The sequence below is a fragment of the Diadema setosum genome, chromosome 5, assembly GCF_964275005.1.
Source record: "Diadema setosum chromosome 5, eeDiaSeto1, whole genome shotgun sequence".
Classification (NCBI taxonomy): Eukaryota; Metazoa; Echinodermata; class Echinoidea; order Diadematoida; family Diadematidae; genus Diadema; species Diadema setosum.
In genome coordinates this window covers 18,750,830-18,822,918 of record NC_092689.1, presented here as the reverse complement: position 1 = coordinate 18,822,918, position 72,089 = coordinate 18,750,830, and the positions used below count along the sequence as shown (strand labels likewise).

General features: G+C 37.3%; 5 protein-coding genes across 5 annotated transcripts in view; all 5 read left to right on the top strand.

Moving 5' to 3' along the window:
• LOC140228767 (uncharacterized) overlaps positions 1-7,478 on the top strand; it is a 13,557-nt gene extending 6,079 nt beyond the window's left edge. Inside the window, exons 3-5 of the mRNA XM_072309043.1 lie at positions 1,253-1,322; positions 2,031-2,147; positions 7,287-7,478. Of these exons, the coding sequence (XP_072165144.1) occupies positions 1,253-1,322; positions 2,031-2,147; positions 7,287-7,478 (379 nt within the window). The remainder of the gene's footprint in view (positions 1-1,252; positions 1,323-2,030; positions 2,148-7,286) is intronic.
• A 1,600-nt stretch (positions 7,479-9,078) lies between these two features.
• On the top strand, positions 9,079-12,337 carry LOC140228766 (uncharacterized). Its single transcript, XM_072309042.1, has 2 exons — positions 9,079-9,201; positions 11,857-12,337. Exons 1-2 carry the CDS (start codon positions 9,079-9,081, stop codon positions 12,034-12,036), a joined length of 303 nt encoding a protein of 100 aa, XP_072165143.1. The 3' UTR covers positions 12,037-12,337.
• An 11,174-nt stretch (positions 12,338-23,511) lies between these two features.
• Positions 23,512-31,145, top strand: LOC140228765 (uncharacterized). The gene is made up of 6 exons (XM_072309041.1): positions 23,512-23,588; positions 24,209-24,278; positions 25,712-25,828; positions 26,833-27,009; positions 27,859-27,969; positions 30,966-31,145. Exons 1-6 carry the CDS (start codon positions 23,512-23,514, stop codon positions 31,143-31,145), a joined length of 732 nt encoding a protein of 243 aa, XP_072165142.1.
• A 20,469-nt stretch (positions 31,146-51,614) lies between these two features.
• LOC140228764 (uncharacterized) lies at positions 51,615-53,461 on the top strand. The gene is made up of 2 exons (XM_072309039.1): positions 51,615-51,795; positions 53,283-53,461. The coding sequence occupies exons 1-2, from the start codon at positions 51,615-51,617 to the stop codon at positions 53,459-53,461; spliced, it is 360 nt and encodes a 119-aa protein (XP_072165140.1).
• A 10,901-nt stretch (positions 53,462-64,362) lies between these two features.
• LOC140228385 (fructose-2,6-bisphosphatase TIGAR-like) overlaps positions 64,363-72,089 on the top strand; it is an 8,374-nt gene continuing 647 nt past the window's right edge. Inside the window, exons 1-5 of the mRNA XM_072308607.1 lie at positions 64,363-64,394; positions 66,585-66,622; positions 67,481-67,599; positions 69,751-69,825; positions 71,109-71,219. Of these exons, the coding sequence (XP_072164708.1) occupies positions 64,363-64,394; positions 66,585-66,622; positions 67,481-67,599; positions 69,751-69,825; positions 71,109-71,219 (375 nt within the window). The remainder of the gene's footprint in view (positions 64,395-66,584; positions 66,623-67,480; positions 67,600-69,750; positions 69,826-71,108; positions 71,220-72,089) is intronic.

Below are 72,089 nucleotides of genomic sequence, written 5' to 3'. Positions count from 1 at the left end.
GGAGTCGTCGCTTGGCCCTATACTGTCGAGCTCATTGGCTGTATGACTCGTGGACAGTATGATTCATGGACCTTTTTTTTTTCAATGTCGACCTTGTTGGCCATATGACTCGCGAGTGTCGGGCCTGTGCTGTAACCCCCACTCACCTATATACAGGCCGCATGATAAACATGTGAACTGTAACAAAGTTTTACACAGGAAACTCCGACAAGCACATTTGACGGAATACTCGGCTACAAGGTATTTTTCAGAAAAACAAGCAAACCCTTGCTCTCGTGTTCGTCTCATCGATCGTTTCTTATCGTATATCTTCCACTGATTACAGATAGGCCCTATATTGTGCTACAAGGTATTTTTCAGAAAAGCAAGCAAGCTCATCGATCGTTTCATGTCGTTTGAGTCTTCCACTGGTTATAGATAGGCCCTATATTGTGCGGCAAATAACAATTAACGCAATGACCAACACGTAAAATCCATCTATCAGAGCAATTTTTTCCGAACGCACCATGTTACGTTTAAAAAATAAAAACAAAAAAGAGAAACTAGATTGTTTGCAAATTCTCAAGATTCAAGAGAAGGAGAATGAGATATAGGCAATTAAGGTGAGAGCACAGAGCAAGGAGTAGCGGGGAATAGAGCAAGATGGAACGGCTTCAATTAAAGTTTCCCGTAAATACGAAAAGACGGCTTAGATATCATGAAAGCAAGGCACAAGCCTTGGAAATAATCTAGCAAAAATGAAGATGGCGAACAAAATGACGAACTTTTCTTGCCATATTATTCAAGCTTTGCGTGTTTGTTTTTTGCTTGTCTTTTATTTTTATTTTTTTTTGGGGGGGCATGTACTGTAAAAGATTTTGTTTATTTTCAATGAATGAAAGCATATTACATGGCATAGCGTAGTACACAGCAAACTGATGTAACATTAAGCAATAATGTAAGTGAACCAAATAAAGGCTAATTCATTGAAAGAATTATGAAAAATGCACATACACTGTTTTACTTTGTATCATAATTCATACAAATGCGTAGACCTCTGTTCATTCCATGTAAAATATAGTTCAAGATAACCTCATTGTTGTTTTCTATTAACAGTTCAATGAAAATATTTCGGCATAAAAAAAAGAAATCCCCATGTCTCTGTGTCTGTTACTCTATCCCCCCCTCTCTCTCTCTCTATCTATCTATCTATCTATCTATCTATCTATTTGTCTGTCTATCTATCTATCTATCTATCTATCTCTTGTTGCAGGTGCAACCTTGAAAGACCGCCAGATCTGAAGCAGACGTTTAATTACACTATCAAGGGAGATATTGATCGGGTAAAACGTTTATTGTTTCTTATGTCAAAACATAGTATCTTCACTTTTGATAGGCCTATACATAAGCCGATAACCAGTGAAATGATAACATACCGGTACGTTTATCTCCCACTTGATAATATTATCACGGACTGTATTGATAAAAGAAGGGGTCGCAATATCCAACAAGTGTAATCATTTTGTATGTCCAACATCCAAAATACTCATCTAAGTTTTATTTTCTCGAACTTGTGAGGGGAAAACTTTTTTTCTTTTTGACGTTGGTTTGTTTGGTGTTGTTTTATATCGGTTTGTAGATTTGTTAATTAATCATTCGCGGTCTTATTATTTTTGAGGGGCCCATATCGTACAAGCTTTGCTTTTGAGTGGGACCCTCCATTTCCATTCTCATAATTAACTTGTGCTATATGCATATAATTACATGTACTTATATATATATATATATATATATTATGTTTTCTTCATTTGTTACTCATTTTCACATGTATTTTGTTAATTTACGCTTTGCAATTATCACAAACATGTTCTGCTTATACATTGTATATAATTTCGTTGTTTATTTGATGAAAATGAAAATAGATTTGAACTTTGAACTTTCTTGGTGGAAAAAGTAAACTACTGACATGTGTTATAATATGTGTGCAAGTGTATAAGATGTGTTGTATATAACCGAAGAGCTATTTGTCTTTGATATACCTCATTATATAGTACATGCCAGACAAGGAGGTCCCAGAACTACGAACGTCTATACATGACTTTTGGGACCAATGTGCGCAGCTCCATGAACGCCTACTAATCGTCATTGCTCGTGGATTGAATCTGGAGGTACGTACTCCCAACTTCTAACTGCGTATTGATACTTAACAATACAGAAAAGGCGGGAATTCCGATGGAAACAAATATGATTCTTTTTTTTTTTCTCATTGGAGGACACTTGTGCCTTCTAACAATACTTGTAACGCGTGGTAAAAGCACATGATATTACGCTCTTAGAGGGATACGTATTTTTCCTTGATGATTATCTATCCTGTGTGAACATGACAATTGTTATGGTTAATTATGCCCCTTTTACACTTTCACGGATTGCTTCACGGATGACCACGGATCGTCATCCGTGGTGTTCCGGCATGCAAAATATCGATTTTCCAATCAATGCCGGTGTAAATACGAGCCCAACTGGGTGTCTACACGGACAAGTACGGAGTCTACACGGCCAAGTACGTTACCTACACGGGCAGACAAGGAACGAACGCGGACCACAGCGGAAACGATACGGAGCTAACAAGGATATCAAGGATTGAGCACGGATGTAACTAGGTGTCTTCGCGGTCTTTACACGGATATCCTCAAAATGTTGACAGATGACATGTGCTTTTGCTTTTGATACTTTATCATTCTTGGATGACATGCTTCCAGAGCTAAGTACAGTATAAAAGGCACACCAGAAAATCTACAGCAGCCTACATACACCTCTATTTGTCGACATCATAAAGGCAAATCTCTTTGTCACGTTTGTTGCAAACTCTCATTTTACGGGAATATCATGACATAAATGAAACAAAAAAAAAAATCAAACACACACACACACACACACACAAAGAAACAGCGAGGAGATGTGTATGGGCCACTGACGCTTCTCAGGCGACCACTATACGAATAGTACGAGGGTATGTTGGCTGTACTGATTGGGAAAGATCTGAGCAAATTTCATGAACTTTATGAGCTTGTGTGACAAAATACACGAATTTTTCATCCCGGATGGAGCCGATGCTATATACGGACGTCCCGATGTCTTCACGGATTGTCCCGGAATGAGCACGGAGGCAACACGGAATAGCCGGTGCCTACAAGGAAGGAATACGGAGGCTACACGGAGTAGACGGTGTGAACAAGGAAGAGTTCGTATTGATTTTCATCCGTGATGTCCGGGATGAAAAATTAAGCAACCTTAATTTTTTCCACGGACATGCCGGATGATCAAGGATAATGCCGGATGACTTCACGGAGTCAACACGGCCATGTGGGAAACAGTACGGATGATCCCGGATCAACGATCCGTGGTCATCCGTGATGCGATCCGTGAAAGTGTAAAAGGGGCTTTAGGAACAGTGGATAAGATTTTATTTTGAACAGAGGCCATAATCCCACCAAGCGTCGTCTGACGTCAGATATTTTTTTTTCCACGATGTCACTCTCGACGTAGGTTTTTTAATTGTAACACGACATAATATCTCTGCTGACATTATGACTGTGTATTTTGCTCCGCTGACAATTGCTCCGTAAAGAGCGACAAATGCTCCGCAACAATGCTCCGCAGCAATGCTCCGCAACAAATGCTTCGCAACAAATGCTCCGAGACATTTTGCTCTGCAGACGATTGCTGTTGAGTGAGGGTCATGGATATGTCATGGAACCGTTACAGGGATGGTACAGTATCGGTGGAGATGAGAATTGGGCTTTTAACTTTTTGCGAGATACCAAGAAAACACATGAAATAGTACAGAGCATACCATTTTAAGAGGAATTCAAAGTTTATTTGATGAAAATCGGGTTTGGAATGACTGAAACATCAAAAAAACAAAGTAAAACAAAGCGATCGCAATAAAGTGTCGGTCCCACAATAAATAGAATCGCACTGTTTTGGATATCTCAGCCATTTCAAAACAATTTTCCTCAAATAAACGTTGAATTCCTCATGGAATTACATGCTCTTTCATATTTCATAAGAGATTTCTCATTATCTCACTAAAAAAAAAATGTTAGAAACATGAAATTAGGTCTCAATCAAAACTATACGATCCCTTTAAATATGTTTATCTGACAGTGCTTTGATACTGATAATGGAAGGGCTGTCTGCTCTATCAGTTCACCTTGTTTCGCTGTATTGCAAATTGGTACACTGTATATTAGAAACCCCATTGCCCATGGTAATAATCTTTTCACACGTGTACAGTCGTATCTAACTGTTATGAGAAGTAAACAGAGCAACCTAAAGCCCCTGTTCCACTATGCCGTTCTCGCTACGATTTGACAATTTTCTCAGATCGGGAAGGATCGGGTAAAACCTGAGCCGATCTGGACACGGTACGATGTTAGAACGCTCTCAGTACGCTGCAGTTACGACTACCACGTGCTTGCTACGCTCTTACTGCGATGATCGGGAATGAGGCATTACGATCTCTGCCGCTGCAGCTACGCTTTAGAACGATGTAGCTACGCTGTCAGTGCGATGTTGCCGATGTTATCCGATCAATGCACGCTGTATCTACGCTCTGAACGATCTATACGATCTTATCACGCTGTCACCCCGTTCAGAGAGCTGAAAAGTGCCCGATGTGCCCCGATGTACCCCGATTCGACTGTCGATCTGCAGTCAGTCAACTTATTAGCATGCAGAACCGAAGAAATATACTGTGGACCTCGAAGAGGCTCCTCAAACTCACGGTTCTTTTGCAGCAATGCATTGTTATAAACAAAGACGTGCTGATTTTTCCAAGGCTTTTTCTTGATGTCCTTGCTTTTATAGTCCGTCTTCCTCCAGGTGTAGATGATTTCATATTCTTCAAAATTCTGCTATGTCCTCTTCCTCCTCTTTAAGCATCACGTGCAGTCTCTCTTTCTTCGCCTTTTGGATAGCTGCATTGCTGCTTTCTTCTCTTCTTTTTCTTCATCTCTTCGCCTTCTTCAAAAATTTGAGCCCCTTCTTCTTCATGTTCTGCCCTGACAGGTGTAGCGACAATGCCCTCCTCCTCCTCAACAGTTCTGCCTCTCGATCTCCTTGTCTTCTTCTGGCAGACATTTTTTTTTTTGTGTGTGTGTGTGTAAAGCCCCCGTTCCACTATCACGATTTGGACCCCGATCTGTTCCGATCTAGCAGATCGGGAGAGAGCGGCAAAAGCGTACGGGGATCGGAAGCATCGTAGCAGCAGCGTGTGGAGGTCGGGGTTGGAGCGGGCAGTTTTTCATTTCGGGAAGAAATTTTGAACCGGTTCAAAATTTCTTCCCGATCTCCCCGATCAAAATTGACATATTTTTAATCGTACGGCAAGCGGGGAGAGCGTACGTGACAGCGTAAACGCAGCGGGGAGAGCGTAATGACGGCGTAAACGCAGCGGGATGAGCGTAACAAGGTCTTTCTGAGCGTAGTAACATCGGCACAAGAACGGGAAGTGATTTTAGCTGTAATTTTCGAAGAAGAAGAAGAGATGAAGAAAGAGAAGAGAAGAAAGCAGCGAAGCAGCTACCAAAAAGGCGAAGAAAGAGAGACTGCACGTGATGCTGAAAGAGGAGGAAGAGGACATAGCAGAATTTTGAAGAATATGAAATCATCTACAACTGGAGGAAGACGGACTATAAAAGCAAGGACCTCAAGAAAAATCCTTTGAAAAATCAGCACGTCTTTGTTTATACAATGCATTGCTGCAAAAGAACCGTGAGTTGAGGAGGCTCTTCAAGTTCAAGTTCAAGTTGATTTATTTCACTTCCAACAAACAAATAATAAAAAATACAAAGAAACGCTCATATACACAGACGTCATGAAATCAGTACCACAACGCGATGAACAGAATAACATTGTAAAAGAGATACAGGCAAATTATCAACAGAGATACAAATAACAGTTACGTCACTGTGGTAAATGCATACAAAATATTGCTGGAAATGGAGGGGACTGCTAAAAAGCAGAGCTTGTAGTATTAGAATGCAGTCCCCTCATAGAGAAAAATATATAATTGCAAAAAACAACAACAACAAATTTCCCTAAGCGGTAGCAAAAAAAAAAAAAAAAAAAGAAAAGACAGACAGAGTAACACACACATACATGCACACATACGGACGCACATTAACAAACACATGGCGGCTCTGTTGTAAGGAAAAAATTGATGAGAGGATAGAAAGATATAGTAGTGAAGAAGGTAGTAAGTCCGAGGTGGACAAGGGGGGGGGAGGGAGGAGGGGAGAGGAGAGGGAAATGGTGGGTCATAACCAGGGCACTGGAGGCACAGAAGCACGGGCTCGCTGATGAAGAAAGAATAGTGAGAATAACGAAGCAAAAACAACTTTGAAAATCAAAAGTAAAAAAAGAAGAATGAATCTTCGAGGTCCACAGTATATTTCTTCGTTTCTGCATGCTAAGAAGTTGACTGACTGCTGACCCACAGTCGAATCGGGGTACATCGGGGCACATCGGGCACTTTTCAGCTCTCTGAACGGGGTAACAGCGTGATAAGATCGTATAGATCGTTCAGAGCGTAGATACAGCGTGCATTGATCGGGTAACATCGGCAACATCGCACTAACAGCGTAGCTACATCGTTCTAAAGCGTACCGGCAGCGGCAGAGATCGCAATGTCTAATTCCCGATCATCGTAGTAAGAGCGTAGCAAGCACTTGGTAGTCGTAACTGCAGCGTACTTAGAACGTTCTACATCGTACTGTGTCCAGATCGGCTCAGGTTTTACCCGATCCTTCCCGACCTGAGGAAATTGTCAAATCGTAGCGAGAACGGCATAGTGGAACGGGGGCTTAAGTTTTCTTCCCGTTCTTGTGCCGATGTTACTACGCTCAGAAAGACCTTGTTACGCTCATCCCGCTGCGTTTACGCTGTCACTACGCTTTCCCCGCTGCGTTTACGCTGTCACTACGCTCTCCCCGCTTGCCGTACGACTAAAAATAGGTCAATTTTGATTGGGGAGATCGGGAAGAAATTTTGAACAGGTTCAAAATTTCTTCCCGATCTGAAAAAATGCCCGCTCCAACCCCGACCTCCACACGCTGCTGCTACGCTGCTTCCGATCCCCGTACGCTTTTGCCGCTCTCTCCCGATCTGCTAGATCGGGACAGATCGGGGTCCAGATCGTGATAGTGGAACGGGGGCTTTAGATTACAAAATGTTAGCAACAGAATAAGTAAATGGCAGAAGTAATCAATCGGGCAGTATATTTATGTCTTCTTCATTTTCCGCAGGAAAATTTCTTTATCAAATTCTACAAAGGTCTCGGAACTGAGAGCAATAACAGCATCCTGCGTACCCTGTACTACCCTGCGGTGTCTGTGGTGAAGGAGCGTCAGCTGCGGTGTGGAGAGCACACGGACTATGGCGGGATCACACTGCTGTTTCAGGGTTCCCCAGGGCTGGAGGTAGTGTATATGACCTAAAGGCACTGTTTACCATTGGGAGGCAGTGATTTAAAAAAAAAATGTTCGAGTTATCACATTTGATGCATATTATGTTTAGATCAGTTGTATAACAAAACATCTTACCATATAAAAATTTCACAATAAAGCCTAAAATATCAGGAGATATTGCTGTTTTTCTCACTAAACCATAACTGTAGATGGTTTAGTCTAGAAACAGTTGTATTATAACTATTGTTTACATTTTCTATATTTAACAATACTTAATATTTATTATAATGTTTAAAATTTTTACATTGGTTGCTTCTATTCCGATCTCACAATTTGAAACTATTTTGAAGCAATGCTGGGTTCTTCTTGATGATGAAGGTAATACACCGAGCAAGGGCAATCGGTATTTAACAGTAAGGGCGTAACAAAAAAACAAAAACAAAAAAAACCAAAAAAAAAAAACCAACAACAACTAGACATCTAATAACAACACCTGACATGATCACGGATAATTTCACGTGATTCGATCTTGTTGCTTTTGAGATATAGAGTTCACAAAATGTCCTTAATGAAAAAAAAAATCCGAGCAAAAATGAAATGAAATCATAGGTAATACAAGAACTATTGCATATAAGGTTTAGTGAGAGAAAAGTTCTTCCATTAACAACCACCAACTTACTGGCGAATATTCGTTATCACTTGTTTGCCAAATCGTTTGTAAATTGCGGCAGCTATTCAGTTATTCTTATCGGTTGGGAATTTCGATTCCTGATGGGTTATACATGTATTTTTGTTTCGTTTTGTTTTGTATTCTTATATTTGTTCGCTTTGTATATGCGACCGTGCATCACAAAACGAACAAGTCGCAACCCTTGATTTCACGTCAGGGCTCAAAAAAGGGTGAAACAGGTCAATCAGGTCAATCTTGGGTTTTTCATATTTTCTGAAAGAGATATTCTTCTTCTACATTATTCCTAAGTTTGGGCTCATAAAGTGAATGGAAAGTGTGTTTTTAGCCTTTTTGTACAACCTTTTTCCTTTTTTTTTTTTTTTGGTAGATAAGCGAGATCAGGTATGTGTGTATGTCTTCGAGGCCCCTTTTCATTCTTTGAAACTCCTTTGCACACTCTTCACTTACAATTCTAATAACTTCTGATAGGGTGATGCTACTGCTTTGAAAGTTGACAGTAATCATGATCGGAATGGGTTGATAGAGCATGCTTGATTTCAGCTAAATTTGATAATCCCTTCATTGTTGTTGCTCCGGTAGTTTACATCCTGTTTTTGTCCAATTCATCGCGCAGCTAGCACAGTGCTTGAATAGACCTTGTACATCAGAGCCTCTTTACTCAGTTCACGCTTTTCCAGAGTGTGTACTTTCTTTCCAATATTTAGATAGGTTAGGAAAGTCCATTTTAATTGAGTTATATATCATTTTAAAGCTTAGAGTCTGCTCTTCCAGAGTCTGCCCTTAACTAAAAATCTTTATCTGGCGACTTTTTGTTGGTTTTGTGATGCAGGGTCACATAATGTATTTTCTCCTTCGTAAAGTGACCGTAACTCAAGAAACCTAATCTGGCGACTTAGAATGAATTTTGTAATTCAGGGCCACGTATATGTTTTCTTCTTCATGGTAAACCAGGTGCGAGATCGTGACGGTAACTGGATGAAAGCTGATCCTCTGAAGGGCTCCATTGTACTGAACATCGGAGATCTTCTACAGCGCTGGACAGCAGACATTCTCAAAGCTACGGTGAGCTCATGCCAAATACAGACCTATTCTTGAAGAGTTTTATCGCAGAACGAGCCAACTCAATTCTTGTTAAGTTACGATATTCGTGAATAGGGCTGTTAAAAAAAAAATCAGTAATAAGAAAATACAGGATATTTTTTATCATTATCTTCTAGAATATTCCTTGTTATGCCACAAGTAAGGCTGTGGAAAAGTTAATTTTGCTCCATCTGATGATGGACTTACTTTAAAATGGCGCTCAGCTCATTTTGCAATAACACTCTTCACTTTTGCTTGATGCTTGGTGATATCTGGTGCCCTGAATCACTTAATTATGAAAGCTTTAATGTGCCTCACAGATGTCCAGATAATCAACTCGTCATGTCGACATCCCGTCTAAAAGATGTCTTCGACAGGGTGTAGACATTAGCCGGCAGGATCCGAGATCTTGTCATCTAGTCATCTATTCGTACGGATATTGACGGGGCGAGATTGATTTGGTCATCTGATCATTTCTTCTAAGGGATGTAGCCATGATGAGGTCCGCGTCTAGTTACCTAATCACCTGTCACAGTGTGTTATTACTTGAACTAACTCACTCGTCTATTTGGCTGTTTGACAACCCAAATGAAGTATATCGGAGGAGACGGAGTAAGGTAAAGGTAAAGTACATTGATTTCATTGCGGTGAATTTACACGACTGAGCCATGCATCCATGTATGCAGTACCTCTCTCTGAGATCTGACCATGAGAATACATTCCAAAAGTGAATGACTTCATGTCACACATCAAATATTAACAACCTTTTAATTCCTTTGACTAAATTACTCTCGGCGTTAACCCTCGAAATACATAAAAATAATTGAATTAACATACAGCATTAACCTATGTGCATATGGAACGGCGTTAACATGCATCGCTTGCCACAACACATGTCATGAGTATAAAATATTTATCCGGAGTTCAGTTCAAGGGTGCGATTCCAATTTATCGGATGGCTGTAACAAATGGTTACTGACTTCGAATCGCGACTTCCGGATCGCAGCGCTCCCCGTGAGTGCGAAGACGACTTTGGAGTCGGTGAACGCGGGTCGCTTGGAGAAGGCGATGTCGGAGCGACAACGACGTCCTTCGTCGCGGCGATGTCAAGTCCGGTCGACCGTGTTCGATAAGATATCTTCTGCATGATCATTAATCCAAAGGATGGAAGACATGACAAGATTTTAGATCGTGTTATCTGATCGTTTCTTCTGCAGGATATAGACATGGCAAAATCCGAGATCTTAGCATCTGATCATCCTTTCATACGGGTGTCGACATGGTGAGATCAAAAGATCATCATTTCTTGAAAAGGATGTCAACATATTGATAACTATTCAAGTCAGAGATTTTGTCATCTAATCATCCGTTCCACAGGATATAGACATGCCGAGATACACAATTTTTGTCACCTACTCTCTTCGCCCTCTCTTCTGGTTCACAATTCTTTTCAGGACTCGCACATTTTCAAGAAAGAATACCTCCATTCTGGCTTACTCTCTATCTCGCCTCTCCGTTTCTCTCCTCTCCCTCTTCACTTTATCTACTATCTCCTCTTCCAACAGTCCTTTTCAGGACTTACCACATCGTAAACCGTAAACTCAATCTTCGTTATCGACACCACCATGTAAACCTCCACCTTCAAAGATCATCTGATCCACTCGCCCATTCTATGTGATACAAGATGCAGGCATGATGGGATCTAAGATCTTCTCATCTGATCGTCTGTTATACAGGATGTCGAGATGACAAGATTGGAGATCTTCTCATGTGATTATCTTTCATCATCGATGTCGACATGAAAAGCTGATTATCTGGACATCTTCAGGCTTTCATACTAAACTCATTGCTCATGCATTGACTCGATGGGGAATTCCCAAAATGACCCATAGGTGTAGATGGTACGTGTGCTATACACCTGTCAAAACGGCGGGTGCGATCGTTAAACTGTTCAAGACCTTCACACACATTATAAAGCTGATGTTCTCTCATTAACCATGTAGGATTGATGCTGGGATCAATAATGCAATCGCCTGTCAGTGCCTGTGATCAGGAAATGACTATTCGTTTTCTCTTATAAGTAGCGCGATTTTTCATGATCTCCTTCATGACGTGGACAAAAAAAACAACAACAAAAACAAAAGAACAAGGGATGATGAAGAAGCGAAGGAGATGAAGCAGTGAATTGATTTCTTCGAGGGGGAGGGGTTCATCAGCAAAATCAAAAAGTTATGTGGGGGTTTTCTGCAATTTGAAGTAGGATACATGACATACATGTAGGTCGTTTTCATATATTTTTTTTTACGAAAACATGACAATACTTGGCTCAGATGTGTTTATGTTTTCTTTCTTTCTTTATCCATCTATTTATTAATGTATTTCTTTCCTTATTTATCCATCTATTAATTTATGTATTTCTTTACTTATTCATTTATTTATTTATGTATATATTTACTTATTTATTTTTTATTTTTTATGATTTTTTATTTATTTCTTTTTTTTTACTGTGGAAGAGAATGATTCTCATCCGCAGAAGTTGGCAGTCCTGTCGAAGTTCTCCCTTTTCAGTTGTCTGGTGCAGTCTGTTGTGACAATAATCCTTGTTTCTCGTGTGTTCGTGCCTGTTCTTTCCTGCAGCCTCATCGCGTTGTTCGCTACGATTACACCAAGGCTCGGCAGTCCATTGGATTTTTCGGAAAGCCTGACGACGAAACCGTGATCGAGTGCGTGGATGGTAGTAACAAGTACCCGCCCGTGAAGTCCAGTCAATTCTTCACTGATCGTGTCCTACCCACCTACACAGGAAACGATCAGTAAATTTGACGTTGATTAATAGAATCAATAGTCAGGATTGTTGTTGTCATTTATGAATAGATTGCAATTCTTATTTACTTGCTCTCAAAGAGCACAATGAAAGTCACTCAAATACATTGATGTATTACAGAATAAAACCGGAAGCATGTGGTCCGAAATATCGCATAAAAATAATGATAAAACAAGGCAGCAGCGCAAGTTGCAAAAGTTGCCAGCTGAGCGTGATTGTTTAGAAAGAGATAAAAAATAAACAAAACCAATTTCTATGAGGAGATTTACCTCTCCCCTTACCCATATTACTCCAGATTAACCCTAGAGGGGCCGGGCTTTTTTGGCTATGCTCAGACCGGGGGGGGGGGGGGGGGGGCAGATTCCGCCCCCCCCCCCCCCCCCTGAGATCTCGGCCATCGGTGGTGCGATCGCGATGAAATTTTGCATGCGTGAGACCCACGTCATAATCTACAAGATTGTGTTATAAGATTTTTTGAAACAATCAATTTCTAATTTTAATTAATTAATTATGCAAATTAAGCTCAAGGTGATATTTTAGCTTAATTAAAAGCATTGAGAGTCTAATTTTTGATCTTTAAATCTGTTTTAGCATATTCAACAATTGTACATCACTAAAACTTCCAAAACTCATTTCAATTCTTATGTATTTTATTGTTTTCAGAATTTCTTATGTATTTCTTTGTTTTTCAACTTTTGTTTTTTCTTTGTTTTTTCATTGGAAATTGTCACTGACCACTTTTCTACCATAATTAACACAAAATTAATCAATGAAAGTGATTAATTGTAAAAACAATCCGGTTTTTATGCCTTTCATGACAGAGCACTGTTTTCCATAGGAAATGTACACAAAATCACAAAATTGTGCCCGTTTTGGAGCGACATTCCGTTACAAAAATGGGCGTGGCTTCGCAAAAGTATGCGCGGACGTTGCAAATTTGGTCTCAAAAGTTGCGCGAGACTTGAACGAAGAAAGTCAAGAAGCCTCGCGATGAGGCCTTCTCGCGTTACAGAATTATAGCGCGAAACGTCGAGGGGGGGGGGGGCGGATTCCGCCCCCCCCCCCCCCGGCCCTTTTAGGGTTAAAAGAGGGTCTTATTTGATACAGGTTTTCCCTCCCAATTTCATCAGATTTGCATTCGATTTAACGATGCGGTCATTCAAGTTCAAGTGAATTTGAATGATCGCCGGGATCGACATTCAAAAAGGTAACTACTTCATTCAATTTAATTTCATCAGCATGCGACTTCACGAGTTTCTCACACAAGGGTGTAAAAAGGGCATTCGAATTAAAAATGCAAGTGCAACGCATTCAAATTCGCATCAGCACCGCCGTGGAGAGCGTTAAGAAAAATTCACGATTAAAGGCAAACAATACTATTGCAAAGTATAGGCATTCTTTTTCGTTGTTGCTTTTATTCCTTGTAGTTACTCAACTGTTTGAATATGCAAATTTAATATACCTTGAAATTTGATTTTTTACTCGTACTCTTTGGCTAATAACTCGTATAACCCCACTTCCAAACACATACATTTACACCTTTATTCATACACGATTTTAGCCGCTGCTACATTACAGAGTATGAGTGAACATCTCGAATGCGGACAGAAATAGTGGATGAAGCATGACCTTGACAACCGGCAAAACTGGCGATATAACCCTTTGGTAAAATAGGCCTATCTACAGCTGATCCGATTGCGGCAACTTATGGCTATTTCCTAAATGTTACATCCATACTGTTAGGGATAAATTGAAAGTGACAGAAAGGTCGACAGGAAAAAAAATACATCCAATACAATCAAGATAATTAAATGAGACCTTGAAATGAAAATGAAATTGTATTATCCAATCGTATGACAGTGAGAGAAAAAAAAGGCCAATAGATGTTGTGTAGGTTGATTGAATTTGAACGTTCAAGTGCGAAGTCTTGTTCCTATAAATGAAATTGAAACAGCCATTTGGCACGAATTTGAACGTCTATCAAGCTGGCGCAAAATTGAATGTCAACTTTGAGTCGTTAAATTGAATGAATTTCTCTCTAAATTGAATGAAATAAAAACTAAAAGGAATGACATGAAATGAAATTGAATACTCAAAGAATTAAAATGAACCGTGAGAGGAGAGCAGTGATCAAAAACGCCTTTTCATTCATTCGAATGCAAATCTGACGAAATGGGGGGGGGGGAACCTGTATTACGGGTATAATAATATAATAATGATGGCACATTGGACTTGCACAACAGAAACACGATGTTGCCAATACTTCTTCCATGCTTATAGTGCTTATAGTGCTTATAAATGCTTATAGTCACGTCAACATTGACGTCATTACTTTTCGGCATTTTGCTCGTTCATTTGTGCATGAAACAAATTACACAGCTATTTCATTATGATAATGAGATTAGTTAGGGGGCGGGTACCATCCTTCTATGACTAAATGTATTACTATCGTGTAATCACGCGATGTACATGGAACAAAATGAAATATAGTTCGGTATTCTCCCGATGTGAAATGTACCAAACGATTACTCGCAAATGCTACCAGCCTTACAGGTATGCGTGATTTTATTTTGCTCGTGTTTTTTTTTTTCTGTTTGATGGTACAAATGACTATATAGTACAATGTATACCTAGAAAGTATCTTAATGTCCACTCTTCGCTCACTTGTTAGCATTCAATATGTTATCTTCTACTATTATCTCTTCCTACTCACACTAATACCAGGTTGCAATCGGTATCGTAATCAAGTGTAACCGTCTGATGTTAAATGTATAGTTGCAGCTTATGTGTAGGAATTAGTACTCACTTATGTTATCGTGCAGGTGTTCTTTGCAATTTAGAAGCAGCGGAGATACAAATTTATAGCCAGACGGCAAATTGCTATCCATTTCCGGGGTTTATTTCCTCTGTGTCTCTTTCTGCAGGTCTGTCTATTTATGCACCTCTTTCTGTCTGTCTGTGACTATGCTAGTAACCAGTCAACGGAACCAATAGGGCATCAACTATTTCATCTGTAATTGTTGACCTGCTCTTGTATGTAGTACAGATTGTTATCCCCTTTTTTTATAGGGGTTGGGGTGTCACGGTACCATAATAGAGAAATGCTTACCATGACGTGTGCATGAACGGATTTTGATGTTGATAATAATGACTGTCATGTTTACTGGCATTGAAATTAAAATTTACGATAAAATAATTTCCAGTTTAGTACGATGATCTTACTTGAGTCTCTTTCTCTTTTACTGAATACGTCCTTGAACTCGTCGGTGATGGACATGATAAAACGTATTTTAACCTTGGTACTACAAACATGTTAACACTTGAGACTAACTTTTTAATACACAGTCATACGCACACACGCACACACACCCAGTTATACACTGTACTGCTAGTCTGATTCATTTCGTCCAGAATTTGAAATTTACAAGGCTAATAGGCTAATATATGTATTAACAAACAATCACTGCATTGAAAAGAGAAAAAGAAAACGCAATACAAACTCAGTGCTCAATTTACGCTGTATGTTTGCTTGTTTATCATTTTTTCCATCGGAGAAGATGACTAGATAGCCCGTATTCAGCTGTACTCAAGCTGCATGGCCTTTCGTGGGGTCCAGTTTGGTGTGGGACAAGATTTACTGTCTCTACTGGGTTAAACACCCTGCTCTTTTCGATGAATACATGAAGCGGTATCTTTTACGTGCATGAGTTGAGACTCTCTCACACACCGGACCTCCATTCCATTAATTTCCCATCCAACAGACAGAATCTTTTGCCTCTTACTGACCGATACTATAAAAGGGGAAGGTATGATCACTTGCCCAACAAACAAACTATCTACGTGTATGTTTACTTCATCTGTAGGAGATATGTCTTTACTTGTTATACCCTCAGGGAACCAATATTTTCAGATGAAGTCCTTCTTATTCAAATGCTTGACATATTTGATTTATTCATTGCAAATTTGAGCTGAAACGAACAAGTATTATTTATAAAGGAAGCTACAGCTCTTTGAATAAATGAACAGTAGAGGGCGACAAATTAACTCCGAGTGAAACTTGTATAAACAACTCTCCATTCATTTTCTACACAAAACGTCTGTATTTTAACGTTTCCTCTTGAATTAGAGATACAAAGTGTATAAACATGGTTCAACTTCAAAATATGCGCTTACAAAATGGATTGCTTTTTTGTGCCATATTTGGAGTTCAGAGAAGAAGTTACGAAAAACGCAAAATTCTATGTATGAAAAACGGTGGGGACATGTCCACAATTACTTCACCTAGTTATGCTGTCTGCTGTCCTCTACTGACTGTTGGGCTTTACTCATGTTATTCCTTGCCCGATTTGGCTCTAACTTCACATGAAGGTATTGCTTCCTTTTGATAAAGCGTGGAAGGATAAAGGAGTGTGACTACGTTAATGATCGAAGATCGAGAGAGGGGTGGGGAGAGAGGGAGAAAGGAGATACAAGGGGAAACGAGAGACGAAAAATTTAAGAGCGCTGCGGGGATAGCTGGAAGCAAAGGCTGTGATCATAATGTCAAAGCCTGGTATCCAAGAGATTTTTCTCATTCTTTATAAGATCATTGAGTCCATCATACACGCATGTAGACCATATAAACAGACACGTGCGCAGTGTTATGGTACTTAACGGTGGGTGCACGTCATATGTCCGACACCCACGAGTCATACGGCCCATGACTTTGACACCAGGCAAATAAGGCCCATTAGTCCGACACTAGGCAAACAAGGCCCACGAATGCGGCACTCATTACATCACTGGACTTATAATGTGAGCTGTGCCGACCTCGTGAGTCTTGTTTGCCGAGTGTTGATTGGACTCATGGGACTCCGGAATTCTTTAAGACTGAATGGCAACGAACACCCTGATGGTATACATTGAAACGCAAGGTTAAAGATAAACTTTTCTTTCAGTATTCTTAATGACGACACGAAACAAGAGATGATTTGAAGTAAGTAACATTGATTTAGACTCCTCGACTTGGTTGGATGTTGAACAGGTCCACAATGGTCTCAATGGGACCCTACCCCATTGTGAGGATACATTTAGGGCTATCTTCTTTTCTTTTCTTTTCTTTTTTACGTATAAAACTTAAAGGTCCAGTTTACCTTCGGGAGCAGTGATTTTAAAAATGTTCAAGATATCACATTTGATGCATATGTATAGGTCTGTTGTATCACAAAACATCCTACCATATAAAAGTTTAGCAATAAAGCCTAAAATATAAGGAGATATCAGTATTTTTCTAAAAAAAAAAAACATAACTGTAGACGGTTTAGTGTGGAAGCATTCTTATTACAACTATTGTTTACATTTTGTGTATTTAACGATACTTAACGTCGATTATATGGATTCAAATTTTTACAGTGGTAGTTTCTATCTCTAACTCACATTTTAGAACCATTTTAAAGCACTAAGCTGGGTGTTTGCTTCATCTGCAAATGGTAAATTATGCCTTTAATCTTACACCAAAGAGACTAATTGCCATTTATGCTGCTCAATAAATGTATGATATCTCTTCTATGTTTGGCCTCCTTTATCATCTCAATCCCTAATGTATAACGATAATTGTATGTCATGTTGCCGTAGAGGTATATTGGATTTCCATGCGTAACTTCTCACTCTATACTACAGCCTCGCAGTGAGCCGCAAAACCTCGTGATCATTTCATTTGTTGTTTTACTTGTTTTCAATTCATTCACACACACACACACACAAAAAAAAAAACCCAGTGGGAGTAGGCAAAGAGAGTAAGGTTGTACCTTTGGCTTTATTGCTGTGAGTACTTGTTGCAGCGCTGCGTAGCCGTGGAGTGTTTTGTCTTTTCTTTGTGGGCTGGTACTGAAAACAGTGGGAATAAGGTAGTCTCCACGTTGACCATGCCCGGGAAAATACCCGTGATCGACTTTTCGGCTTATTCCCTTGACCGCAAAGAACCAGACAGCGACAGAATCCAGTCTCTCGTCGATGACGTACACGAGGCCCTAAAGACTGTCGGCTTTCTTTATCTAGTCAACCATGGAATTCCAGAAACAACGGTGAGACTGGAAGCTTGTCTAGAACATTTTGTCTTCAATGCTTTCTCCACTGCATTGTTTTGTATAATATAGCTTCCTTATTATAGTTTCTTCTCAGTTTGCATAGAACAGAAGTTTACTAGTAACTGCAATGGCTATCAAAGAACTTTATTTTCAGTTGTGGCAGGCCAGTAACAATCCATGGAATCATCCATGAACTTTTCGATGTTTTCAAGTATTTATTTTGACTGCCATTTTTACGATGCTTGCCAATATGAAATACGCGAATACATACTCGCACACATGTGCCCACACACCATCCATATAATATTGTGTGTATAGATAAATTGTGAAAAAAAGATTCCCGGATTTTGTTTCTCGGTCAGTAAGCGTAAAAACGTATTGGCCAGATTGTGTTGATTTTGACCCACGTCCCACGTCTTACAAGTTTTGGTCCTCAGCATTTTAATATTTACTTTTCTGTCAATCTGCCAAGTGAACTGTACTATTTTTATTTTTTTTTTAATGAAATTGTATGCATAGTTTGTTATACTTCATGATACTTTTATCATGTATTTTCTACAAAATGATAAAACAATAATTGTGTAATGTATATGCTGTGTATTTTGTTACGGTTTTTGTGGACGAATGGAAATAAACGTCAACTGAACTAAAAAAGAATGATTTTCGATACTTGGTATATTCCGCAAGAGGAATCTTTTTATATGACATTCGAATCTTGGGTTTAAAGGCATAAACTTGTGTGGAAAATTGGGATAACGTATTTTGTTCTGTAGCGTTTAATGTAGCATTTGGTATTCATTTTGGTTACGTTCATATTTACTTAACCCTTCTTTCTTGATTGTATGGAGTACACTCATTTTTATCTGACATCAATTCTCTGGGTCGAGTCATTTACCTTATAGCATGCCATTAGGTGCCAGGTAATGAACAAAATGACGATGCAAAGAAAAAAAAAAAGAAACAGAATCTTAGCAAATTGAACTTAGAATATCAACCGAAGTATTCTATTTTTTCTTTTTTTTTTTTTTTTGCTCAGCAATTTTTCTCATGCAGATGTTCTTTACTCTTTGACATATCATATGCCACAAACTAGTTCGAGTCAACTGTTTTCATCATTTACCTAATAATGTTATAACGTATAAGTTGCAATGATATAACACATTCTGACTGCTGGAAATCTGATTAATAAATGAACTGACTTAATGGCAAAATTCATATCTGAATTAAATCAATTTAGAACAGATATTTCGGTACAGGCATATGTGATAACCGAAAATGAAACTTTTCTCATATAAATTGTTATTTAATGTTGAAAGATTATATTTCCTGTTTCTCTTATCTTTTCCCTTTCCCTGCCATTAACTTTGTCTTACTGTTTTTCATCTAAGATTTTTTTTTTGTTAAGAAATGCTTACTTCTGTCATTTTTCACCTGTTTTATTGTTACACCAAAACAGAAAATACTTTTTTTTTTGCTTGATTTCTTTCAGAATAAAGGAAAGCATCCGGGTGCTTTTCCCAAATAAGGCCAAAAAAAAAAATGGTTTGTTTGCCCTTCGCGACCGACCGAAAATCACGGAAATTTCGGGTCGCGTTTTTTTTTTTTTTTTTTTTTTTTGCTCTTTCAAGTTTATTTTTTTCCACAAATTTCACCTTCTACAAATTTGTGAATGGTTTTAAACCCAAAATTATCCATTTTAAGCTAGAGAAAGAATAAAAAAAAAGTCTGAAAATGTTTTTTTTTTTCATCTCATCGACCCGTCGTAATTGTGTTCGGGCCGCGCGGGTCCACAGGCTACGTTTTACAGCATGCATTGCATGCTACAATGTAGCAACCTGTTTGGCGCACATGCGTGCACGTGCACGAAATCCAATCAATGCATGTATACATATCATGTTCTTAGTACAGGTCTGCACACTTGGCGACCAGTAGTCGCGCTAGCTTGCGCATTGGCGCTGCTCACGCACTGCCATGCCATGTACAGTGTAACTGCTTTTCGTTTGCTTGCGATCGGCGGTCATGCCAGACAAGAAGCATTGATAGAATTAGAAGCGCACGCATTTCTGGGTCATTTTACTCACGATCCGATCCCGGCTTCGCAGCAGCGTGGCAGTTGACATGTTAGAATTAATTTACTTGTGTCGATTTTTAGAAAAGTAAAAACATATTCGATATTCAGCGATAGAGTAAATGGATCTGATTGCGTTCAGTTTCATTTTACACAGTCATTTCACAAATGAATATTTTCATTCGTTCAGAATGATCTCACAATGAAGATAGACGCAAAAAGGATCACGAAATCGGCCCTTCCGTGTACTTTTTAGGAACGCATGCACAAAATGTGAAGAGATAATACTAGGGAGAAAAAAAAATCATGAAATCATCGCAGTCCCGCTTACATATTTGAGGTAGAAATCGTCCCAAATGAATTCGGCCGGCCGCGTCGTACACTTTCAAAAGCTCATGTACGAAATGCGAAGAGATTATAGAGGAGAAAAAAATAAATAAAGGACACATTTGGTATGTGCATCATAAAAGATTACAGCCGAATAAAAATTCATAAAATCAACGCAATCCCGTTGAAATTTGAGGAAACAATAGGCGCAAAAAGGATCTTGAATTCAGTCCTGCATGCCGTGTTGGTTATCAAAACGCATGCACAAATGCGGCGAGATTATCGGGAGAAAAATAAAAAACACATTTTCACCCTTCTGGTGCGTGCATTACAAAAGATTACATCCGAAGTAATCAATGAAATCGCCACAAACCCGCTGATATTTGAGGTAGAAATAGGCGCAAAAAGGAACGAGAATTCGGCCGTGTCGTATACCTTTTAAGAACGCATGTACGAAATGGGAAGAGATTAGCGGGAGAAAAATAAAGGACACATTTTCATCCCCTTTTGGCGCTTGCATCATATAGATTACAGCCGAGTAGTAATTCATAATTTCGCAATCCCGTTGAAATTTGAGTAAACAATAATAGGCGCAAAAAGAATCTCGAATTCGGCCCAGCATGCAGTGTATAGTTTTGAAAACGCATGCACAAATGCGAAGAGATTATCGGGAGAAAAATAAAGAACGCATTTTCAACCCTTCTGGTGCATGTATCACAAAAGATTACAGCCAAAATAATTAACGAAATATCGCAATCCCGCTGATATTTGATGTAGAAATAGGCGCTAAAAGGATCGTAAATTCGGCCGTGACGTATACGCATGTACGAAATGCGAAGAGATTACAGGGAGAAAAATACAGGACACATTTTCAACCCCTTTTGGCCCGTGCATCAGAAAGATTACAGCCGAATAATAATTCATAAAATCATCGCAATCCCGTTGAAGTTTGAGGAAACAATAGGCGCAAAAAGAATCATGATTTTTGGCCGTGTCGTATATCTTTTAAGAACGCATTTACGGAATGCGAAGAGATTATGGGGAGAAAAATAAAGAACGCATTTTCAACCATTCTAGCTGGTGCGTGCATCACAAAAGATTACATCCGAAGTGATTTACTAGTATGAAATCGTCACAATCCCGCTGACATTTGAGGTAGAAATAGGCGCAAAAAAGTATCATGAATTCGGCCGTGTGGTACATCTTTTAAGAACGCATTTACGAAATTCGAAGAGTTTATCGGGAAAAAATAAAAGACGCATTTTCAACCCCTTTTGGCGCGTGCTTCGTAAAATATTACAGCCGAAGTAATTTATGAAATCGTCACAATCCCGCTAATATTTGAGGTGGAAATGGGCGCAAAAAGGATTGCGAATTCGGCCCTGCATGTCGTGTACCTTTCAAGAACGCATGCACAAATGCGAAGAGATTATCGGGAGAAAAATAAAGAATCCCTTGTATCGCGTGCATCAGAAAATATCACAACTAAAATAATTCATTAAATCATGGCAATCCAACTGACCACCAAGAGCAGGTTACGCAGCAAGTTCGTGCGCCGATGTTTAGAAAAAGTCGCAAACGCATTTGATACAATCTGATTTTGTTCATTATCATTTTACACTAATTCACAAACAAACATTCTAATTTTTTCCTGTCTTTTTTTTTTTAATTTCTTGTGCAATAAATAATGCAAGTTTTAAAAAAATATTAATGTGTAAAATGTACATGGGGGGGGGGGGTACATCCATAAAAAACAAGAAAATAAGTTTGCAAGTCATTTAATGTTTTTTATGTTGTCGTTGTTGACCGGTAAATTTTCTGTTCGGACCTGTAAAAAATTGTAAAACGGGGCATTTACCGGTCCGACAGAGACAGGTCGGACCGGCAGAAAAAATGGGTTAGTGTGCAGCCCTTCACAAGATGGCTACTTTTGCAGCATCCGTTACCAGCTGTCATGGCACCAAAACTGTTTGGAGTTCAGTTGCCAGCATCTCACTGGAAGGTACTTTTTTTGGAGCTGTTTGCAAAATTTAACAAAGATGAACGTTATAAGTGTTTGTCAGTGAGTGTTTCTGCCTCGCGTACCGGGCCCTGGCAAGACGTAAATTTGAATGAATCTCTTGGAGTTTTGAGTGCATTGACATGGAAAAAAGGGTACCCTGATATTCCAAAAAAAAAAAAAAAAAAAAAAAAAAAAAAAAACGACCTACCGACCCTCTTGGGTTTTGGCAATTAAGGGCAAACAAGCAATTTTTTTTTTTTGGCCTAATTGTGTTTCATTATATATCTATTTATTTTTTATTTTCACTTTTATTTTATTACTTTGTTATTCATTTATCATTATTTATTTTTATGGTGTATTTATTTATATATTTGTATATATATGTATAATATATATATATATATATATATATATATATATATATATATATATATATTATTTATTGCTGTTGTTAAAACATACTTAACTCGAAGGATGTCTATAGTTTGGGCTCGCGTGTGTCTAGTTCTGGATCCCGAGTATGACATTTAATAGAGCTATTTGCATGAACGTCATGAATCCGAACAACTCTGAATATTCTATCAGGTGGTGGCCATCGGACATGAGTACCCTAACTGAGTGTTTGTGAGCATTTCCTCCGGAGAAATGACACGGTATGGATGTAGCAAACAGAACTATATAGGTCATATTATTGCCTTATCAACCCTCAATGCAGCGCGATTTCCTTTTAATCTTACTCTAATTTCTGTGTGAACTTGTGTATGTTGTGTGTGTGTTGTTGTTCTCTTGGGGTGGGGGTGGGGGATATGTAAGAGTATTGTTAAATCTACAAGGCTTTTGAGATTAAAAATGATTTCAGGATTATTCATTATGAGCCACCATGAATTTCAAGACATTATTACATCTTGTCTTCACACGGCCTGTCACTTTCAGGAAATTTCATTTTTTAGTTTTCTTTTCATTCAAGGTCGATAGCGTCTTTTCCGCTTCGAAGCGATTTTTCGAAATGCCCGAGGAGATCAAAGCGGAATACGGGAGCATAAACGTCTATGAGGGAGGCTACGATCACATGGGCAAGGAGAGGTCAGTAAACTTTGCATTGAGCTCGTAGTCACGTTGTGTACACTGTTAGTACACACGGTACAGGTTGTCTCTGACAGCAACGCTTATAGCTATCCTAACGAGCAGTTTCTTTGTTTAACTGTGTCCATAAATCATTATATTTTATACATGTCAATGATGATATTATTGAAGACTGTTTGCCATCTTGATTGAAGTGTGTCTATTTGTTTGTGTGCACGTGTCTCATACTCGCCATGAGAAAAGAAAATCCATTTATGACGCCAATGGCGCTCATGTAATTTGAACCTAATCTCTTACTATAAATCGAGATCATCTGATATGACAAAACAAAGAGCAATGAATTCTATTACATTTCTAACAAAATATAGACAGCCATTCACGCGAAGCTTCGTGATAAAAAGTTACGTGTACCTTTCAGGTGATCTTCGTACAATCAGTCCTTCCGTAGCACCTTTTTCTTGATCAACTCGAATTTCCTCGCAGCCATAAGACTGCAATTATGATATCACCTTTAAAAAACAATAGGAATAACACTGATATGATCGTTGTTGTTGTTGTTGTTGTCAAGAATTTGTCATTATTTTAAACTGCATTTGTGATTTTTTCCCCTGATATTGCAGATGTAACATTAAAAGACCTACAGATCTGAAGCAGAGCTTCAATTACAGTACCAAGGGAGATATCAGTCGGGTAGGTGTAAACTGTAACCTATAAGATTTCTTTTTTTTTTTTAAACCAACAATCTATAAATATGATTTCCCCATGCAGATTATACTCCACAACCATCTTAACAATTTCATTCATGTTTTATTCCGAATATGCTCCCAAAATGATTTCGCTGTCCAGAGCGACTTTATTCAGGAGACGGCATCTTCAGTACTGTTGCTTGAATGGTGGGCACGGTTACTTATATACAGTTCGTTATTCCAGATGGTGTGTTTCGGGATAACGAACCTTCAGAATGACAAAACCTTATATCATTTTCGGAATAACGAACACAACCCGGTGGGCACTATCACGTATGGTATGTGGTGTGGTATCAAGAAACATATACTATTTCTGATTGTTAGAGGGTGTGTCATCCATATCAATGCAATAAACACGAGGAATGCACTAAACAACAAATGAAATGGCAACTGTGAATATGATAACAAGTAAGATCAGCACATAATGATTATATATTATAGAGTGGGAGATGTTCATGTTTTTTGGGTTGTTTTTTTTTTTGTTTGTTTTTTTTTTTGTTTTTTTTTTTGTTTTTGTTTTTTTGGTATAATTCTGGTACCGGTACATCTCCTTTGATTTTAGTGAGGCGTCGTTATCCATGGCATTATACCATAAAAATACCGTATACTGGTGTGTGACAGATGTATAATAGCGTGCGTGTGTATGACACATCATTTATTTTGATTTTGTTGTTTCATCTATAATCTAAAAATGTTTCATTTTGGGGGTGGATTGTCAGTCCAGTATAGTGTATATTTTACCTCATTGTCTGATTGCGAAGGATTACAGCAGGTCAATGGGTGTAACAGTCTTTGTATAGACAAGCAAAAAAAAAAAAGGAAAGAAACTAGCAAACAACATAATAGAGCATACAAAAGAAATCTTATATCACGCCCTCTTCCAATAATTATTAACGGCCATGTTGACAATGTTTTCTACTGAGACACCATGCAAATGACGAAGCATCCGGGCACTTGAGCTCCCAGTGAGGAAAATTTGCTGTCAGCTGGCTGTTTATGACAGAGGGACAACTCGTCCCACCGTCAAAGCGAGGCCGAGTTGTCCCCGAGTCCGAGTTTAGCCTGACCCCGATCGGGTAAGTTCTGAAACTGCGACTCCGGCGAACCTTTTTGGTTATTATTTCGCATTTTCGTCGTTAACCATCGAATATCTTGTTATTACAGCGTTATTCCACACATTTCTTAGGCATACGTGCACATTTGGGAGTGAAATTTGACAACTTTTGCAGGCGTACCAGAACAATGTTTTGGCTTTAAGATAAGCCATTATTGTCGCAGATATGGAGCCTAAAACTCGCTACTGATCCCAACTGAATTTTTAGAACGAATTGTATTTTATATTAATCTGTTGATTCTTGTTACCACCTCATATAACAGTACCTACCCGACAAACATATCCCAGAGTTTCGAGCGTCTACAGAGAGCCTGTGGAAGTACTGCGTGAAGATCCATGAAAGGTTGCTGATTGTCATTGCACGTGGACTAAATCTGAAGGTAAATACTTTTACGTGTGTAATACTATTATGTTTGTTTGTTTTTTCACGAAAAAAAAAGTGAGTTAGAGACGGACTGTGCCACATTTCGTCAAACAAATGTCATGGCATGATGTGAACGGGCGACACAGAACGGAAGCCAGTGCATGTGAAAAAAAGGACAAAGATTTGCCCTGGCTGGGTTTGATTATAATAACAATTACAATTTGTATCATTATAGAAATATCAACTGGGCTGACTATACTGCCCAATATTAGTCATGTGATTATGACCAGCAGGAGATCCTGTCCAAAAAAAAAATAAATAAATGCAGAATATACTCTCTTTGCTATTGTGATAAAAACAACAATAAATTACTCATGTATTACACTTATTTAATAAGCCAGTTTGGGGTTAGTTCATGGGCACATGGGTACAAATGTCCTTTCTTCTTTCTCAGTTGATTAGGCACTCCACTAGTTTCAAGCGACAGAAGGCATACGCTTGCCCAACGTAACAATTTATGGAATTCATCAGTCATGTTCAAACAAAGGATGAACTTGCGTAGACCAGGTGACCAGAATGATCCTCTGGCTTCCATTGGCATTTTGGAAAGCATCCATTTCATTATTTTGCATTGAATGTATTAACAATCTCTTTCTGTTGATATTGTCAGATACCGCTTTTGCTGTCAGGTGGACGTGCTGGCAAGCACCACTTATAGGGATCACTTGAATAATTATTACATCACAGATGCTTATCTCAGTGAATTTAAAAACCAATATGCTCTGCTGGTACAGATGACCTTTTTCTGCTCATGCTCAAAGTGGAACCCCGAACTGGCTTATTGGAAAGGGGACAGGGAAATGTGGATCGTCGATCAACGACATCTCATCACGACATCTTCTTTTCATATATATATATATTTTTTTTTTATCAAATTTGATTGCTCTGGTTTCACCAAATATCATGTACATTATGTCGACAAGGAAAATCGTTTGCAATGTGTTTCCCGCTTCTTTGCAGGACCCAGAATTCTTCGTAAAGCTTTACAAAGACATTGGTTCAGAGAACAACAATTCCATTCTCCGCTCCCTGTACTACCCCGTAGTGTCGACCGTTGAAGAGCGCCAGCTGCGGTGTGGAGAGCACACGGACTATGGCGGGATCACACTGCTGTTCCAAGACTCCCTAGGGCTGGAGGTATGACTTGAACTTGAGACTCTCCGAATTGACTGCCGTTTTGCTATACAGAGAGACGAGGCGCGATTTTTAAGTGCTACGATAGATGCTGAAGTGAGGGCCGTTTTGGATACCGAGCTGTAATAGGTCTACTCGATGTTGATATCACTGGCAGGGAAAATTACGTTGTTGTTTTCACGAACATGTCAATTCTGGCCAATTAGACCTGGAATAGTAACTTCTACTTTTGATAATTGTTATGATGATAATATTCAGGTCTTAAAAACGCAAAATACATGTACCATATCATGAAAAGATAAAAAAAAAAAGAAATGTACAAACAATTCTATCTTCACATAGCAGTAACATGATCAACAATTCCCCATAAGATTGTGTCTTAAACACATATTTGAAATCATTAAAATCTGCAATAATTATGTGTTATTTTTATGGGAGATTGTTCCGTAAAGCTGGTACGATGAATCTAACCAACAGCCTTAATTGTCACCGAATATCTTTGATTTCAGACATATTTGAAAGAGGAGAGTTTGCTTTCAAGTTTGTTTTCAAATTTTGCTTTCAGATTTGGCTTTCTCATATGGAAGTACTGTAGTAGTCAACAATGGGTGTAAGGTAATCGTGCCGAAAACAGAATTTGTATTCATTTTTTTTTTCTTGTCCAGAGATTTTTTATTTTTTTTTTACTTTGAAAAATAAAAAGGAAATCAGCAAGGAAACATACATCCCCGGCATCGTAGGTCAGATGATGTCTGGGTTATTTAGATCTTCTTTGATATTGTGTCGACATTTAATTGTTTGGGTCCCTATAATAAATAGTTCATATTTGTCATAACCGGGGGTTTTTGTCAGGTGCGAGATGCTGAAGGTAACTGGATTAGTGCTGATCCTGTGAAGGGCGCCATCGTACTGAACATCGGAGATTTACTGCAACGGTGGACTTCAGACATTCTCAGAGCTACGGTTTGTATTTTGTCAGGTGCTGACTTTCCGTCATTCTCTTAAGAAATTAAAGGGATAGTGTAGTTTTGGTTGAGATGGGGTTTCAGCGGGATTACAACTTTTTTGAGAGATAATGAGAAACCTCATGAAAAGTTAAAGGGCATACAATTCTAAAAGTAATTCAAAGTTTATTTGATGAAATTCGGTTTTGAAATGGCTGAGAAACGAAACCAAAATCAGAAACAAAAACAAAGAGGTCTTAATTAAAGGTGGGAACCACGTTTTATTATGAACGCTTTGTTTTACTCTGTTTTTGGATATCCCAGCCACTTCAAAGCCGATTTTCATCGGATAAACTTTTAATTCCTCTTAGAATGCATGGTCTTTCATATTTCCTAAGTGGTTTCTAATCATCTCGAAAAAAGTTACAATCTTAATTCCCCATCCCAACCAAAACTATATCATCCCTTTAAGCACTGTGGCTTTCATTATCATTACACTCGTGTCTTAAGTCACACGTCTAATCAGAGAGGGTTTGCGAAAGTGAAAAAAAAAAATCAACGTCGCTTAAATGTTAAAGGGACCGTGTAGTTTTGGTTGCGACTTTACTTCTCTTTTCTAACTTTTTTTTGGGGGGATGAGATAATAGAAACAAAGTTCTCATAGGATATGAAAGAGCATGTAATTCCAAGTGGAATTCAATGTTTATTCAATGGAAATTGGGTTTAAAATGGCCGAGATATACAAAACAGTGGGATGCTAATAAAAAGTGGGATCAATCTTTTATTACAATTGTTTTGTTTTACTTTGTTTTTGGATGCCTCAGCCATTCAAAAACCTATTTGCATCAAATAAACTTTGAATTCCTCTTGGAATGGTATGCTCTGTACTATTTCATAAGCGGTGTCTTGGCATCTCACAAAAAAGTTAAAAGCCCAATCCCCATCTCCACCAATAAGCCAGTTCGGAGTTCCACTCTGCGCATGAGCAGAAAAAAAGGTCATTCGGACCAACAGGCACGTTGGTTTTTAAAGTCACTGGGATAAGCGTATGTGATGTATTATTATTTATAATGATTATTCATATTATTCTTATAAATGCTGCTTGCCAGCACATCCACCTGACAGCAAAAGTGGTATTTGGCAATATCGATAGGAGGTTGTTCTTTACATTCAATGTAAGATAATGAAATGGATGCTTTCCCTAGTGTTGATTAACGGATCATTCTGGCCATCTGGTCTATGCGAGTTCATTCTTTGTTTAAGCAGGATTGATGAATACCATAAATCGTTGCGTAAAGCTTATGCATTATGTCGCTCTGAAAACGAGTGAAGAGCCCCTTAACCGCCTGAGAAAAAAGAAAGGTCATTCGGACCAATGTGCCCATGAGCTAACTCCGAACTGGCTTATACTTTGCCATCCCTTTAAAGGCATTTGCACCCTTGTGACAGTCAAACAAAAGCTTTTTTTTTTTTTGGCTATCTCTCTGGCGCAACTCTGATGACTACAATATCACAAGATGTGAGATCTTGTACTCGGCATACATTGCTAGACGATCTGCGGCGGACACACTGGTTTCATCGAATGTTTAAAAGTGTCATTCCACGGTCAAGTTGGTTGACTTTGATATGAGTCGAGGAAGAGATCAAACAGACTGACAGATGGAAGATTCATTAAGTCGTTTATCACAATAAAGATGAGAAAACTCAAAGATTTCCACGCATTAGCATTTGATTAGTGATATCGGTTGCACCAAAGTAGAGAATAATGGTGAAGAAATTATGTCACCGAGACAAATTGCATTGCACTATCATAGCATCAAAGTGATAGTCCATGATTATCTTTTTTTAAAATCACAATCCACTTTCCTATGACTTTCAGTCATTGTTATTAGAGCACTAGGATATATAGGCTGATGCAAAAGATGCAATGCATTTTAAGAAGGAAAAAAAAGTAGTTTTGTTTATTAAACTTTTTTCTTTTTTTTTGACCGTTTGTAAGTATAGCTTTCACCGCCCATTTCCATGAATTCAGTCATTATTAACGTCAGTATGTATACATGTAAAGAGAGAAAAAAAAAATCTTGGAGGAAACTAAAGATGTCTCGGTGCTGAAAATATTTTCGACGATATGATATCCCCGTCATATCATGTAGATGCAGACTTTTTGTCGGTTATAGTGGTATGCTCTTTGAGAAATAGGAATCTTCTGACATTTCATGCTTGCAGTAGACAGGACTTTTAAATTCAAGCGATATCTTAGTCATGTGACATGAAATGTCGTTTGAACTACATGCTTTAGTTAGTTAGGGACAGTCTCAGCATTAGAAAATATGTATTTTTAAGAATCTCTTTATATAGAGTGAGCATGCAGAGCCCACGTGACACTGGCATGTTTACATTCAAAATTTACAAGTCTTAATGTATTGACGCATCGTTAGCTCGTTAGCCCAAGATGGCTATTCTTTGTCGATGCGACGGGTGTCCAAAGAGAACAATGAGGTATCGTTTTTGTGAAGTTCGCGAGTTAGGGTTAGTGTGCTCATAGGGTAAAAAGGACTCGCTTGTTTTTGTGCACTTCCTTTGAAAGAAAGTAGGTTTCCTCTTTTGAATGTGCGTGTTTATTGTAGCGTGTGGAACGATTAACGCCCTTATGGAAGAAGCGAATGCAGAGAGTAGTGGTTTCCTTTGAATAAAAGGGAAAATGTTGAAAAAAAAAAAGGTGCCCGTGTGTCATCCTTCACCTAAACTGTTTACGTGAAATTCTCTCTTTCATATTCATTTCGTTTTTCCTTGTTATTCTTACACCATCCTATAGGGGAATACGGGAAAATAGAAGTTGACTCCTCACGCGCGTTAAGAAAGTTTCACAAAATATTTTTTTTTATCATTATTGTGTGTATCAACATTTAGATGAGTATTGCTAACCACATTATTCTGCAAATTGAAGAACACTGTTCTGTCGTACAGGTTCTCCCCACAGTTTTCCATGATCTTGTTGCTGGTTTTCTTTTCTAGCCTCATCGCGTAGTACACCCTGAGTCATCCAAGCCTAGACAGTCAATTGCCTTCTTCGGAAGACCGGACGACGAGAGCGTGATCGAATGCGTAGACGGCAGTGATAAGTATCCCCCGATCAAGGCCGGCCAATTCTACAGCGATCGTGTTCTGCCCACGTACAGCGGGAACGATCAGTAGGAGATGTGTACATCGTGGAGGCAAAATATGCGAATTTTCGGGTGCGGAAGATGAGTGAGGGAGTGAGCATATCCAAAGGCCCTCACGTCTTAATAATGGGTGATGCGAGCTTATTGATCAAGTTTCCAATCTACCTAAGTACTCCAAAGCAGTTTGAATATCAGCTGCTAATTGACGTATATGTTTCCAGACATTTTCCACTCTCCTTGTAGTGCTGTGATAAACTGACTCTGAAAGCTATTCATCAGCTCCGGTGACTGTCATAGATATTTTGTGTCCCTATAGCTGACAATCACAACATAGCAGGCAATGTAGAGGCTCAAAGTTGATGTTCTATTCTAGAGTTACCTTGCAGCTGTAGGGAGAATGTGCATCTTTCTTCCATGATGGAAAAAACACCCCTCTATCAGTCTAAATACATCACATAGTTATGTTTTCGTACCTGGAATTTCTCATTAATCTTCTCTAGTGCACGAAATATCGACAAATAATGACTCATACCCTATCTACGTTTTATTTAAGGTCTTAATCCTAGAAATCTGATTTTAATGAACCCTTCAATAATTGCATTGCATGCTTGAAACAAACTCTACAATCTTTCAAGAGTACTTTCAAATCCATTTTGGTGCAGTTTCTTTAAGATAGGATTATTTAAAATCATTGGTCATTGGAGTTTCAGGTAGCATGCTACCGTATCATCAAGACGATGTGTGTTACAAGAATGTCACGTCGTCGTTCCTCTACTTTACCCAGAATGTTCAGTCATTTATCCGGAATACCAAGCATGGTAGACACCACATTCATGCCGTGGGTAGATTAACTCCAGATACACACCAACACATTTCCTGCACTAAACAAATAACAAGTGGGGAAACATGATATCGGGGTCATCCCACGAGCTAGACACCCACGAGTCATACAGCCCACGAGCTAGACAATGAAAAGAGGAAGTCATCCCACGAGCTAGACACCCACGAGTCATACAGCCCACGAGCTAGACAATGAAAAAAGGAAGTCCTCCCAAGAGCTAGACACCCACGAGTCATACAGCCCACGAGCTCGACATTGATAAAGAGATCCATGAGTCATACAGCTCGACTCTAAAGGCGAATAAAGTCCGCCAGCTCGACACTAGGCAAATAAGACACATGAGCACGACACTAGGCAAAGAAGGCCCACGAGACAGATACTGCGTGATATATCAGTCTCGTGGGCCTTCTTTGGTTACCAAGTGTCGAGCTCCTGAGCCTTATTTGCCTAGTGTTGAGCTGGTGGGGCCTATTTTACTCTATGTCGAGCTCGTGGGCTGTATGACTCGTGGGTCTCGAACTCATGACGTGCACCCCTTGATAAAACAATCTAACCGCATTTTTCATGTATACACTCGCGATATACAGAGTGTTCAAAAATGTTCTCAAGATTTTTATTTTTCAAATTCGAGAAAAAGTAGGAAAAACAAACACATCATCATTCTCCTAAAAGCAGTAATTTTACATGACCTCAACTTCTTTTTGTTTACTTTCTGCTTTGTATTTGTCTCAGAGTTATTACGGGGTAGAATGAAAAAATTTTACGCTTCATTTTTTTAACCGTTCGGTCACTTGCTTAATGTAATTGGTCTGTGTTATCAGATTAAATACAAAGCTCCAAATTATCACTCTGGTACATGTTTATTGATGATGGCTATCACATTCGGTACGCGGGATTTGACACATTTGAGTTGTTACTATTTGTCACTCAGAATTTGTCTCCAATTCATATTCTTTTGAAATAGAAATAATATCAAAATGTCCATCCTTTTGCAAGAGTATTGTGACTAAAGAACATGATATCCACATTACACGTGGAAATGATTCTGTATCACACACAAACACACAAAAACGGACACGCAAGTACAGGGATAAAGGAAAAGATGAACAATTAATACAAACAATTAATCAGGTGCATGATACTAGTATTAGAACATCTGGTTTTACTTCATAAAAGTGAAATAAACGTGGTTAGTCTGGCAAGAGAATAAGTACATATTTCGACAGACGAATGATTGAACCGGTAGGGTGAAGTTAAACAGCAGGATAGATAGCTATCTTAGAAACAGTGCTAAAGATAGAAAATGAGCAAATACATGTATAATGCTTTTTCGCCAGCTTGTCTTCAATACTTGGCAGCAATCACCTGTTGGACTGGCTTGTTTTCGTACCATGGTGACGTCAGAAAGTGGGAATGAATGAGATTTTTTTATTCTTGTTTTTTTTTACATAGGGTTTGCATTGTGCAGCGAGTGTGAATTATTGACGAACGTGTCACCTTACAAAATGTGTTAACTGACCTAATGCGGATAACATTATGAAAAGGGGTATTGCGCGCACACCAGAATAAACCATTTCAAACGACACTCAAATGAACAGAAATTAGGGGTATATACACTGCCAACAAAACAAAAACGAAAAAAAACTTTCTTGCAAATTCCAGTTTTTCGTCGGAAATCACCAGGCATCAACAGGTATGTGAGCGTAAAATTAAAAGAAAATCCTTAGGACTCTAGAAGAGTTTTGTTCTTGTTGCTGTTTTGTGTTTGTTTGGTTTTTTTTTTTAACTCGGAAGTTCATTCAGGTTTCTTGTGAATGTGAATGCTCGCTTTCCGGTTCGCCAGTTTTTATTTCGGTTTTGGTCACGTGACATCTATACCTCGGCGCGGGACTTCACTACCACCCGCAGGCTGCCTGCCAACACCGCTGATCTCTATTAAAGCACCACACTAACCAGTGGCTTCCATTGAAAGCGAGCGGCAGTAAGCGGTAACCATAATATATATCATTTCCTTCCTTTCCGTGAATGCAGACTTCCCGTAAAAAGACAAAAATAAAGAATCCGGTTTCCCTGTGCATGCGCATTAAACCTGAACGATTCTGTTTTTTCTGGCAGTTTAAATGGTTCACCACAAAACCTGGTTTTGCCCTTAGTGGGTTTTTTTTTCCTCTATATAGTGTAAATATACATCATATCTCTATGTTCTAACGAGTGCAGTAGAGTGCTTTCGAATGTGTAGGTGTGCATGTATGTATGAGTGTGAATGTTGTGGATTGTTTGTTTGTTTTTCTAATCGAATCATTTCAAAGGCTTAGTGTCTGGACATTCAACTGTGGACGCATTGTAATGTTGCACCAACAATCACAGTCTTTTATAAATAAACAGCACACACAGCAACACAGAGACTAAAATTGTTCTGATGAAATTGAAGAGAACTCCATTTTAAATGTGACTTGACGGGAAAACTCGAAAATCACGAAAACGACCGCATAAGCGTCATTACAATCAGACATTAATTAAATTTGTGTGTTCATGAAATAGTGATTTGAGTACAATCATTGTGTCGCATATAAGATAAGACGATAATGTCTTACTGAAATACGCACAGTCTGGACTCAATTGCCTTCCTTCATAATTAGAAAATAAACTCTGTGCAATGAAATTATTGTGGAATGATGATAACTCATAATAACAAAACATGTAAGCGGGTATGAAACAATGAGTTTATCGACCAAACACGTAAGTCATATGACAATGTATACATTTTCACGTTTCAACAAGCCAATGGGGAAATTATAAAGTGTTTATATCATTGTCTCTTATGATTAATTGTGTGGTATCAAGTGATCGACTTAATGTTCAAAACATTTGAGATGCTCAATCTGTTCCTCGTTATTTATGACTCTGTAATACTAGTACAGTGTAATTATTATTACATACATCTTGAACGACTTTCTATCGCCACATGATTTTGTTTGCTGTTTTTTTTTTTTTACAATTTCAAAGTGTGCCTTGCTTTCTCATCACATTATCATCCGTATATATATTTTGTACTTTTTGTCCTTTTTTAATTGTTTAATAAGAGTTGAATAGACGAATGTATCACTTTGTATTTTGTAGTTCCTTCTATTGATTATAATCAGATTGAAAAAAAAAGTAAAATGTACAGAGCTTCAATTCAATGCAAGAAATAAAGCTGGTTTAGTTTGAGTTGATGCCATGGTTGGAATTATTGCCACTTGGTCTAATATCAGATGGTCTACTTCCCAGTTCGTTTAACACCACTACCGCTAAACTCATTTGGTCTACTATCAATTTCGTTCAGTCCGTTTGGTCTAATCCTCACTTGGTCTAATGTCCAGTTTAGCTATTTATCATTTCGTCTATAATTGCAATTTTGACTCCTTGGATTTTTTTTCCAATTTTTGTCTAATATACTGGGGGTATAAGACCAAATGGGCATAGCCCATGTAGAAGTAGACCAGCTGGTAATAAGAGGCAATAAGTGGTAATAAGTGTCAATTAATTGGATTAATGGTCATTAGACGAACCGGTTGTAGATGAAATAGGATTAGACCATGTGGGTTGAGACTAAATGGCTATTAGACAAAGTGTGAGAAGACCAAGTGATAGATCACTGATTTCATTTCATTTATTAGATTTCCACACAAATCATAAAGTTTTGTCTTTACAACATCCATCCATGACAATGTAAAGTAACACATAAATTAAACCTATAAGTTATAAATTCATTATTTACAAATAGCATTTATATTGCACAAATAAATTGAAATTATTCTCAAGTACATTACATTCATGACAGATAAATAAAATTGTGTGTGGTGGGAACCTATACATAGAAGCAGATGCTTGTGGGAGTAGGTTCCCCGAAATTGATTACTTGCCACTGGTTACTTGGGAAAGTTGTGATATGGTGTCAAAGTACCATCAATGGGCCATGTGACATCACGGTTTACAGAATCCGAGATGTAGCCGTCTTGAAAACCAAAGCCTATAGGTAGAAACCGTGGATTGCGTTACAGCAGCAATATCGGCAAAATACATCAGCGGAAGTTTGATTCTAATTCTAACTGCACCGAGGGTTCAACAACCTTCACATTACAACCCCAAAACATGAACATGAGATATCACGATCCATGAATGAGATGAAAACTAGACTAACCGATTTTTTTTTTATTATTCCTGTTCCATATTCCATCTTTCATACAAGTTTTAACAAACATTGAGGAAAATATACTCGGAAGATCGCCAGTATTCAGCTTATACATAACCATTCCAACATTGAGAAGGGCAGTAGTAAAATGATAAAATAATGTTAAAAATGATAATGATTGGTGCAACATTTTAGATTTCATGTCTCCAGATTCTTTCTATGTCTTTAGATCCAATGTTGTTTTTAGTGGGGGGGGGGGGGGTTTCCAGTGGAAGGGAATCATTTTGCCATATGTGTATATTTTTACTCGTGTCTAAGTGTATAATGACTGTTTACTTTTGTAAGACTCAACGTATTCATCATTGTTCATTTCTGGTTTCATTTCTGGTCGTAAATATTGACATGACGTGATGTATGAAATATTATGATGGTGAAAATTCACTGCTAATATCACACTTCCATGATCTTTTCATCAATGTTTCAGTATACATGTATTGATTGTGCACGTCAAATCTTTTTTGATATATATATATATATATATATATATATATATATATATATATGTATATATATATATATATATATAAGCGTTTTTTTTTCCTATTAATTTGTTACAAAATGTTTGATGTCTGATTGTTGGTCTCGTGTCATTACTTACTTGTAACGACACCCTGTAGGGCAGTCATGTCCAGCTTTTTAAAATGTTTGACAATTTGTGTGTAAAGTAGATTTGCATGAAGCATCATAATATACATGATATATCTCATGATACTAGAATATCAATAGCCTTATAACTATTACAATAACTATGAAAGTATCGTTGTCACTTACACAATGATAGCACACAAATATGCATGAGCATCTGATACACTTTCAGTGCGTGTTCACAACAAATAATTACACGTCATGTCAGAAAGGGAGAAGGACTGAGTGTGTTTGCATGGTCTACACTCCACTCATAGTATGCATTCAAACCTTACTCGCATTTCATTATCTTTATTTGGCGACATCCTCGCTACGATAACTGGTAGAGAATGCGCGTTTACCCATTTTCCGACAGCGCCAAAAATGAAACCGGTCTTTTATGTTCTCCCTCTCCCTCTCTCTCTTTTTAATCACCGCCTTTTTCTGACTTGGCCTACCAGATACGAGATTCTTTGACGTCAATTAAATTAGTCAACTGCCTCATTCTGCTAGGTATTATGTCATGCACGTCAGAAAACACGCCGGAGTGTTCGAAAGACCGCTCAGCCCACATCCTGCTGGCTTTTCTTAAAACGGGTGTGATATATTATTTAAAGAGCTATCATCGCTCCATGTCAAACCTGAAAGCACGAATCAATAGGGGGAGAGATCCACCCCCTTAACCGGTGGCGTTATGAACATATTCCAGAATTATATTTTCTTACTTGAGAATAAAACCAACAACAGACGTGGAGGATCTGAATACATGTTTTTCCCTTTTATTTTATCTCTCCTGTCTCCTCCCGAGAAACTCCGCGAACATCACTCATTTTACCTCGTTCGTTGCGGGAATTTGAATTCTCTACCCATGACTTCATTCTTGTCTTATTCCACTGACATATTAAGAACACAATGAATGTATTCAAAGCTCATAGAAATAATCGTGAGGGCTTTTTATCTCTTCACTCCCTCTCTTTATTACGCTTACTTCAACAATGTCGCAGTTCGCTTGTTTGTCTAATCATTTGTGGATGCATAAACCCAATTTTAAGTCTTCTTTAGGAAGAAACAAAGATGCATAACTATCCTAAACATCCTAAAGACTTTGTAACTATATAATTATACACAATTTGTTCTGCAGTGTTATAGGAGTCAACAGCAAAAGAGTACCGTTATGAATTGTTAAGGACAGTAGCTGTTTTCGAAAAAAAAAAAGCACTGTAGTCGAAATCACCATTCGGAGGAATACAGTTCGTTATTACAAAGTTTCGTTGACCTGAAAAAGGTACGTTACTAAGAAGGTCCGTTTGATAATCCGAAAAAGATAATCCGGAAAAGGTTGAAAAAGGTCTGTTAGTGCGCACTTTTTTTAATTTTTGGATCAACGAATCTTCGAAATAACAACTCTTACTTCATTTTTTGGATTAGCGAATCTTCTCAATAACGAAACTTGTTTCATTTTCGGGCTAACTAACCTTCAGAATGACATCACATATGTTCTTTTTTGTAATAATGAACATCAATTAGGTAGGCCCTATATATTTCGGGATAACAAACTTTCAGAACAACGAGGCTTATACATTTTCAGATTATAACGAACATTCGGAATGACTGAGGACATTACCCCATTTTGGGGTTGACGACTCATAAAGTTCAGAAAAATATGACGAACCCTAAATCATTAACGTGGCCAAATCTGCTCGTAGAAGTGAATCAAATGGATAAAAAATTATTGTCGTTTGATAATGATTAGAGATTCAGTAATGGCATGTAGTGGATTTCCACCTTGATATCCGTCTAATTGTAAGCCATTAGCAATTATTATAATTATCTCTTGAATAGAAAAGCAGAAGTTGGTTGAGCCTAATATTTCCATAATTTGAATGATGAAGAATCTTAAACGAAGAATAATATAATTATTGCATACTCACTTATCTCTACCAAGTTTAAGATTCTTCGCTCTTACACACACATACATAATTGAAAGTTCCTTTTGATGTTATGTATTCATGTAAGCGTTATGTATATTACTTTGTATTACTTTATATGGAAATAAAATCATTTTGAATTGAATTTGAATTGAATAATAGACCTAATAAGTTAATGTTTGTGTGCTTTTGTGTAACCGTGTTGGCAATGGATGGGGTGAGTTAATTTGTTTGTATGAGACCTTTCAGTTATAGAGACCTTTCCTTTATTCCCGCCTTTTATTTTCACGAAATAACAACTAAATGGTGTACAGAATATCAAACAAAGCACAAGTCAGTCATGTCAATCGCCTTCATGATAATGATTATCCACGTGAAAATCTTCTTTGTAAGTCTTGTTTTCTGCTATGATGCAAATCAAAAGTTTTCTTTCCTCATAAAAAATGACACTAATAAATAACGTCTCGACATTCTTCCATCATTACCATACCACGGGACCCTCAATATCAGAATTAGCCCTTGTTTTAATTGCACATACGGTAATTTAACAAAATATTAAACAAAACTAATGTTAAAGCATGCAAGCACACCCTTTTTTCTTGTGATGCAATCTAACGTTTTGCGTCATTTTGTTTGTTGGTTGTTGATGTTGTTTTTGTTGTTTTTGTTATTGTTATTATCATTGTTGTTGTTTTACTTTCGTCTTTTTCTTTGTGTGATGATGGGGATGCATGGGTCAGGTGAACCACATATTTTCAAAAATCGAGATCGCATGTACGTCTACACATAAAAGAAACCAGGGTTTGTTTGTTTGTTTGTTTGTTTTTTGTTTTGTATGGAATTAGAGACTTTCTACGAATTCCGTTCACTTCCCGATTCGCTCTTGGCATTTCCTTTGAAAATAAGCAGAACACGCCTACTTTAAACGGCTGTGTAAATAGACGGTCATTCTAATATGTGGAATAATGTGTGGTCCAAACATAATCCTCACGTTTGTCATTGTTTTGGTTGAGCCGACTTATTCATTTTTTATATCATTTAGCCTCTGCCTCGCCCATCCTCCTTCTTTCCTGCTCTCTACCGCCTCCCCCCCCCCCTCTCTCTCTCTCTCTCTCCATCCATCTCTCTTCCTCCCTCCCTCTCCCACTCCCTTGATTGATGTCCATTCCCGCCTATCCTTCCTCCCTGATCATCGGAGCCCGGCTGGCACGAAGGCAGGTGTTACGCCTCTGCGATCATTATCCAGCGGAAAAAAAAAAGGCGAGATACTCTTCACAAGATCTGTCACAATTACATCAGAGTTCGATAAATGGAAGCTATCACAGAGGCTTAATTGATTATTAAACCATTTTCCCCCTCCCCTCTTTTTCCCCGAGTAGTTTACGCGATATAAATGCATGATCATCGTGCGCCACACAACCAGACGCCACCTTAATATCGTTATAAGGTCGTAGAGCATTCTTGCCTTATAGTGCGGCTCGTATGTTTTTGGAGTGGAAGAGGACACCTAGAATTCACTAGACAGCCATTTATCGAGTGACGCCACGAATGACATCCAGCTAGAGAAGGAAAGTTGCATCATTGTAGGTTGCTTATCGGCAGCGGACGCGCGAATCATTTCCGACACCAGTGAGCGGTAAGTTCATTACCTTTATGAGTTTCTTGCTAGGACTTGGGTGGAGTAGAACCAATACTTTTCACTAGTCGGTCTCAGAGACTGTCACCACTTAGGACTCATTCATGATTTTTGTCCCCATGCTGACTTTAAGAGACAGCTGGTAAGGGGCAGTGCGGATGTTATCGTCGATAACACAACTCGGTAGCTGCATCCTACATGTCCTAGCTGCTGCTTGTAATAATATCATTTCATCCGTTAGTTCAGTGACCTGAGACGAAACTAAAGAATATTATTCTTTTATAAACTACCCTGTATATTTACATCGAGACGACGCGCCTTCCAGCTGCTAGAGAAACTGGAGCCATGGATGCAGAAAAGAAAAGTTTCAATAATTTCTTTACTGCGTAAGCAAATTATTTCGAGCCCCCTTTTTAAACTTTCAACACAGCGTGCTTTTTAAACATTAAAACGGCAGAAGCGTATCAATTCGAGCCCTGGTTTAAAACCTTCGTCGAACGATTATGCTCTCATTATACTTTCTGTTAGGCAAATCTTACACAAGCAAAAGTGAAAAAAAAAATATACTATTGTTATGTCAGAAAAAGTAGGACATAATCACATCTTTTGAGAATATTGAGCGTTGCCGATATTATAATAATTGGACAGTAAGCAATATTACCTCATGTCTCTCGATGTATTTTCTTATACACTGAAAGACGGCTAATCTTTAGCTGTTTGATCTGTCTCTGTGCAGTCACTAGACTTCTCGACGTCCGTCTGTCTATTTGTTCTAGATCCATTCAATGTCAACAAATTTAAAACCATATTTTCATATCGAAATCTGGTGAAGTTTAAAAAAGATGGAATCAAAACATTGTCATTCTTACTATTATCATATGATCTCTGGCAAATGAGTTTTCTCAAAGTTAAAAACAACAAAAAATAAAAAGAATGATATGATTATTACCTCATTGCGACAATCATAACTTGAAACCTTTTTTATTTTACAATCTCACTGCCAATGATATCATAGAGATTCAAAGTTGTAGGAATGTCCATTATTTTTAGGCTGTCTATGAATGATATTAATTCCTCACTTTCAATATAATAGTTCATATGTTCCTCTGATGACAAAAGAGTGAAATATACACAAACAAATCAATTAAATTAAATGAATTCATTTCAAATAACTAGATGAATTCAAATAAGTTTATGGAATCAATTTAATGAATGCTCGTATCTATTACAATTATAAGGCTGTAGCTCTATGTCCAAGTTTTGGGCGGCTGACTGGTTTATTGTTAAGTCAACCGTACTTTCAGTCATATCGCTCATTTTTACGTTATCTGTTTTTATAGATTATTGTTAAACAAAAAATATTGTCTATTAAGATGCTTAAATAATTAAGATGCTTCAATAATTAAGATGCTTCAATGATAATGCTTCAATAATTAAGATATGAGAAACTAACGCTGTTTTCTAAATTCAGGAACCAAGAACTTCATCAACATATTATTCCTTTCCTCCTCCCCTTCCCCCTCAAATTCTTGTTCGGAATATCTATTCATTTTGAATATCAAGAAAACACAGAGTAGAGTAACTGGACAAACATGATAAGGGTTTGAATTTAGAAACTGATAAGTTAAAATCAAGTCAGAAACGCTCATTTCTGTGTAGTTGGTCAAGTAGATATTTGTTGTCCAGAACTTTTGACTTGGGCCAAAACAAGTACAGTGTGTACTTACGGTAACACAATTTCATTGTCACCAGTTCGGGAAAATCATTTTCATTACAATCATTTCGCTCAGTCGTTAGGAAAGCTTACATCGCAAATTAAAAGAGAAAAGCAGACAACTCTGAAAAGGTGTGTGTTACAATCAAAGTGGTCAATTGTTGAAAAAACGAAAAAGTAACGCACAAAGGTTTTGTGATTTTTGAACTACGCTAAGCTGAAATGATTTTGTTTCTGTGTACGATGTCCTTGTTTTTCTCCCAAGGCGGACCATCATTAGTGGCCTAATGAAGTATAGTTGTCCATGCACTTTTAAGAACATCCTAGTAGAGCACATTGTAATGTGATGGGCTAAACGATGAAATCTCCTTAAACGAGAATGATCTATATGCATGAGACTTAAGTTTGTTTGTTTTGTCATTTGTTTGATGTTTGCTTCTTTGTTTGTTTGTGTGTATGATTTTAGCACATGTTCTATCTTTAGAGACTTAATGTGGTTTCTAAATCTGGTCTTACGTGACCATGAAATGCTCTGAAAATCCGCCGTTGCGCTTTAGTGAGGATGTGTGTCTTCAGGTTTATTTTTGTTTGTGTGTGTGTGTATGTGTGCATTTGTTTGTTTGCTTTTTTGTTTGTTTTTGCTGATAGCTTAATAGCAGACTGACAAATTTTAAGAAAGATGATGATACTCTTAAAAAAATACCATATAATGAAGAAGAATTTTATGAGATGTTACTGTAAGAAAATAATATTTCATCTACGTCTGTCGGTCTGTCCGTCTATCTCTTCTCTCTGTTACTTGATTCTTATCTCCGTTAATCTGTATCTTTCTTATATGTTTATTATGTATTTAAGTGGATATACCTGTCAACATGGTGAACATGTATTGCGTCGTTATCATCTTAATGTTTTCATTGTGTATTGCTTAATCGTTCATATTTTTTGGAAAGGCTGATTTTCACCTTCATGTTTTACTGCTCAAGCAAGAACCTACGGGGTACGATACGAAATTGATAATAACAAAATATCGGCATGGATTCAGCCTTCGTTTTTAAAAGGTCGTTGTGCTAGATTAATCCTATTGGCTGAAATAATATAAAAAAAAGGAAAACCTCGGAAAAACGTAATTTGCCATCTGTACTCTTAACGAGACCAATTCCTTTCATGTTAGCGGGTGTTTTCAGACAGAAAAAGCCTGTAAATACACCAATTATTGATGTGTCAAACTGGCATTGCTTCCTTAAGGTAGATACGGCAGGTGATTTGTGACGTGTTTTTCATTCATTTCTCGTTCAGAAATGATCGATCCGATATCAAAAAGAACTGAATGGTTCCCGCCTCACTATACAGTATGCCTTTGAAAGTGACCGAGTGAAGGGTCAAAACTCCTAACTCGAAAACACATTTTTTCTCACTCTTTATTTTTTATTTGCTCTCTCCCTGCATGGATTCAAGGTTGTTCGTTATCACTGGACTATCCCCAGGTTTAGGTAACAGTTAAGTGACGGAAGATAAAAAGAAACATTGAAATACTGTTAATGAGGGAATACGTAACCTGGTGTGAAGGTATACAAATGCAACACCCCTGTCGATTTCAAATAAGCTTACACACAATCTCATACAAAGTGTTTGTTATTGGATAGATAGATAGAAAGAAAGAGCGATAGATAGATAGATAGATAGATAGATAGATAGATAGAAAGATAGATAGATAGATAGCTAAATAGATAGAGACAGACAGACAGACAGACAGATATACGTACATAGATATAGATAGATAGATAGATATATAAGTAGGTAGGTAGGTATAGACAGATAGATGAGAGATAGATGAGAGATAGATAGATAGATAGATAGATATAGATAGATAGATATGTAGGTAGGTATAGACAGATAGAAATAGATAGATGAGAGATAGATAGATAGATAGATAGAGAGAGAGAGAGAGAGAGAGAGAGAGAGATAAGCAAAGAAGGGGGGGGGGAATAATCAAACCAGTCACCTGAAAGCGACGATAATCAAACGAATCATAAATGGCCATCTTTGCTTATTGTTTGTTTGTTTGTTTGTTTGCTTTTATTTCTGCATTCAATCAAATGCAATTTGAATGCAAACTTCAAAAAGTACAAAGACAAAGAATAACAAGTGCAGTGAAATAAATCGATAACAGTACATAAATAGATTCACATAGGTGATTGCATTGAGCAATGTTGATACACAGAAACATGAAATAAAATATACAGTATTTTTCAGTAAACAACAGAGATAATTGAATGCAGGAGACCACCATCATAAGCGATTAAACTTGAAATGGATGGAGGCCTCATAAAATGACTATCCAACGACATAACTCTCTTGGAGGAAGGTGATCAGGTGAGTGCAGTGCAGTTGCAGGTGAAAGTGCAAGATGCAGTTGAAGGAAGAAAATAGAGATTGACAATAAGATGACAATCTATACTATAAATATTTGTTAGCTCAATTGGTTTGGAGAATATAATTGTATCAAATATCGTTTAAGTGAAGCTTTCAAAGAATAAATACTTGAACAAGACTTTATATTATCCGGGAGATTATTCCAAATATCCGGACCCGAATATCTTATAGATTTATGTGTCACTAATAATTTGGGATTCAAAAGGTGGAAATTTCTACATATACGAGTAGGGTACGAATGGACAGAAGTATTGAACCTAAACATGTTATCAAACGATGATGGAAGTTGATGATGTATATATTTGAACATAATTACTGCTACTTGAATAATATTCAAATCAAAAACCTTCAATGTTTTAAGCTCATGAAATAAAGAATCAGTATGAGCCAGAAAATGCGATTCTGTACAAATACGTATAACTTTCTTTTGTAATTTAAATATAGAATTTATTTTGGTAGAGCCGCAAGTACCCCATACAACATTGCAATAACTTATATATGGGAGAATTAAGGAATTATATAATAGAAATAAAGTTGAACGAGGAAGAAAGAACTTCAGCTTGGAAATTATCCCTATATTTCTAGAAATACACGTTGTAACATGATGTAAATGCTCATTCCAAGTCAAACTTTCATCTATATATACTCCTAGAAATTTTGAATTCATTTTCTTTTCTAATGGGATATCATCAATGTTAATATGTATCAACGTATCTTCATTATGAGAATGAAGTTTGAAATGAATAAAATGAGTCTTTTTTATATTCAAAGAGAGTTTATTAGACTTAAACCAATTTGATACTTTACTAATTTCAATATTTAGAGTGTCATGTAAAATCTTAAGATCTTTATGAGAATAAAATATATTCGTATCGTCAGCAAATAGAACAAAAGAGAGAAGAGAGGATGTATTTATAATATCATTAACATAAAGAAGGAATAATAATGGGCCTAGAATTGAGCCTTGAGGAACACCACATTTAATTAAAAGGGGGTCAGATTCACAACCATTAAAAATAACATATTGTCTTCTATTAGTTAGATAATCTTTAAGCCATGAATGTGCTTGTCCTCGAATACCATAATGACTAAGTTTCGTGAGTAAAATAGAATGATCAAGAGTATCGAATGCTTTACTCAAATCACAAAATATACCTGCAACATGTTCTTTGTGCTGAGTCATCCCATACCCATTTGCGTCAATATAATGAACAAAAAGCATGATCTCCTTTGCACACACAATTGGTCATAAAGATGGCAGTTACATTCATGTAGGCCAATTTCCTTTCTCCGTAGAGACTAATAGTTATGTAAGACTCCAGGTATATCTTGAGGGATTTTTTATGCGTATGATCTTGCAATAGCTAACAATCAAACGACCAAACCTACGGAATGGTATAATGCACATCGCAACTCACGTACGCACACAGACTTTCACAAAAACCACAAAGTCATACTTGCAGCCTGGTTGCAGCTCTTACATTATATTTCTGGATTCCCCAGTACATAACACCAGATTTTTGTGCATTGATGGACTTTTCACATGGAAAATGTTCGCATTTTCGTCATTTTAGGGAGTTATTTTTCCCTTTATCATTAAGGAATTGAATAAGGACTCCCAGAATAACACACACACAAACACACATAAACAAACAAACAACCCATATACCTTTTTGAGTGGCATTGATTTCAATACGATTTTCCGTCATCAGCTTCGGTAGATTTTAAGCCTTTTATTTGTTTGTTTGTTTGTTTGTTTCTTCTCGCTTTTTACTTATTTTCTTTAAGCTTTTTTTTTTTGTTTTGTTTTCTTTTCTTTCTGAGCTTTCATTTCGCCTGACATTTGAGCTATTCCAGTATTTGCAATCTGTTAACTCTGTAATACAGACGTTCGGATGTATTATGACATCATACGTGACTCGCTCACAAACGCCCGTATCAACGCCTACGATGCAATGATAATATGAAGCTACACAACATCTCAGTGTTAACTTAAAGAGAACTCACTAATGGTGAAGGGTAATTTGTGGTCTGAGTATCTTCACCAAATGCTAAATGCCACGAAAGGATCGCAGCGCAAGTAAATATGCATTACTATGTTCTTTGACCAGCAACCAGCCCAGCTAACCCTTCACATAATTATAGAGTAAGCATCATTGCTATATTGTTAATTAATTTATCATCTTGTTTTTATTCATATTTTCTGCATCAGTGATTCTGACACGACTGTACCGTCCTTAGGACCCGACAATACGGTAAGCATGAAAAGTTTCTTTTTCTTTGTTGTTATGTTGTTATTTTGTTGTGACTGCAATGGAGGATAAGGTAAACCGCTGAAAAGTAGACGAAATCAAAGCGGACAAAATGCATGAGCGTGACATTATCTTTATTTTTCAACATGAAAAGAAATGATATGCATGAATTAACTTATCTGTCTGGCACATTGCATTTCATTACCAATTGTTGCAATTTGTGTTTTTGTTTTCTTTTATATAACAAAAAAGGGAAAAAGTATTCTTCCTTTCATGTGTCCATTGTTCCAATGTATATATTAGCTTATATAGATCTACTTCTGCATTTTCCATTTGCTTTATTATAAGATTCATGTATGCACTGTATACAGTGCCTCACATGAGAATATAGGCCTACAGATACAAAGTGATATGATGGCTAAAAAAACAACAACAACATTTTGTGGATTCTTTTAAATATATTTTTCCATTGGGGATGTTTTTGGGGGTTACACCGCCTTGGTTTGCCGCATTTTATTCTATTTCTGCAAGAGTGTAGGTTTTTGGGAATTGACAACCCAGGACAGGAATTACTCCCCGCCCCCCCCCCCCCCAACCCCGTGTCCTGAAAGTTTAAAAAAAGAAGAAGAAAAGAACCGATGTGGGTTACGAGAGACCGGAATATCATGCTTCTGACCGTGCAAGTAAATATGACGCATGTAACGAACCCAGTTTATGCGATGCGCAAATTTGTTCTCCCATTGTCGGGCGAATGAATCACAATCCATCCCGATTCAGGCTATGTCTTCAATCTGCCATCGATATGGCAGCAAACAGCTTGGAACTGTACACCTCAAAACTGGGGGATATGATAATACTACCCCGTTTGCATTTTCGTTCTTGCTTAGTCTGGTTTTCTTTACATGAAATAATATGTGCAATGCGTCGTTGAAATTCATTGCTAAGGTGCTATAAAGAGGCCATGTAAGACATTACAATAACCAACACATCAGTTCCGATTCATTTCACTCCAAGGGAGGAATATTAAAATAAACTAGATTTCCTCAGACCGTATGCAAGGACACGTGAGCAAAGATTAGAGTTGCATACGATATTCCTTACTACTTAGTGTTATTTCACCTCGCATTGATTTCATGAAGATCAATATATTTGTATATTACGTGTTCTATAATATACCTATATTTCATACTTTTGTTTGATATTCATTTCATTCTATATAACGTAGGCCTACATGTTTGTATTTGTTTGATACCATTTTACCTTTTTGTACAAATTGTCATTGTTATTTTGTTATAATCTATATACTTGGATGTTGAAAAATAAACGAAATTAAATTAGATGACGTCAAATTAAATCAAATAAATCTTCTTTCTACTACAAAATGAATCGATTATCACGTATATCACGTGAAAAGTAATAATGCAGTCTGTTTCTAGACGTTATACATTTTTGTCTGCTGAAAGCAGTTTGGAGACAAAGTTATATAAAAAAAAATGTTTTGTTTCTTTTCACTTCAAGCAGATTTAAGGGATCTATAGCTTGAGTAAGTCCATAAATTACTTGAATATATGAAAAGACCCAATTCATTGATTTACTAAATCATTAAAATACAATTTTACATGGATAAAGAATCTAGTTTGACGTTGTTTGACAGCAAATGGTGGAATATTATTTGCTGATACATGTATCATTAATCTAAAGGTGGCCTTATGCAGGAGTCGTAGTGGGGATAGGAGTGGTTGTAGAAAGGAAGGGTGGAGTACATTGAATATCGTTCACTTTACTTTCATTATATTTTACAAAATTTTAATTATAATGTTTCGCTATTATCGCATATTCTGTTCACTTCACACTGTATAGTTTGCATTATGCTCTTTAACAGAAGAAAGAAATGCGTTTTAAGAGTGAAGGGTTGTTTGGTATTTATTGTTATCTCTCTGGGGAATATTTTACATTAAAATCCAAATAGAACTTAAAGTGGTACTTTTATCTAATCTTCCTATCATGTCTATTCTTTGTCTAATTCTCATTTGACCTGCATGTCCATTAATACGCCTTGTCCTGGCTATGGACAATGTATTGCTGTAATGATTCTGTTATTTCTATTGTCTTGTTATGTCTTTCATTGTTTTCCTTCGTTGTTGTTTGATTACCTTCGATAAAGTAATGATTTAGGGCCTCCTATTATGTTTTTGTCGGGGGAAAAAATGAAAATAGATTTGAACTGAATTGAGAATGAGTTTGGAAGCGAGGAGCGCAAATAATGTTCAAACTGGACATAATCATGGGAACTTCCATGTCTCAAAGCTGATTGTCACTCTTTAAAAATAACACTATTTGCAAAATGATTTGATAGTCTAGCGACATTTCAAAGTGCTTTAGGTAATAATGGTTCTCTCCGAACTGGTAAAAGCTATTTCCTTCCCAAACTTTAGTGTACGCGCGCGTGCCTACTTATGATTATTGTTTTGATGGTATTTTTTAACATGTTGCTCAACTTTTTTACATTAATTCCTTCTTTTTTGTTTCCTTCCTTATTTCAGAAATGACTTATTCTTTTTTTTTAAAGCAATTTGATATATCTCAACCTCTTACGACATAAAGCTCATTAGCTTCAAAAGGAGTATAAGGTACTTACAGAAATGACAAACTGTATCTCAAAACAAAACAAAAAATGAAACTGAATTTGTATTATAAGGGAATATATATATATATATATATATATATATATATATATTGGTAACAACAGATAAAGAAAGTCCAGATGGCCACCATAGTGAGCGTATCTTAAAGGAATGGCCTGATCTATTTGATATGCAATGACGTACAGGAGGGTTGTATGATTCATAAAATGCTGCTTGAGGTTCTAAATTGTAGTAAAGTGCATGTTCATATATGCCTCCTCAAACCCTCATTATGCTCTCCGTCCTTCCTTCCACATGCTCCTCTCCATTCCCCCCCCCCCCCTCTCTTTGGGCGTACTTCTACATCTGGTTTTAACAGTCAATAGTTATGTCTAATGTTCCCTTTCTTGTATATTGATGATGTATTAAAGGACCAATGCAATGCCTAACTGAAGTGTTATGATAGCACATTATTCAGTTTAGAGTAAAATTGGAAGAATTCCACACTCAACCTTGATAATTATATCTTTACACTTGTACTTTAATTCTGACTGTCTCTCATCCATTCTGGCTTCTCAAGTTTCTCTTTTTTTTTTCGTGGCCACCCCTTTCTCTTTGTCAATTGTCCCGAGTGTAGACTTGTATAGTGATACACCATGTATGAATCATGATTACTAGATGTGTGTAAACACGCCCTACTTCTAGTCTCGTCGACTTACTTGTTTACTTCGCTCCCCCTCACCGACTAACTCGATTTTGATACTTCGCTCTTACTCTTGCATAACGAACGGCCCGACAACTTGCTCTGCTCGCCGGATTTAAAGTAAACTTACGCTTTCCTTCTTGTTCTATTGATTCATGACTCTCCCTTGAGTGAAAGAAAGGCCCTCTATCGAGCAATGATTAAACACTGCGACGTATTTTTCAATCACTTTGAATCGCCCGGGTAATGCGAACTGCATTGGTGTCTTTTGTGTGTATCAGACAGTTTGAAGTATTCAAGATTTCCATCCCCTCCCACAATCACCCGTCAACTTACTTATTCGTTTGCCATCTTGGCATCACTTTCCCCTTTTCAGTCTAAACCATTTATTCTTTCCTCATATCTCTCATCCCATATACTCATCTATTTCACTATTATGTTGACGCTTAATGTGACTTAGTTCGATTAACGTTGACACCACTCATCAAGCTTCTTATTCTGTAGATGTCTTTAAGTCAAGTTTTGATCACCTGTAATACAATACAGATTATCATTTGTCAGGTGACTGTACTTACTGAATCGTTGATCCTAATCACTAAGTCTTGTGAGGAGTAATGATGTTGTCTCATGCAAAGTGGAATCACAAGAGTCAATGGTGTAAGGGTTCTAATAACGAATGTGGTATACGGGTGAAGGGGGGGGGGGAAGGGGTGGTGTTCGTTATTCTGAAACACACGAATTCCGTACATATCCAGATGATCGTTAGTCCGAAAATGAAATGGGGTTCGTCAATCCGAACATTTGAGGTGTTATTCCTAAGGTTCGCTGTTCCGAAGGTTTGAATAAACGAACTTTTGCACCAGCCAACCTTCAGAATAACGAACCCCCCCCCCCTTTTTTTCGGACTAACGAACCTTCAGAATACCGAATCTTATTCTATTTTCACTAACGTGTCAAATGTCATATTCACTTACGAACCTTCGCGTAGTTATGTATATAGGAAGAGTGGATAAGGGATGAAGTTCGTTGTTCCGAACGCTCGTTATTCCGAAACACACAATTCCATACACCTTGATGTTCGTAAGCATGAAAATGACTTTGGGTTCGTTGATCCAAATATTCTAAGGCATTCTTCTGAAGGTTCGCTATTCTGGAGGTGCGTATAAATGAACTTTGGGATCGAACCCTTCGGTTAAAGCTAACTTTATTTCAGTTCCGGGTTAACGCACCTTCGGAATAACGAAGCTTGTATCATTTTCGGACAAACGAACCTTAGGAATAACGAATCTTATCTTGTTTACGGATTAACGAACCTTTCGGATGATAACGAACCTTCATCGGGCTTAGGAATCTTCAGAATAACAAACTGTAATCGTGGAGGAGATCGGCCGATTCCCTTCAAAGCAATGATAAAATATCTCTCCTGTGAGAGAACAACCGTTTCATTGCAGACACGATGATAATATAATGATCTTTCTCTTTCCTTGCTTGTGGTCAGTCTTTGCAGAAATATGGCAGGACAAACAAACGTGGCCATTGCTGCTGCAGCCATTGCGATCTCCATGATACTTCTCGCCACTCCCCCAGCCAGCGGGGAGAAGAGGAGGCAGTATTGCGGTATCGAGCTCGCCAGGGCCGTGGTAGTGAAGTGCTCACAGGCTAAGCGATCAGGAAACACCGTCACGAATGGAGGTAACACACAATATTCTCTCTTTGATACACTCTAAGAAATGAAATGGTAATTCCAACATTTTGAGTGTTAAACTTGAAAATGAAATGGTAAGTTCAACATTTCGAGTGTTGAATCAATATTTACAGAAGGTTCGAGGAGTGACAACGTAAAAAAAAAAAAAATGTTGGATTTACCATTTCATTTTTTAGCATGTGTAGAGTGTAGTGATCGCGCGGACGCCCGCAGGTCTTGCTCTATGTCACCTTCCTTTTTTGGTTTCTCGCAGAAAACACATAAGCTTTAACTAAGGTTTGGTGCCCCTTCAGCAACATATCTTTTTTCTCAGTTGCGTTATTTTGGAGATTGAAGAACCAAAGGGTACTGTGATCTCCTTAATAAATCGGGTTAAAGTTGCATAATTGCAAAAGCATATAGGTTCACAGAGGACCTATGCAGTGCAATGCATGTTTGTATTGTTTTGATTCACGATACCCCCAGCATCACATCATACATGTCATGGCGAAACGAAAGTCTAAATACGTTCCATATATTTCATAATTTTACTATACCTTTTTCTTCTGATTATGTGGATACGATACTACCACCACAAAAGAAAAAGAAATCTACTTGTGACCTCATAATGAAATGTCAATCATTGCTGAAGTACTAATAGACTAACACAAGAAACTTGAATGCACTTTCCTGGAGACTGTTCATAACACTTGCTAGTTTCCATGTTATTAGTATGACCAAAAAAAAAAAAAAACATCGCTGGGACCCATACGATATTGTCTACGAAATTAAAACTGCAAACTGGATTAACTATTACGAAAACTATGACAGGTTTACGTAAAAAACGGGCTTCTGTGAAAGAGATGAAATCGGAAATGGCCAACGTTGGTGAGGCAAGGTCCCCCACCGCTATTAAACCATCAGAATTTCAAGGAGCATGGTTCATAAGCTTATGTCCCTCATTTTTAGGGCACTCAAATGCATTGAAATTGTTTTCTAAAGAGGAAAATGAGGCTGAGGGAGTCGTATTTTAGTTGATTTTTACGTACTCCATATTAGGGGGCCTTAAAGTAGTCAACCGAACTTTGGTGTTCAGGCTTTATTAGCCCTTGTATAAGCATGATAACTACCTATCAACGTCGAGGCATATGAATATGGTTTCTCGAACTTCCTACGAGTAAAGTCGGATTACTTTGCGGAGAGTACTAGTACTACACTGGAAGCCACATTTACTTCCGTCAAAAATTTCCGTGGGACACAGCTTAGTTGTGGGGTCATCTACAAGATGAAGATCCAATGATTTTAGCAGAATGACCTCTATATAGGAGGCATAGGGATCAGTGGTTTAACAAAGCTATTTCCATAGTTTGTGCTCGTTGGAATAGGACCTAAAAGTGTTTCTCTCGTGGCATGTTGAGGGCGTGTCACTTCAATCCTCATCAACCATTGTGACATCAGTGCCTTGTTCCTATTGTTCTTGATTTCGTCTTTGCAGTGGATGTCGACGCACTCTGGTCGGATGAGCATCCCTCGAACAGAAATCTACCGAGCCTGGGTGAACTTCTCCTTGCCACGAGGTTTCGCAGGTCATCTTCCATTTTCGATAGTATGCCAATGGCGAGATACTGCTGTTCGTATGGTTGCTCGGAACGAGAACTGGCGTCGGTTTGCTAAAACATTAACATCCTCATCTTGTATTCTTAAAGAAAAGGGAGTGAAATGGAAACCTTGAACAGAAAACATTGATTTGTTATTTTCTAGTACTTTGCGTCATATTATTATTATTATTATCATAATACCTAACCACGGGGAAATTTTCTGTATTTAAAAAAAAACACAACAAAACCAAAACCAAAAACACACAAACGAAATCCGAGACTCATTTCGGCACTTGCGAAGTGATATGTGATTTTTCAAGTTTGAATCTACTCGTCTAGTCAGAGTTTAACATTTACACGCCAACATGATAACTTCAGAGCAGGTCTGACATGGGTTAGCATTCAACTTAGACCCAATGCGAATATCGACGTTGTGGTTTGTTTGCTTTTGATATCGTTCTGAAGTACATGACAAAACCATTGTTGTATAACTCCGTCCCCGTCTTGTGCAATATTCGAGTATTAAACTTAAGATTTAATAAATGTTGATTGCAAGCGTACAGCAAACGTTAGTGCTTTAAATCATTTTACATGCTTATTTATTGTCTCATTATGTCGTTGAAACACTTTAGTGGTCAGGGTATTCACCTCCGCACTTGTAAGAGCTTTCGTTTTCGTGTGACATAATTATCGATTATGTGCATAGTAAGTACCATTATATTCGAAACATCGGCACTTAATTGACTTATAACAGGAAAATTTTTGATGTAATGTGCACGTATAAGCAGTAGCACCACAATCGTCGAAGTCAAACGACAGGGAAAGGTGTGTGTGTGTGTGTGTGTGTGTGTGTGTGTGTGCCCGCGCGCGTGCGCGTTTATTTCAAGATACAGGACAACTTCATTATTATGTTCAGTCTAAGTTGAATTAGTTCATCCTGGTTGACCATATTCTGTGCAGTACTAACGATCAAAGTCTTGTGTGTTTCTTTACTCATTAACAAAACAGGAAGGAGTTTTCAGTCAATTAATGTGCTGGTAAGGTTATGTCAAGCCACCATGACAATTAACGGATAGTTCCATGATGAACATTTCAGAGGCGCCGCTTTGAAAGACATCAACTTGCCTTGACAAACCGAATCAATGGGCGTAAAATCTGTTCACATCTTGCACACTGAATTTCCTTCATGTCTTATCAGTGATTTGACGAAAATAATTACAGAAGCACGTCAGCAAGGCGTTATCCCATCAAACCCACGAGACCAATTAGATGTATGTCTTCGCTGTCTAGTCCTCAACGGTCGCAAGATACAGTCCATACGGGAATGGGAAACAATGTCGTCTGCTCAATCGCGCAGTCTTACCATGCTTACGTAGCGATCTACGCAATGACTTAAAATGTTTTAATGTGAGGTTTTCTCTCTCCCTATCATTCTTTAGGGGGAGGGTGGGGGAGGGGAAAATGGGAAGGTGGGGTGGGATGGGGCCACATTATTTCATGGCAATACAGGAATACGGGAATACACCATTTTTCTGTTTGTACATTTTGTCACCTTGGAAGTATAGATGTACACATGTACTAGCAAATGAAATAACATAAAATCATGGATTACAGGAAATAAGTTTGAAAAATATGGGAATGTGCTTCTATATCAAACTCTTATCTTCGATAGAGGAGGCTCTCTTTTTGAATAGTTTCCTCCAATGAAGGAATGTATACACAATTGTCAGTAAATACATTTTTTTTCTTAAAAGCTTTGACGCACGTCTATGCCAAGCCTCCAAGCAGATTTTAAAACAGAAATAGTTTCCTTGTATTTGAAAGTGTTGTCAACATGTCGCAGTATTGGATTCAAGAACAATGTCATCGGGTATTTCTGGTGTTAGGGGAATTAAATGCTAGAAAAAATAGAATATCATTTGAATGAATATGGATAAAAGTGCGATGATTAAATTGTTTCATATCGCAAGATCGTTGCAAAAGTTGACTCGCGTTTGGAAGTGTTATTCATATTTTTGTTCATGGCATCTTCAGATTCAGGACAGTTTCATTCCGAGTCATAACACATGACACCCGCTATAATGTCACACATCATGGTTCAAAGGAAATATCAGCTATGAAGAGAACGTTCTAGCAGCAGCAAGTTTAAGAATACTGTTTCAGAGTTAAATTTGACGATGTACATAATCGATCACAATCACTGATTATTTTATACCTGGTGGCATGGGTTTAGACTTTACTTTGATAGTCACAGGGCATAAAATATTGTACCCTTCGTTTATTGATAGTGATCATGTAATTTCCACAATCTAAAACGGATCAAGACCATCCATATGTATGGCAGTGTAAATAAATGCGTAAAACCCAACATGCAGATCGTCACCACCTTCTTTTTTTGAACTGTTGTTTCGTAAAATTAGTTTTGAACGCGAGCAATTTATTCATCGGGAACAGGGATAAGGAATATTCAAAGTTTGATGGATGGGTCTAAATCGAGCACAATAATGGTTTAGAGCAATTCCATGGGAATGTGAACATGGCACCAAAATTTCAAGTTTATCATATTGCAAAAGAATTACTCATTATGTATTACCCATATATTGAAGTTAAAGAAACTCAAAGAATTATATCAATCGGTCAAAATATTTCCCGAGAAACAGCTACAAATGTTGAAGACAATTTTTCAGTCATCCAAATTGCTAAAATGCATGCTCAACTTAATATACATTTTTTTTTATAGAAAAATTCTGCTAGCACTTCAATTAATTTATTTTAAAGAAGCAAATTGGTTCTACTTCAGTCCCCAATGAGGAAATTTTTATGCCACCTTCAAAAAATTTTAATCGCCACATGAAAGTTCAGCCTTTGAGCCATTTAACGCGAGTTACCGAAACAAGAAATATTTGTAATTCTGGAGGAAGCAGTGGAGGTAATTTGTTGGGAATCATAATTTTCTAAATTCATCACACCCTGACACTGTACACAAGATGTTGACTTGAATAAACACTGTTATCACATTAAAAAATGTCAATGAAAAGTGTAACGCGAGTTACCATGTAACGCGAGTTACCGGCATGTGACGCGAGTTACCGACTATAAATACAAGTTTCCCCCAACATAAGCAAATTTTAACACTTAATTGAGCTAGATTGTGGTGAAAACAATCAAATGCAGTGTTATACACACTATGCTGGACTGAAACAAAGGAGGGCAGCCTAATAAACTGTGATTGTATAAGACTAGCATCAAGGCCACTGATCACATGCCACATTGAAGAGTCTAGCCAGGCTTTCACTGCATGTGTACATTTACATTGTATCCAGCAGTGAATGAGAACATCAGTAGGCCTAATACAGAATTTTTATTACAGAATGCTATAAAGCAGCAAGTGTTGGTTCTAATCCTTGTTCGGTGGTCTACTGAAGATGACACCTGTCCGGAGATCAGGAGGTCTTAGATTCGAATCCTGCTCGAGTATGTATGCCCATGATTTTTTATCATGGCTACTACTAAAACACTGATCAATTCAGTGCTTATTTACGTTGATGCAGGGCAATTTGTCAATCAGTTCCAATGAAAACATCTTAACGGAAGAATTTCATGAATTTGGATAATTACGCAGTACACGCTTACATGCTATAAGGATTAGAACCAACACTCGCTTTCGGGTGAAAGCTCGGTGGTCTAGTGGAGATGATGCCCATCCGGTGAATCAGGAGGTCTTAGGTTTGAATACTGCTCGAGTATGTATACCCATGACTTTTTTATCATGGCTACTACTAAAACACTGATCAATTCACTGCTTATTTATGTCGATGTAGGGTAATAAGCCAGTTTGTTATTACACTGTAGCTCATGTACACATTGGTACAAATGACCTCTCTTTTTTCTCAGTTGGTTCGGCACTTCACTTGTTTTCAAAGTGGCATAATGCATTATAAGCTTGCCCGACATAACAATTTATGGAATTCATGTTCAAAAAAAGAATGAAAATGCATTTAGATCAGGGGATCAGAATACTCCCATCAGTTTATAATTTAGCAGGCATCCATGTCATTGTTTTGTATTGAATGCAGTAACAGCTTATGTCCTTTTATATTGCAAAATACCATTCTTGCTGTCAGGTGGATGTGCTGGCAAGCACCATTTAGATAAGGATCGCATGAATAATCATCGCATCACAGATGCTTATCTCACTGAATTTACAAACCAAAATGCCTGTTGGTACAAATGACCTTTTTCTGCTCATGCGCAAAGTGGAATTACAAACTGGTCTATTTGTCGATCAGTTGCAAAGAAATGAACTAGTTTTCACTACTCACAAACATAGGATTTGAATTTTTGAAAGATTGTAAGCTTTTTCGTAAACTTGTAGATAGGGTTTGATACTTTCATGTTTTGTTTTAAAAAGACTTTCAACTTTGCTCATCTTTACACTCTGAAAATTACAATGTACTTATACACCTAAATCATCTTGGTATATATTCAATCATATTCAAGGTCTCTATGAGGAGTGAAGCTTTTATTACTCTTAAATGCATTCTTCTGTTGGGTTTATTAGTAAAATATTTGTTTAACATTTATTCATTTTACTATCTACAATGATCTACAAAAATAAGCTTCTCTCAAAATATTCAACACAAGATTCAGTGCCATCAGAACAGTTGTATGTCATCAATTTGTGTCACCCTGTGTTAGTGGACATAATGTAACACGAGTTGCCGTAACGCGAGTTACCTACATTTTCCCAGGTCATTGTTACTCAACTTTGATAGTGTTAATTCATTAGTCAGAACCCACTATCAATTCAAGGTAGGAAAACTTTTATCAAGATTGTCTAGTATGAGGAGACTTTCCAAGAAGAGGTCTTTATAGAATTGACCATGTCCTTTTTGTGTAACGCGAGTTACCAAAATTAAATGATTCAAGAATCCCAACATGTTTGTCCTTTATTTTTCTTTTTGGATTCATTTAGTTGGTGTATGTCTACTTAACCCATGATGAAAAAAGTAACTTGTAGATCCTACCAGTTACAGAGTTATTGGCACATTATCCCATAAATGTACCCATTACTTGTAACGCGAGTTACCGTGGAATTGCCCTTATGATGACGTGTCAAGCTTAGCTCATAATGGGCTATTATTGCAATGTTATTCCGAAGGCTCGTTAATCCGGAAATGATACAGGGTTCTTTAATCCAGGTGTTTGTAGCGTTCCCCAGAAGCTTCGGCATTCCAAAGATTCGTTTAGTCTGAACATGAGACAAGGTTCGTTAGTTTGAAAATGTAATAAGGGTCAATATTCCGAAGGTTCGTTTATCCGAAAATGAATAGAGAGCGCGTGCAAAAGAACGCTTTCTCGTTTTCGGATATTGAACTTTCAGTTTCGAATGAACAAACCTTCGGGATAAAAAACTGTAACCCGATATCCAATATTCGATTATCTATTATTGTGTCAATGGAGATAGAAAGAACTGTGACGAAATGTTAACACGGGTTACGGTCTCTTCTACCGCATGATCGGGGTTCATTGGTTTAATTCTTGACAAGAGTGTTTATACTTTTTCTAGAATTTTCTCTTCTAGACTTTACAAATCAGTATGTGATAATGCTACGACAACAAGAATACCATGATCCTCCATTATATTGTTATCATAAAGTTTTTCACAAAGCTGAACTCATTAAAATGTATGTCCGAAACTTTCCCAATTAACATGCATAGACATTTTCTTCGATTTTGCTGAATTTGATGGTTTGTTCAATAAAGATGACTGTAGATATTCTGTCTATCTTATTGTTATTGTTATTGTTCGATGTTGCTTATTTTTGTTTTGCGTTCTCTAAACACTGCACTTCATATGAACCAACAACCTTTAAATGCATTTGACACAAAGTCATCGCTGTAATTGTGTCTATAATGAATTCAAAGAGAGGCCAATGATTGAAGAGAGTGCAAGATGACGATTCTGTACAGAAATTAACAAGCTTTAAGTTGACTAAACTCGTTTCTTTTATGTTGATAAGTTACTTTAATAGGCATTGTCACTTGCAGAGAGTGCTGATGTTGTTCTTCTATACATAGCTAAAATAAATAAATAGATAGATAAATAATAAATAAGTAAACAAATAAATAAATAAAAAAAATTAAAAATCCTCCCGACTCAAATTGGCGTAACTTTTGAACCGAGGTTTTGATGAAAGATAAAGTGTCACCTGCACTTAAGCACACAATAGAATTCAAAATTTGTCATCAACGTGACACACAGCCCTAAAGGTAAGATGTGACTTTTGAAAGGTAACCGTTTTGTTTTTGATATGTACTCACTCATGCATGACTTTACAGAATAATAGTTCTCATTTTCATACAGAATAAGTCAGTTCCTCTCACCTGTCTGGATTTACTGTAGAAAAACCCATTCACATTATTTTTGCTCAGTACTTAAAATAGGTTTTACGCCAGATTGATAAATGGGGTGCTTTTTGTTGTGTGCATTTGACGTCAAATTCTGTGATAACAATAGTAGGTGTGCTTTCTTTTTCTTTTTATTCACTTTAAACGTGTAATCGTGATGTACGAGATCAGAGAATGTGACATTTCTTTAATCTAACAAATGAATTAGCTATGAATAACTGATAACTGGTGCGAAACGCTGTTTTTCTTTCGTGTACTGCAATGATTGATTCGATTAAATGTGACAATCAAGTTAAAGGGATATCTTTGAATTGAACCTTACAGAGTTACTCTTTCGTCAATGGGAGATGATGACTAGTACGTGAATATGAAAATCAAAATAAAATAAAATGATTTATGCAGTGTTAAAACCTTTTTCCTTTCAATATTGAAGACAATAATATCATTATGACAAAAAGTATGTCATATCGCGTGTGTGTCAGGTATGCTTTATTGTGTATTGAGTGTCGTTGTTCTCAAGAAAATAAACTCACGCCTTCATTAGCCCTAAGAACGTTATTGCATTAACGCCTGTCAAGATATTCTTATTCGAGTTATCATACACAATTATGACAAACACGCACTGGAGTTTGCCGAAGGAAATTATAAAGGGCGCATTATTATTTGCTAATTTGTTGTATGACCAATATAATAATCAAATAGAGCCTGTTATATGTCAGTTTAATGGCGAAGGCAGAATATTCAATATTGCAAGAATCTTTAATGGTTTGGCCTCTTTCAATGTATGAAATGAAAGTATGCTTGAATCATCAATGCTACAAAAACCACAACTTATGCAAAGTACGCACACACACACACACACACACACACACACGTATGTGCACGAGCGCAAAAATAGCATAAACTAGAGTTATTAATGCTCTATATAAACAGAAAAAGCAATGTCATAACCAGAGAAATTAGGGAAATGTTGATGGTCTTATCGTGTCAGGAGTTTAAATAACATTGAATTTAAAAGCTCTCGTTACGAGAAGATGAGTGATCCCCGTGCAGAAATTATCTGATTTCCTATTGGATCTATTGATAATTTAAACTTGAGAGAGATAAATGAAAAGTCACTACATCACTCGTGGTTACTGGCACATAGAAAAAAAAAATGCTGAACAAAAATATTACACGATAAAAATATTACAATTGGTATTAAAGCAAAACAGCATATATAATTCCGTATAAGCATAATTTTAACGAACTGGAATGCAAATGTATATCAACTTGTGGTGTTTCAACATGATAAAGTCAGCATCATTTATACGGCGAAATAATTAATTTCCGTTTTAACAAACTTTGAGATTAACGAGCCTTTGGAAATAACATCTTCTCTTTCTTTTCTTTTTTTCATTTTCGGATTAACGAACCTCTAGGATATACTAGTAGGAAATTTGTTGTTTCAGGATAACGAACCTTCGGAATAAGGAGCATCACCAATTTTTTCGGATTAACTAGCCTTCGGATAGTTTGTTAGAGTAATGAGCATCACCCATTTATTCAACAGCAGCGGTCACCTTCGACTAGCATAACTATACATAGGGATGTAAACTTAATGTATTTGATCGGAAAGCCGCGCGCCACCCAGTCCAATGCGACTGTTTCGGTGTATTTCAGTCTATTAAAAATCTGTTTGGCAAAAAGTCGCTCCTGCAAACCAATATAACATAATTGTACATCATTATACTTGGCAACAGATACGCAGTGCAATATATTATTTTCATGGAACAGTTCGAGGTAAATTCTCTGTTCAGTAATAAGTCCACAAGGAAAGGTCTCCTTGTATTTGAATGTATCCGAAAACTGGCCTAATACCGATCATTGAAAACACACTGCCATGCAATTCAAAATGACAAAGCACCATGAGAACATATCAATAGTTGTGTAACCTTGCAACGGCGACGTTACAAAACTCATGTGTGTTGTCACAAGACAAAGAGGGGAAATTAATGATGAACTGTTTCCGTTGTCATTGTTGAAGGAGGAGGGGGGCTTGATTAAGAATTCAACAGAAGCCATCGGCATTCAGATTTACAAAATGGAAAACATCAAATATCAGTGAAGGTTTGCGAAAGAGAAGACATCCATCATTGAATGTACATCCATGTGTCATCAATCATGTCAGTGCTGTTGTGCGCATGGAAATACATATTCCAAAACAATCAGTGTTTGGTAATGTTGTAGTGACAACATCAAGAAATTGCCGAGTTTATTTTGGCGATTGTCGTATAGGACTCAAAATTACCTCCCACGCGACAACGGATATGGCATGTTGGTGATCGGTCGGAATCGGGTGTGGTGGACGTGGAGGCAGCTGGTAAGAGGAAAGGCGTGATGTAGACCGATCGCGGAGTTGTCAGGCACACATGGTGTTTTTCTGTCGAAGATTTTGCGTAGGCAGCGATGGAGTAGTCACCTGGTGTATTTGTGGCGTCGCGATAAAATATTCAACTCGAGACAACTTCAGTGAAACGGAGAGGCTATGAATAACTCTTTATATGTTTATACCTTGCTGGCGTTAAAAATGGATATATTTTGTATGTTTGATGTGAGAAATACAACAGGTTTGAACCCAGGGTTCCTGAATAAACATGAAAATGACGTATGTTCTGTGCTATTTCAGCCACAATAGACAGAGAATGATCGTAGACATGTCCAGTACAGATATATTTTGTGCTGGTTTTAGTGATACACGAGGGGAAAAGAATTCATGTTAAGATTTTATCTAACATTTTTTAGGTACTTCCAGGACACACAAAAATACCATAATTAATGTGTAGCCATTAATCAGGACTAATTGGGGTATAAACAAGTAAAATGGTTAATCAGAATGAATTAAAAAGTTATCATCTTTCTACATGTGAGCGCTGTACCTATAGCAAAATACTGATTACTAATATCCTGGAATGATTTTGCTGTCAGTCTTGTACCGTTATCTTAAAATTCAGTCTTTAAAGGAAACCAAAACCCAAAGAGAAATGTGAATTGAGTGAAAGCAGCAACATTAGTAGAACACATCGGTGAAAGTTTGAGAAAAATCGGACGATCGATGCAAAAGTTATGAATTTTTAAAGTTTTGGTGTGGAAACCGCTGGATAAGGAGACTACTTGAGCTTATGGCATCGTGTGTGGACAAAGTTATAAAGAAAATATAAAGAAAATTAAACATGATTTCATTTTTCTAGCATAATAAAAGAGCATTTGATTAACCGCTTTCAGTAGGCAGGGGGAATAATTACTGCCCTTGACAGTTGTCGGTATCAAGTTGATGGAATGTGTAATTTTCATTAAAAATGAATTCTGAAGAATTCCCTTTATATTTTCTTTATATTGTTGTCCACTCAAATGTCATAACCTCCAGTAGTCTCCTCAACCAGCAGTTCCAACACCAAAACTTTACAAATTCATAACTTTTGCATCTATTGTCTGATTTTCCTCAAACTTTCACTGATGTCTTCTATTAATGTTGCTGCTTTCACTCAATCCACATTTTGCACCTTGAGCACTCTACATCAGAGTGGATTTGACGCAATATAGATTATTCATAAAAATAATCATGGTGATGAGGATGATGATGATGATAACAATAATAATAATAATAATAATAATAATAATAATAATAATAATAATAATAATAATAATAACATTATCATTATTACCATTATCATTATCATTATCATTATCATTATCATCATCATCATCATTATCATCATCATCATCATCAATATCATTTTTATTACAATCATGCACACCCCTCACACATGCATGCATACGAAGTCGTAATATTGGAGACCATAATCATCGGTGGGCCTCTATCTAAAGAAAACAAATAACTGCAGAATTAAACAACGATAATGACAACGAAGACGATGATATCGTCAATGCGGAAGTCAACGGACGCACGTCATCCATTCAAAGATGTCAGTAACAGGGATAGAGAAAGATACATAAACCGGAAGTATAAACATCATGAACAGCTATAGGGAGGCAGAGATAATACACAAACACGCGCATCACCACGATCACGCACGCACATAACCATGCACACACGTACACAGAAACAGACAGCGTGCAGCGTTCTTATCAGATCTCCCTGTAAGCTGGTACCAGCTTATTGTTTTCTTTCATTTCTTTCTAACCCTCATCAAACGCCAGGATAGTATTGCTGCCACGTTTTCTGCCGCCTAGTTTCAACACGTACCCTCACTTTTCGCAGGGGTGAGACTCAAGTCAGATCAGAGTGTAAGTAGAATGAAAGACAGATAATGAGAAACCGTCACGCATGACTAAAACGGTGAATTTCATGCAGGTAGTAGAGCAAATAAAGATCTAGAAAAGGCTCTACGTACAGACATATAGTTCGTCCTTTTCATTAATTTTGTCCAGCGAATGTATAGCGCGTCTGTTTTCCAGACCTTCTACAGGCGCCTTCAGGGATTGCACCTAAACGTTACTGAGCAGCTTCACGGAGGACCGCGGAGAAAGAGTACCAAGACCACCTCGCTGTTCACCAAAAGCAAAATGGTACAATTCGAGATCACCTTTGCCCGACAGTAAGTATCGTGCTCCAGCTATATCCACGTTATCTCTATCATTTCACCAAGCCACGTGATTTTTCGTCACGATCTCTTAGTTAATACTGTATTATGCACATACGTAGTAAAGATGATTATGATTGTGTGAGGCACATGAATGCCAAATGTATTATCTTCGCTGTGGTAATCTTTCCTACACTTAACACTCCCTCCTGCAAATATTCTGTGGCTAAAGACACTTATACTAAGAAATTATGCAATGCTATGCACTGTGATTTTTTTTTTTTGTGTGTGTCTCTGGGTATACTGTTATCAACTTGCACTGCATTTCTATAACCAATTTGCAAAGCGATTAAAACGAATTTTCATAAACATGATTATTGTTCCATTATTTTACTCTGAGAGTTCCGATATAGCTACATACAATTTACATGAATAAACTATTCCTTTGTCGACAAGAATGAGCGTTCAATCAACAGCAATTTGACTCCAATATTGCAGATCAATTTTACCAAAAGATCTGAAATGGGATATGTTCTGATGATACTGTTTGGTGTGTTGTTATTGTTGTGATTCATGATTTCTTCCCACACGCCATTGATTATTGTATACTTTGTATTTTAACACGTGTGTAAATATATATGCTGTTTCTTAAATAAACAGATTCAAACAAAACAAACACACATAATCATTAGTATACCTTTCAGTCGTTGTTAAAATGCAAGTTCTGAATGCGCATGTTCCGTCAAGTTGGCATTTTTCCAATGGTTTACATCACAGCACGATATGTTGTTTACGTGTATTTTAGTCAACTGTGCAGCACGTTTGGAACATATTATATCTATGTAAAGTTACAGTGAATAAAATTATATTTGCAATGTGTATTGAGTGTGTACTTAATGTCCTGGATTTCAAATACATGCACTCAAAATATGAAAGATAAGTAAATATAAACATATGGCGGGTGAACGACCGTTTATTGCACTTTGTACGTACGCACGATTCAATAACAAACTCATAAACTTATCAGTAACTTTAAAGGCAAATTATCAAGTTTTAAGTTTCAAGTGAAATAAATCACTTTTTGGGAAGGCGACAATCTGACTCAATAGTATGGTGCATGCATACTACCTGTATCAGAATCCAGGACACCGTTTTCTCAGCGCGTGGCAGTATTTTCTAATAATTTGTGCTGGTGGATATACCTCTGTCCAGTCATTCACTCGTGTGGCACATTTTGCCGACTTGATTAGGACCGATTTGCTGAATCACTGCTGCTCACCTTTCGCTAGCAACAAACGCATTTGCTTTTAGACACGGCCAAAGTGATTAGTATCATTCACAGATTTCCCACTGTGTTTGTGGTACAGTGCATTTCAATGAATTCGCACCCAAAAGGAGTGGGACCTCTTAAGTAGGCCTACATGGGTTGTGATCCTCAGATACGGGGTCTCCATAATCTATGTCCTATTCAAGGTAATGCATCATGCCTCTCCACTGTTACACAGAGAAAGTCCATGGGAGAGGACGGCAAGCTATAATTAAACTTCAACCTATACATGAACAGCACTGATTTTTTTCCCCCCAAATCGGTTAAAATACTGCAATTTGGGCCGAGTACTGACTATGATGGAACGTGTTAAATACAAACCATAAAAGTATTATAATGGGACCATTGTGGCCTAATGTTTGAATGACGTTTCTTCGGTTTATTCTATTTTGTGAAGGTGATACAAATAGAATTGATAGAAGGTGATGAGACCAATGTCTATCATGCTTTAAATACATAGCATATTCAAAGCATATTGTACTTTCGCAATACAAAAACAAACAAACAAACAAACAAACATACAAACCCGCACACACAAAATACACTAGAACAAAATTGCCCCGCTATTTTCCATAAAACATATCTTAATCTGAAGGTAGATTTCCAGGTAGATTAGTTTTCCAATAGTTGTATGTATACTGAACATCTATATTGTACTTCTAACATGATTACAGTATAGCATGATGGGTGTAAACGCACTGCCAGTCTACATAAGGGTTGTAATTTAGTGTACATTCTTGCAGTCAATCAAAGGGACATGCAGTGGTGAGATACCGACACTGAATTCTTAGGCATGATTTTCTGACGTCATGTTTGATGGGGCACATCAATTTCCCACCATTCTTTAATCTTTCATTATTGCTACTCTTTACCTGCAGCGGCGAGAGCGTATTCAACAAAGGAAAACTTGTTCAGGGTAAGTAAAGTACTTTCCTAATATATATAAGCATATGCAAGTATGAACAGCCTCCTTTGTCCTTGATGTTTGTTGTTTCATTCACTTGTCATTGCTTGACCCTGTCTGTGCTTTCCCCCTCCCCTCTAATCAAATTCATTCATTTTTTATCTCTGAACTTGGCCGTTTCCATTATCATCATCAGAATCGTCGTCGTCGTCGTCGTCGTAGTAGTAGTAGTAGTAGTACGCCTCCGTTATTGTTACCATTATTTTATTCTGAGGACATTGACGCATCACAACTTGTGTGTTATTGTCGTGCATGTTATTCTTTTGTTGTTGTGTAATTTACAGCTATTGACCGCTCTTTATTCGTTTCAACTTTCCATTCAATAATACCTCAAGACTCATCAACAGATTTCTCAAGTATAAATGACATGGCAATTTTAACAAACCTTTCTCAAGGGGACAGCCATGCTCAATCGCAAACAAGCAAGTATGTCTGTTTTAATGACAGTCACTATAATTATAGGTAGATGTTTCAGTATCAAACAAGCATTCAGTTTGTTCAAATAATTATCTACTTCTATCTCCCTCCTTTGGAAAAAAAAATATATCTGATTATTATGTGTGTATTCAATTGTTACAAAATGTTCAATGATCAACAATACATTCTGTAAATAGAGTGACAAATTTCCCCTTTATTCTATATAGTAAAGACTACAATACAAACTTCATAATCTGCACCCCATCTTTTTACCCTTTAAAGTAAAGACTACAATACAGACATAATCTACACCCCATCTTTCTAAAAACAAGATGCCTATAATGAATCTTAGAAAATTCATGCGCTTGTGTTATGTTTCTTCCTGTGAACCAGGCCAAACTGACTCTCCGCTGTCGGAAGAGGGCGAGCTTCAGGCGCAGTATCTGGCCAAACGTATGTCAAACGAGGTGTTTGACTATGTCTTTGTGAGTGATCTCACGCGAGCACAGCAGGTGAGTTTTTTCTCTTTTTTTTTTTCTTTTACTTATGAGAGGATTGAAAGCAAATGCATGTATTGGCACCAGGCAGAGACCAATTCTGGACACCTTTATGATTTTCACAGTTTAAAGTAAATCAATTTAGTAGATGAAACTTGAAGACCTATAATACTTTCCTTACACTGAAAATTTCAGCAATATTAATTGAATTAAATTTGTTTTCACAATACCTGTTTAGAATGTATTAAAGCAACATAATACATGGATATCATTTGAAATGGTTTGTACTGATGCTTATAGGATGAGATCCAAATTTTTGTTCCATTTAGAGAATGTAACATGTCACACACAAACAAAAACACCAACTGAAGTATAGCATGGCAGCATGTCTTATGCTTTACAAAGAGGGTTCGAAATAGCGTGACCAAACAATTATTGTTTCAAGAAATATAGGTGTTATATATTATTTCAAGAAATATAGGTGTTATAAATAAAGTTAAATTTTGTTTACCCATAAATGTTCTTTTAATGTTATATTCATCTCTGATTTTACCTTATTTCAATTATGGTATACTCGCCTGGGGAAACACACATTCTTCTCATTTGGAAAGACTACTTTTGTTACAGAAAAAAGCTCTTAGTATTATTTCCAATGAATCGTGGAGAAGTCATACTGATGTGTTATTTCATGAAAACAAGATCTTAAAAGTTAAGGATTTGTATTTTTTACAACTAGGACAATTCATGTACAAACTTACCAATGATTCTCTCCCATTTGTATTTGAGTCCATGTTCACTAAAAATAGATCTGTTCATTTTCATCCTACCCGGCAATCCAACTCATTTCATTTGCCATTAACTAGGACTATGTTTGCTAAATCTATATTTTCTTTTACTGGCCCCAAATCTTGGAACACTCTCGATAATAGTATGAAACAAGTTTAAACACACTCACGTTTAAACTGACGAAGTTGTTCATAAATTCTGATATAGTTGAATGAGTTATATTTTAATTAGCCTTAATTTTGAGCTTTCTTTTATATTCGTTATACTCATTCTTTCCTTTTGTCTATTCCTTTCCTACATTATGTACATAATACCTCGGTGATCCATCGCACCATGTGCCTCGCGTGTGCTGGTATAGACCCTTCATCTCTTCTCCTTTTTCGCCTTTTTCCTGTCCTCTTGTCTCTTTCTGTTTCTTCTTTCAAAATAATAATTTCCTCTTTTCCTCCTTTTCCTTTACTGTGTTTTATTTTTCTCTCTCTATCTTTCTCTTTACAAGAGAGGTTGTTTGTGTTCGTTTGTCCGTCTGTTTGTTTGTTTGTTTGTATGTATAGGCCTGTATGTGTTGTGCACCTTTTATATTATGTCTAGCTAATTGCTTTTTGATGTTATTTAGTCTTTTTGTCCACAGGGAGACTGCAAAATACAAGCTTAGCTTTTTACCATGTCTCCTCCATTTCCTGCAACTTTAGTTTTAATTCAATTTTCATTGTTTACTTTGCTTCTGTGATGCGTAGTATTGTCAACTTCACGTATATTTCTTTGTTGCTACATTGCATTGATGTTGTGTTATTTTGTGTATGAAAATGTTGGAAATGAAATAAATGAAATGAATTGTTTGAATATGACCATGAGAGACGTTATGATAGAGTCACTGAAGGTTATCAGACGTCACAATGAGTTTCCACCAAAGGAGACTTCCAGATAATTTTCAGACTTTTATATTTGAACAACTATAAATTAGTTATATTGAGTACAGAGTTTCGGAATTTATAGTGATTGGGGTGAGGAATAAGAACGTTTTCAAACTTTAAAACAAATTTCAATGAACAAGGATGATGACATGGCAGCCTCACTACAAGAATGCATGAGTTGAGGCTCAAGGAAGCAGAACAAAAGAAGAGGGTATGCATAGATTTCACACAGGTGAACATGTTAAGCAAGTGGTATTGTAATGGAATTACACTACTAGATTTCTGAACACTGGTCAGTGTAATTTGCTTAAGATTTTTTTAAAGTATTGGTTTCTCTGCTCACGGACAACAATAAATTTCACAGATCTATACATAGAGCTGCTGTTTATGTACTACAAGATGAGAAATTATAAAAATTGTCTGGAATGCCCCTTCAAGAAGGATGCTACTTTCTTTCCCTATGCAGACTGCCGAAGCTATTCTGAAAAGTTTGACGACGCCCCCTCGCGAGATAATCAAGGAAGTCAAATTGAGAGAACGGGTAGGTAGACCAAAGCAGTGAATAAATATAGTCATTGTAAGAGAGAGAGAGTGTGTGTTATCGGCAAAGATGTAAAGGAGAATCCAGTCAAAATATAAGTCTGATAAGAAAGAGTAACATATTACGAGTTCAACAGTATAAATTTGATCGAAATCGGATGGAAAATAAGAAAGTTATGACATTTTGAAGTTTTGCTATTTTTTTTTTTTTTGGGGGGGGGGGACAGTTCTTGAACAGTCAATGATATATGATTATGCAAATGGCAAAGTGAGCATGTCATTCCCTCATAACTTATCACACAGTTTGAACATACAATTTTGAAATTTCCAGTTTTTCATTCAAACGGAATCATGCCTTAGGCTCAAATCTTCGTATATCTAACTAATCACTATTCTGAAGTTTTTCAACCAGTAATAATGCCATGTTTCAGATTTTAATGACAGAAACATATTGATTTTGGTCGGGTTTTTTTTTTTTTGTACACGATCAATGTAAAAAAAAAAAAAATGTGAGGGTATGACAGGGTTAGTTCACTCATTTGCATATTCATATTCACTGTACAAGAACTGTTTTGCAGAAATTAGCAAAACTTCAAAATATCATAACTTCCTTATTTTTCATCCAATTTCAGTCAATTTGTTACCGTTGAACTCGTAAGATTTTACTCTGTTTTATTATACTTACTTATACATGTTATATTTGGGCTGGATTTCCCCTTTAAAGAGAGATTCTACAGTGTCTTTAGACATGACGACCACCAAATTTCATGATTGCACTTATCACCATGACCACTCAGGAGAAACCTGCATGGTTCAGCCTTCACATGCACACAGTCTGTCAGTTGGCCTGAAGGGCCCATTATGTGCCTCGATAAACTTTATCGTATTCAGTTGCAATTCCATTCATTCATTATGAGTTTTCACGAAACCGTGTCTTTTAGTCTGAATAATGCGATGCATTCTTAGCAAGTCACTTGCTAATATATGATAGCTCTGTAAAGAATAGCCAGAGATAGTTCCGCGTAATATATGTGGAAGTTGCCTCGTCGTATAATGAAAATTCGGAAAAGCAAAGCAGTACAGTAAAACAAATAAGTAAAATGAATACCTTGTAACTTCAATACGACGGAACATCAGCATGCACTAAAATGCCTTTTTTACAACAGATTTTGTTTCCCCAAACAGAGGTAAAGTTCTGCTCAATTTTTCTAAGAGAACACACGTAGTATAATTCAGGTAAAGCAAGACATCCTTTGGTATAAACGTCTTTGTTTCTCAATGCAGCATTTCGGTGATCGAGAAGGAATGCACATATCAGACTACAGGGCGTGGTTAAAGGAGCGAGGTCTTTCCTTTCGGAGCCACGAGCCAGAGGGCGGGGAATCCTTTCCAGCGGTAAATCAGTGCTCTTCATCTCCCTCACCCTTCAGCTCTTTTTCTCCCCCCCCCCCCAAGTTTGCCTTCTTCTAAATCCCATCTCCTCTTTTCTCCTTCTCTCCCCTTTCTCTCTCTCTCCCTCTCCATCTCTCTCTCTCTCTCTCTCTCTCTCTCTATTTCTCTCACTGTCTAGACTATACTGTCTTGCTCTATTTCTTTAAGCTTCTTTATGTGTGTCACTTACTTTCTTTATAATTTTTTTTCTTCTTTTTTTTTCCTGTATATCTCTCAGCACATTGCATGATGGGAAACTTAGTGTAGTCTCTTCAGTTTAAGCACTGTTATTCGTTTAATTTGTTTACCCACGCATTGCTGGTTACACTCGTTTACACATCTGGATCAAGACGTATCAAGAGGGAGACATGTTTTTACTATTATCATTATTGTTTTTATTTATTCTTACTCGTTGTAGTTCGCTTCACACACACCTAAAGTGAGTGTTAGGGGTAAGCAAAACAAACATACAAACAAAGCTTTTATATGCCATAATGCAACTCGTACGCACACTGAAGTATACTTGGAGTCACCTTCTGGTTATTGTTTAACTTTAAATTGCTGGCTTGCATCCGGATGAGTTTGTTGTCACTTAAAGTTTTGTGTTTTTTTTTTTCTTGTGTGTTTTTGTATTTGTATTTGTTTGTTTGTTAATGTAATGTGTGTAAATGTGACCTATAAAGTCAATATACGCGGACCACGATGCAAAAACCAGTAAATCTTGCGTTTTTATCCCTTAACCCTCCACCCGGGTTGGACAAAGGAGACAGCTGTATCGCGCAAGTGCAGAACACCATTTCTTTTTTTTTTTCTTTTTTTTTTACCTAACAGCGT

Coding starts and splice junctions, on each gene's coding strand:
- LOC140228766 (XM_072309042.1), top strand. CDS start 9,079: ATGGTAAACCAGGTGCGAGATCGTGACGGTAACTGGATGAAAGCTGAT. Junction 9,202..11,856: donor CAGACATTCTCAAAGCTACG/GTGAGCTCATGC, acceptor TCTTTCCTGCAG/CCTCATCGCGTTGTTCGCTA.
- LOC140228765 (XM_072309041.1), top strand. CDS start 23,512: ATGCCCGAGGAGATCAAAGCGGAATACGGGAGCATAAACGTCTATGAG. Junction 23,589..24,208: donor GATCACATGGGCAAGGAGAG/GTCAGTAAACTT, acceptor CTGATATTGCAG/ATGTAACATTAAAAGACCTA. Junction 27,010..27,858: donor AAGACTCCCTAGGGCTGGAG/GTATGACTTGAA, acceptor GGTTTTTGTCAG/GTGCGAGATGCTGAAGGTAA.
- LOC140228764 (XM_072309039.1), top strand. CDS start 51,615: ATGGCAGGACAAACAAACGTGGCCATTGCTGCTGCAGCCATTGCGATC. Junction 51,796..53,282: donor AAACACCGTCACGAATGGAG/GTAACACACAAT, acceptor TCGTCTTTGCAG/TGGATGTCGACGCACTCTGG.